Below are 72,089 nucleotides of genomic sequence, written 5' to 3'. Positions count from 1 at the left end.
TTACGTTAAAACCAAGCACATCATTGTTTTTCTTGTGAAATTCCCATGTGAATGTTTGATGTGTCACATGACCCACTTCTTATTGAAAAAAACAAAAGTTGGATTCAAAATGACCGACTTCAAAATGGCCACCATGGTCACCACCCATCTTGAAAAGTTTCCCCCCTCACATATACTAATGTGCCACAAACAGGAAGTTAATATCACCAACCATTCCCATTTTATTAAGGTGTATCCATATAAATGGCCCCCTCTGTACAATAACCAAATTGATGATAAATGGCAGTGGCACTCGAAATTCTGTGAAGAAGTGTGTCTTTATTTATCCCAACATGCAGCAACGTTTCATCGGTCTCACACCGTCATTTTCAAGCATCAAGTGTAACAAAAAGTGAGTATTTATGGCCACGCAGGGGACAATCAAGTGATTAACATAAGTATGTACATTATCATTAAAGCATACAGTGTACAAAGTGCAGTTATAATATTAAGGAATGTCAGTACTAATAGATACATTTTTGAAGCACTGTCTGACATTCAAAGTGCTTGTGCATACATGCATCATGTTTCTTACATCAATCAAGTATCAGGTGCATAAAATTGTTATTAATGAGATGGGCGGGGGGACAGAGTCACTCACCACAGGCTGAACAATGCTTTTCCATATGCATGGTGTGAAGAGCGCCGGTTACAGGATGCATAGACCAGCAACCGGAAATGATGTCATGATTATCGGGCACATGATTGATCTTGTGGCCAAGTTGCTAGGAAACGAAGACGCTACCTCTTGGGCATGCGTGCTGACGTCTAGAGGATAAATATTACAGTCACCTGACTGGAACGGCCATGGGCACCAACGTGGTGTCAACCTACGCCAACTTATTCGTGGCCAATGTTGAAGAATCGTCTATGTATCTCTCCACTTCAGCCTTGTGCTGAAGTGGTGGAGATACATTGACTATATATTCTTAATATGGACAGGTACATCACAAGAATTAATTGATTTCCATACCTACCTTAATACCATCACCCCAGGCTTACAGTTCACCCTTATTTCGTCTACTACCAACATGCCGTTCTTGGATACCATGGTCTCCATTGCAGAAGACCGTTTATATGTATAAAAACTGATATCTTTTTAAAAGGCACTGGGGGAGATTTATCAAAGCTGTCTATGTCCTGCATCTATATAGACCAAACTACAGAGCGTTAGGCTGGTCTATTGTGCGCCTAACGGCTCTGGATAAATTCTGCGCACGGACTTCGGGATCTATGCTTTAGACTGTATTTAAATCTGCTCCAGCATGGTCTGACATGACATACTTTCAGCCGATGCGACTTGTCGCCGAAAAGTCGCTTTTGATAAATTCAGCACCAATGCATTTTTCCATCTAAAATAGACTAGAATGCACTAAAATAGACCAGAATGCATCATGTTCTAAAAATCCTCTAAAGCAAAAGTCGCAGAAAAGTCGCACATATTTAGACTGCGACTTTCTGTGTGACAAATTTAGATGGGAAAAACCAGTCTAAATCCTTTGATAAGTCTCCCCCACTCACTGTGATTCAACACTAAGGTTCGATAACAGCCATCCCCATAGCATGATAAGATCTTTACCAACCAAATAATTAGCACTGATTCTAATGTCGAAACCAGCATTGAATGGGATGATGAGGAACTTCTGACAAAGGGGATATCCAAAAATTGGTAGCCAAGAGTAAACAGAAGGTATTACCAATGGACAGACAGACATTACTCTTGCCAAAACCCACACAACAAAATCACAAAAGGGTTGCCTTTATCTACACATACTCTGGGATGTCAAATAAAATCACTAACATTGTCAGGAGGCGCTGGCACATTCTGGAAAAGGGCTTAAACCATATTCCTGAGTTGGCCATTCCACCTATTATGTCTTTCAGAAGATCCACCAACTTGAGAGACAAGTTGGTCAAGACAGATGTAGCTATCATGAAATCTACACAAAAGTATCTTTCCTCTGCGAATAAAGGTTCCTTCCTGTGCCGTGCATGTATAAATTGTGTGTATATGATTAAAGGTAACAACTTCCTCCATCCTGGCACGGCAGAAATTTTCTTAACATGTAATTTGGATTATGTCATCTATGTCCTTCAATGTCCATGTAATTTATTATATGTTGGGGAAACCACCTGTGACGCAAAGACCAGAATCAACCAGCATCGATCACAATGGGCCGTGTTGATTTACCTGTCCTAAAACACTTTCTGGATTGTGGTCAAAATGAAAAAGATTCACTTTGGTGGACCATGTACCGCCATTAAAACGGGGCGGAAATCGTGTAGCAAAATTAAAATGTAAAGAACTGTATGGGTTGAATGTTGATTTCAAAATATCTCATGAAATTTGTAATGTATAAAGACTGGCAACTCAGATTTTATTATGCTTTGTTTGTTGGTATTGGTTGGTAATTGTATTTCTTTTTTCTTTTACTTGCAGAGATGGGCTTGGAGTGGATGCAGCACTCACAGAACAAAATATGGACACAATGCATACTGATGCATACTGTAATTTACTGTATATTTATTGCTTATGGAAAACACTAATAATTGTCATCTATTGTCATATGAATGTGTTGTCCCTGATATGTAGCCACATTTCTCCAGAGACTAAGTGTTGCACCGTGAGTGCCCCCATCTGGTTGCCTATGGTGACGGGAGGGGAATCCTCAAGTAGGTGTGGTTCGAATATGCTACTCAGACCATTCAGATTGTTGGTAGATTGCTGTGTTGGACTGCAGTGGGACTTACTTAAAAAAGCCAGACTCATATATGGCGCCATGATTCTATAGACGTCAGTGTACATGCACGAGAGGTAGCGTCTTCGTTCCTTAGCAACTTGGCCACATGATCAATCATGTGACCAATAATCATGACATAATTTCCGGTCTATTCATCCCAGAACCAGCGTTCTTCACGCCATGCATATGGGAAAGCATTGTTACGCCTGTGGTGCGTGACTCCGTCCCCACGCACATCTCATTAATAACGACTTTATGCACCTGACACTTTATTGACATTCAAAGTGCTTGTGCATACGTGCATCATGTTTCTTACAGTATAACTGTATGCACGTATACACAAGCATTTTGAATGTCAGACAGCAGAAATGTATCTATAAGTACTGACATTCCTTAATATTATAACTGCACTTTGTACACTGTATGTTTTAATGATAATATATGTAATTATGTTAATCACCTGATTGGCCGTGCGTGTCCATAAAAACTCACTTGTTGTTACACTTGATGCTTGAAAATGACTGTGTGAGACAGCTAAAACTTCGCTGCACGTTGGGGTCAATAAAGAACCACTTTTCCACTGAATTTGGAGTGCCACTGCCTTTTTTTGTTTTTTTGCTGGACTGTGTATGTATGGATCCTGAACCGTGACCCAGGCATTTTGGCACCCGTGCACTGTTCGTAAAGAGTGCTGCTTTCCTTTTGAAAAAAATAAAAAATAAATAAATATATATATATATATATATATATATATACAGTGGTCCCTCAACATACGATGGTAATCCGTTCCAAACGGACCATCGTTTGCTGAAACCATCACATGTTGAGGGATCCGTGCAATGTAAAGTATAGGACAGTGGTCTACAACCTGCAGACCTCCAGATGTTGATAAACTACACCACCCAGCATGTCCGGACAGCCAATGGCTGTCTGGGCATGCTGGGAGTTATAGTTTTGCAACATCTGGAGGTCCGCAGGTTGAAGACCACTGTTAGAGGAAGTTGTACTCACCTGTCCCCGCTGCTCCGGACAGTCACCGCTCGTCACCGCTGCCCGGGATGTCGCCGTCCATAGCTGTCGCCACGTCCCCGAGGTGTCCACAACGTTCCGGCAAGGCCTCTGCTTCCCCGGCATCCTCGCTCTCTGTCCCCGCCATCACGACGCCACGCACGCCGCTCCTATTGGATGACGGGACGGTGTGCGCAGCGACGTGATGATGACGATGGAGAGCGCCGACGATGCAGGGGATCCCTGTACAGCAACATCCCACACAGAGATGGAATTGATGCCTGCTCCCTGTTCCTCTCATCCAAAACCCACAAACGAAAATACAGCCCTAGAGTCACCACTAAACTCATAGAATGGCTGACCTTGAACAACCCTACAGATACTACTTTGATGATATTTTCATCATTTGGACAGAAGGAAAAGAAAAACTCAGAAAAGTTTCATGATGCCTGTAACACATTCAATCCATATATCAAACTCAAAATGGACTGCTCTATAGAAAGTTTGAACTTCCTGGACACTACTGCCCCAATAAACAGGAACACACCACAAACATCTGTGTACAGAAAACCCACAGACCGATTCAGCTATCTACATAAATCCAGTTTCCATCCTTCACACACAAAGAAAGGCATCATATACAGCCAAGCTACCAGGTACCATCGCATCTGCTCCAACCCTGATGACACAGTCTGAGAAATTCAAACAAAAAGCATACAAACCAAGGATAATCAATAGGAAAATACACTCCGCCCATCAAACACCACGGCAACACCTGCTACAATACAGAGTGATACAACCATCACCACGAATACCACTGGTAGCCACATACAATTCGGCCCTTGAAGAAATACGCAAAATTATCAAGGACCTGAAACCGATATTGGCGGAAGTTGAGATGCTAAAAAAATCTTCCTTGAACCTCCCATCTTGGCCTTCAGACAACCACACAATTTAAAACAAAAGCTAGTCAGCAGAAAATTTCCTACAGAAAGAACAGACACAGATAATGGGACCAAACCCTGCACCAAACCATGCTGTAAACTCTGCCAACATATCTGCACCAAGATGGAAGCCACCCACAACAACGAGACATATAACATTAGGGGACTATACTCCTGCACATCCCCAAATGTGGTCTACATGATACAATGCACCAAGTGTGACATGGGATTCTACATTGGTGAAACCAGCCGAAAACTCAACGAAAGGATGAACCTACACAGACATTCCATCAACCACCATAAAGAAAATGACTACTGCACCCCAGTTGGACATCATTTTACCCAAACAGGCCACTCCATACATGACCTTACAATCCAGATACTGAGAGGGAACTTCAAAAACACCCAAGAGACAAAGACATTTAAAGCTAAAATGATACTGTTTTGATTCCAAAAATAGAGGACTCAATGTGGATTTGAGCTTTTTATCTAATTATCAAATTTTTTTATAACCTGTACTGGATTCTCTTTTGCCTCTCACTTTGTCCGGCTTTATTTTCAGTCTCTCCCCTGCTCCCCCCTCCCTCCCCCTTTTTCTCATCCTTATCTATTTAGTCTATGTTCCTATAGCAGGACAATTTATGGCCTATCTTAGTGTGAATTCTCAACATCTATTGTCTTAACCCTTGCATATCTGTGAGAGATATAACCTGTGTCTTCTACTTGTGAGTTAAATTTGCTTCTGACTTGATAAAGGGAGGAACCCCGAAAGCTTGTCTACAAAATTCTGTTAGTCCAATAAAAAAGATACTACTAAATGTTTTGATTTGCTTATATATACAGTATATATATATATATATATATATATATATATATATATATATACACACACACACACACACACACACGATGTTTGTTTCAGTGTTTCAGGCCTGCAGATGCAGCTTTATCTTGCTTGAATTCACATTGAGAATGTTTTCTGTGCTCTTATTTGTGACCATAAATCATAGACTGTAGGAAGACACTGTTAAGTTTTATGATACATAACACCATGTTGTGATCTTCTATGATTTGTGGAACTTGATACATATGTTAATAGACCAAATATGAAAAATGACAATAATTGAATTAATAAAACACTGAGGCAAGCCAGAAGGCCAGGAGGAACTGGATAATTACTCTGGGAATGCAGGAGTTTGGAAATGGACCAGGAATGTTTTATGGTTCTTATCTCTTTTCACTCTTTCTAGTACACCACAAAGGAAAGTGAGTTTCTAATTACAGCAAACATGCAATAAATTCTTGGAATAGTCAGCTTTTCCTATATCAGCAGGGCTCATGTTCATCAATAAGACTGCACGGGTTGTGCGAAAGGGAGTAGGACAGTTTTACTTAATACATAATTTTAATTTAAATGGTAACTCTCATTAAAACAAATTTTTGCTATTGCACTCTATTATGGTAAATAAAAAATATTTCTAATATACTTTGTTTAAAAAAAATGAAGTTTTCTATGTTTTATTTGTGCTTAAAAAAGCTCAAGAGCACGTTTTCCCCCATCTCATACACAGACTTTGGACCGAAGCCCAAACACAGGAAGTGCAGCCTGGAGTGCTGAGGGGGGGGGGGGGGGTGAAGCCAACAGCATATGGCAGTTAAGGGTGAAAGGAGCTATGATTGGCTGCACTTCCTGTGAGACTCCAGGCTGCACTTCCTGTGTTTGGGCTTCGGTCCAAAGTCTGTGTATAAGATGGAGGAAAATGTGCTCTTGAGCTTTTTTAAGCACAATTAAAACATAGAAAACTTCATTTTTTTTTTAAACAAAGTATATTAGAAATATTTTTTATTTACCATAAGGAGTGCCATAGCAAAATTTTGTTTTAATGAGAGTTACCCTTTAAATATTTTAAGGGTCCTGCTGAAACAAACTGTTACACTTTCCACGGGACTTATACATTTATGATAGATGTGGGTCCACATATAACATTATCACCTATCTTTAATAGAAGGGTCCCCCAGCCTCATCTCGCCTGGTTGTGGCAGGCAGGTGTGGGCAAGTTGCTGTTTTCCTTAACCCCTTAAGGACGCAGGGTTTTTCCGTTTTTGCATTTTCATTTTTTCCTCATCACCTTCTAAAAATCATAACGATTTAAATTTTGAACATAAAATTCCATATGATGGCTTATTTCTTGCACCACCAATTCTACTTTGCAGTGCATTAGTCATTTTACCAAAAAATCCCTGGCGAAATGGAAAAAAATTCACTGTTCGACAAAATGTAAGAAAAAATGCCATTTTGTAACTTTTGGGGGCTTCCGTTTCTACGCAGTGCATTTTTCATAAAAATGACACCTCATCTTTATTCTGTAGGTCCATACGGTTAAAATGATACACTAGTTACATAGGTATGCTTTTGTCGTACTTCTGAAAAAAATCATAACTACACGCATGAATATTTCTACGTAAAAAATTATCATCTTCTGACCCCTATAACTTTTTTATTTTTCCGCGTACAGGCCGGTTAAGTCTTTATCGGTACCATTTTTGTATTGATCGGACTTTTTGATCACTTTTTATTATTTTTTCATGATATAAAAAGTGAGCAAAAAATGCTATTTTGGACTTTGAAATTTTTTTGCGCGTACGCCATTGACCGTGCGGTTTAATTAATGATATCTTTTATAGTTTGGACATTTCCGTATGTGGCGATACCACATATGTTTATTTTTATTTACACTGTTTGGTTTTTTTTATGGGAAAAGGGGGGTGATTCAAATTTTTAATAGGGAAGGAGTTAAATGACCTTTATTAACTTTTTTTTCACTTTTTTTTGCAGTGTTATAGCTCCCATAGGGGGCTATAACACTGCACACACTGATCTTTTACACTGATCCCTGCAAAGCCATAGCTTTGCATGGATCAGTGTTATAGGTGGTCGATTGCTCAAGCCTGTATCTCAGGCTTGGAGCAATCAAACGGCGATCGGACATGACGGAGCAAGGTAAGGGGACCTCTGCTCGCGTGCTAGCTGATCAGGATATCGCGATTTTATCGCGATAGTCCCGATCAGCCTGACTTAGCTGCTGGGAAGCTTTCACTTTCATTTTAGATGCGGTGATCGGTGCCGCGCGCTATTAGCCCAGGGTCCCGGCTATCATTAGCCTCCAGGACCGACCCGGTATGACGCGGGGTCACGGCGTGACCCCGTTTTATATACCAGGACCGGGCATATGGCGTACAGGTACGCCATGCGTCCTTAAGAGGTTAATTTACATAACTCACATTAAGCTTACCTGTCATACCCCTTTAAAAAAAAGTTATATGTTACTCAGTACCTAATCCTGATCGTGTACATATAATTTTTATTTGTCTAGAACCTATATTTCTCTCACAAATACCTTCTATTTGTTGACCACTTGGTTTGCCATTCTGTTCTTTGGAGGGTGAATCCTCCCTCTGAATGACTCTTCTGAATCCCTGAGTGCTGGGTCTCTTCATCCAATCACTGCAGGCTACTCTGTAACCACCTCCAGTTTGATAGGACAGGACAAAGCACAGAGGAGTGCTTGCTCCACCATCATTTACTGAACTTTGTCCATGCCTGTGCTTCAGCTTGAACAAAGATGACACTAGAGCCAGACAGGATTGTGTTCTGGAGGGTATGGGGTGTTTTCTTTATAAAGCATGATTTCTATAAAAAGGAAATAAAAAATGTTTATGAAGTATTTTTGAAAGGTTAATATTTTGCCAAGATGTGCAATATCTAAAAAGTTTTTTAATATGACAGTGCCCATTTAATGTAGGGTCACACATTCCGTATTTTGCTATGTGTTTACTGCTGCGTATTTTTCTACCCATTCAAGTCATTGACTTTGATGAATAACAAGATTAACCCCTTAACGACGAAGGACGTATATGTACGTCCTCTGCCGGCTCTCGTGATATGCCGCGGGGTCACGCGGTGTACCCCCGGCATATCGGGTTGGTCCCGGCGGCTATCAACGGCCGGGACCCGCGGCTAATACAAGACATCACCAATCGCGGTGATGCCCTGTATTAACCCTTCAGACGCGGCGATCAAAGCTGACCGCCGCGTCTGAAGTGAAAGTAACCCAGCTGCTCAGTCTGGCTATTCGGGACCACCGCGGTGAAATCTCGGCATCCCAAACAGCTTACAGGACACCGGGAGGGCCCTTACCTGCCTCCTCAGTGTCCGATCGGTGAATGACTGCTCCGTGCCTGAGATCCAGGCCGGAATAGTCAAGCGCCGATAACACTGATCACAGGCATATTAAGAGAGATCAGTGTGTGCAGTGTTTTAGGTCCCTATGGGACCTATAACACTGCAAAAAAAAAGTAAAAAAAAAAGTGTTAATAAAGGTCATTTCACCCCTTCCCTAATAAAAGTTTGAATCACCCCCCTTTTCCCATAAAAAAAAATAAAACAGTGTAAATAAAAATAAACATATGTGGTATCGCCACGTGCGTAAATGTCCAAACTACAAAAATATATCATTAATTAAACTGCACGGTCAATGGCGTACACGTAAAAAAAAAATCAAATCCAAAAAAGCGTATTTTTGGTCATTTTATTTACCATTAAAAAATGAATAAAAAGTGATCAAAAAGTCTGATCAAAACAAAAATGGTACAGATAAAAACTTCAGATCATGGCGCAAAAAATGAGTCCTCATACCGCCCTGTACGTGGAAAAATAAAAAAGTTGTAGGCGTCAGAAGATGACATTTTTAAACGTATACATTTTCCTGCATGTAGTTATGATTTTTTCCAGAAGTACGAAAAAATGAAACCTATATAAGTAGGTTATCATTTTAACCATATGGACCTACAGAACAATGATAAGGTGCCATTTTTACCGAAATATGCACTGTGTAGAAACGGAAGCCCTCAAAAGTTACAAAATGGCGTTTTTTCTTCGATTTTGTCGCACAATGATTTTTTTTCCGTTTTGCTGTGAATTTTTGGGTAAAATGACTAATGTCACTGCAAAGTAGAATTGGTGACGCAAAAAATAAGCCATCATATGGATTTTTAGGTGGAAAAATGAAAAGGTTATGATATTTAAAATGTAAGGAGGAAAAAACGAAAGTGCAAAAACTGAAAAACCCTGCATCCTTAAGGGATTAATAAATTTAAAAAAAGAAAGGCAAATGTTTTGGCAATATGTACAACATATAAATATATAAGTTTTTGAATCTGACAGTGCCCATTTAAGATAGGATAATTAGATGCAGTTCAGCAAGCCAGTGGTCCCATACTTATACTATGCACATAACATACAAGCAATGGTAAACTGACAGCAAAAAAAACAAAAAAAAACGTGGGTACCAAAATACTCAGCTGACTTTGCTACCCATTGTTTTTAATATGTAGGAAAATACACAGCAGCAAATATGCAGCAAAATACGGCATGTGTGACCCTACCCTAAAAGGGTATTCCCATCTCAACATTAAGTTTCCTTTTTTTTTTGCAAATACATTCATTTACTAAATTGTCTGTAACCTAGACAACTAGCTGGCAACAAGGGAGATGAGTAAATTCAATATCAGGAGAAGGAGAATACCCCTTTAACATCTATGGAAACTAGGTAAACTTTGTAAAACAACCCGCTCGGCTGTTTACAGAATCCCAGCCCCTTCTCTCTGTTGCAGCCAGGCTGGACAGGGTCATTGGGCACTTGTTCTAGACATAGGTGTAAGTTGCAGAGGTGGGACCTTCATCACCTAGACATTAATGGCATATCCTCTGGTTGAGTATGTTACCTCTTTAAAGGGATATTCCAGCCAAAAACATCGTATCCCCTTTCCAAAAGATAGGGGGATAAGATGTCTGATCATGGGGGGACCACTGGGACCCCCCACAATCTCCCTGCAGCACCCGCATTCTATGCGGGGCCGCGTGTCCAGGCTCGAAAACCTCTGGGTTTCCAGGACTGGAGATGTGGCATAACGCCACGCCTCCTCATGGTATCATGCCACACCCCCTCCATTCATGTCTATGGAAGGGGTGTGCCGGCTATCACACCCCCTCCCATAGACATGAATGGAGGAGGCGTGGCGTGTCTCCAGTCCCGAAAACCCAGAGGTTTCTGAGCCCTGAGATGCAGCCCTGCATAGAATGCGGGTGCTGCAGGGAGATTGCGAGGGTCCCAAGTGGCAGCCCCCCTGAGATCAGACATCTTATACCCTATCCTTTTAACAGGGGAAAATATATTTTTGCCCAGAATACCCCTTTAAGTCTTCTGCATTTGAGGTTGCGAAAAACAGCTGTCTTGTTTCTTGGAAGCCTCTTGAAGTGTTCAGAATATTGATCAGTGGTATAATTATAGGTGGTGGAGAAGTTGCAGTCACGCCTGGGCCCTCACCCCTTTTGCCCAAAAAAGAAGACTTATATTTCACATGACATGTGATAACTGTGGACTCGGTTTTAGATATTACATTATGGCTTAAAGTTACACCTCTAGTATAAATCACTCATTCGTAATAAAAATGTTTCACATTCAATGCAGATCTAAATTTCAGTGTGTGGCAGCATGTATGAAATGTATATATAAAAGGTCACACATGGTTATGGACAATTCAGATGATACACTGTTATAATATGCTCATCAAATCTCATTTGAGATAGAGAACATATTTTCTGATAAAATCTTGAACAAGGAAGTGGTTGTTTCCCCTAGTGCTAAGTGTTCTGGAATAGTCATGTGAACAGGATAACAGCCTATGGAAATGAACAGTCATTTTTTGTTCAGATTTAGTAAAATGTATGTGCTTTTCTGGTACAATAGTTACACTATCATTATTATTATTATTATTATTATTCATCTAACACGGTTGAAAAACAGACCAGAGTCCATCAAGTTCAACCTATTTCCCCTTTGTGTCTCTACTGTGTTTATCCAGAAAAAGGAAAAAAAAAAAAACTTATGAGGCTGATGCCAATTGCCCTATATCAGAGGGAAAAATTTTCGTCTTGTCTCCAAATATGACAGAATGAATCTCGGGATCAAAGTTTATCCCTATAAATGTGATATCCACAACCTGTAATGTTATAACTGTCCAGAAATGTGTCCAGGCCCCTTATGATGTCTGCAGTGTCTTTTCTCTTTTAAAGCTGAATGTTTTGTCCCAAATGAAACACAACAAATAAGGATAAGTTCACATCACTGCTGAGCTCAGTCCCCTCCTGGGTCAGTTGGGTGCCGAACAGACCCTTCGCACAACAGACAACGCTGGGTCTCGATGGATCCCCTTGACTTGAATGGGGGAAAAAATTCAGTTAATTGAAAACCAAAGCTTGAATGGAGAATAACCCACAACATAGATAAGCTGGATTAAATGCATATTTTGGTTGAGAGTCAATATTGCTGAACAACATTGCCCCCAAAGAAATTCATGACAACAAATGAGCAAAAATAAAAATTTTATTTAATAAAAAAAATTTTTTTAGGCATAACACATTATAAAAAAATATTATACAGAGCATTCAATCTATGCAAAGTGTATAGCCAATATTCAAAATAAGTATCCTATGTTGGTCACAACAAGGTAAAGTGCAAGTGCATTCTACTAAAAAAACAACAACAATAAAACAACATCATAGACATCAGAAAGCTTCAATAATAGTATATTTTGATGAAAGCGCACAGCTATCATATTACCTATACCTGCAGCACCAAGAAAGTACCCACACGCGCGTTTCAGTTTCCCTTCATCAGGGGGTGATGCAAACAGCAATTGTCTACAAGCTACTGTTAACACTGTTTTAGTTATAGCTATGGTGCCCATCATCTTTGATTGTTCATGTTTTCAAAAAGCATCCATTAGAATGTGGTGTACACATCATTTAAAGGAGAAACAATTGTTTATGCATAGATATTATTTCCTTAATTTTTCTCAGGAGAATATGGTCAACTCCCTTATGAATCTATATGGTGCTAGCATAATTGCATAATCCATAAACAAATATAGAGCCTTTCATGGTGCATATGAAATGTAATAATGTTAAGCTTATCGGTTATAAGTCACAGGATTCTCATTTTACAGAGGTTTTCAGTGTTAAATATCTAAATACTGTATATGCTTTGTATATATTAGACTTTACAAGAACCAGAAAAAAAAGCATAAATCAGCACTTACAAAATATAAGTCCACATTGTAGAGTCTAGAGAAAATAAATCAGGTCTCTCATTAACCAGTTCAAACCCTGAAAGTACAAACCCTACCTTTAATATATATATATATATATATATATATATATATATATATATATATGTCTGAGAGTTACAACTATTTTCTGCCATTACCTTTCTAATGGCACCATGAAATGTTTAAACCATGTGACTGACCTCAGTTTTCATAATAATCTGTCTTTGAAGACACTGTGTCGCAACTAAGAAATAAACGTTTGCGATGATGACACAACATTAGTGCAGCTGCTCCAGTCATTTTCCTACTTAAGACTGAAAAAAAAAGGTAAAGAAAACAAAATTCAGAGGTCTTATCAAGATTTCTAAAAGGAAAACAGATGTTGCCCCATCATTATCATGGAGGTGAAATGTTTCATTCCAAAAATGTAATAAATCCTAATAAAAAAAAAATGAATGGGTGTTCTGCCCCCATGTATACGGAGATACGTTAGATAAATCGACTGATAGATAAATCCAAGGCATATTAGCATTCTAATTTTATGGGAAAAACACAATAGTTTCATTCTGCGAGTTCTGTGTCATGTAATAATACTGGATACATTTCCCCGAATGAAAACAATTAGGCAGTGAACTGTTTTCATTCTTTACATACAGAGACTCACATTCTTCTTTTCAGCTTTTCATTCTCGGCAGAGAATACATTTTATAGTTCTTTTTTTGTCTACTGATTTCCTTTATTGTTCCTCTATGGTTGTATACTAAATTCCCAATTGTCCATTGTGTAATAAATAAATATATATATATATATATATATATATCTGTATGTACATCGAAGTCGACTTGTTGGGCCTCTTGTACATGGCTGCCATTGTGAATTTTTAAGACACGCTGTGGAATTTAACCAGTATGGGTAAAGCATTGTTACGTCATTTGGTTCTAATCCCTTAACTAGCCTGTAATGAGTACAATATGTATATTTTCTTTGGAGCTTTAGAGATTTATATGCAGACTAAGTCTTAAACATAAACTTAAGTCATAAAACAAACTATAAACAATCTAAGTTTGATTTGACATCAGAAGATTGAAGTAGATTTGTGGAGTTTGCTTGCTTTAAGCACTAGATGCCTGTGACAGCAGTGGAGCGGTTGTACTCTCAGCTGTGGAGTAGAACTTTTTTTTCCAGATCTTATTTGTAGGCGCATCATCACCAAACCAATATTATCTTCTATGTTATACAGGCCATACATGCTTAGATAATTCAGCCAATAGAACTGATAAATAACAGCCATGCTGATAACCGATGTGTTTATGGGTGCACAATAATCATTTCTGACTAATGGACATTTGTTGCATAATTTGTTTCAAGTTTATTAGCATTAAAAGTCTCAAATTTGAAATGCATCTATTGTAAAGTTTTTCTTTTCTACAGTATATATATTTTTTGGCCCATGTTAGATAATTCAATAGATTCCTTCAAATATGTTGTTTGAGTCCAAATCAGAAGTTAGAAGTGACCAGGCCTGGTAGAAGAATGAATGACACAGACTCCAAAGCTGAGTTCCCTCACAGCCCATCAGTTTGCTGTTGAAAAAGAGATAGAGGAATATCTCGAAACGCGTCTAGCCTATACCTTATGGTTATGCTCCACACCTACAGCTGATATATATTGGATTCCAGGTGCAAGCAATATACCCGGTTCCTCTACAACTATCAAGCTTGATGTGCGGCATGCATAGCGCACGAGGACGCCGCCATCAGCAAGCTGCTACAGACATCACGCCGGCAAAAGATCTCTCCCTCCCCAGGACCACTAATACTGACGACTCGCAATCTGGAGCAACTAGGTGCCCGTGCGCCCGCAGAGGGTAAGTGTGAGAGCACCGAGGGACCCCGTTGGGATTGGTAAGAATACACTTTGCTACAGTGTATCCAGTCCCTTGCTTCTATTGACATATAACACAGATACATGCACAACGCTACACAGTATCCAATAAGGAGTATCCAATAAGGAGGAATTTTCTGCTAGAACTAAATGTTTATATACATATAACAAGATATTATCTATTATGGCTACTTATGGACGTTGAGCATACCAATATATATTATATTATTTTACTAATAATTTTTATTATAATCTTGAATTGTAGAACAAGTTCACCTGCAAGGGCCCTGCAGGGTGTAACCCATTTTATGACAAATAAATGTTTTACATTTTCAGTTATCTATATCTAACTGATAATTTTACGCAATTTTAGATATAGTTAGATTACTATACCACCATGTTATTCAAGCCCAGGCTTGAGGAGAGTGTACCCCCAGTATTTTATACATGTTGTCAGATTATATGGGATACACAACTTTCTCTTACACCAGTACTCGTCTGGCACAATCTAATACTGTCTCTATTATTCTTGGTTGAAGCTACCTATCTTTTGTTTCTATACTGATGAGCTAGTTGACACGAGGCTCTACTGTGCTTGTTTTTGTGTGTACAGTGACTTATGTAATAATACTAATAATTCCTTTATTTTATAACATATTGTACAGTGCTGTACAGAAATTGTTCTGTCCCCAGTGGGGCTCACAAATTTAAATTTCAAATTAACCTATGTTTTTGGAGTGTGGGAGAACATACAAACTAAATGCAGATGTTTTCCTTGGTGGGATTTGAACCTTAGATTCCACTGAGCTAACCACTGAGCCACCATGTCACTATATAGATACCAGCAGATTAATAAAATAGATCCCCAGCCTGGGTCTGCATTCTGCTAATGGATTTAATGGGGAGATATCTAGCAATATTACAAAAATGGGACTGCTATTTATGTAATTCACAAATATATTCTTCAAAGGGGTTATCTACTGACTCCACTGGAAAACATTTTTTTTAATCAACTGGTGCCAGAAAATTAAACAGATTTGTAAATTACTTCTATTTAAAAATCTTAACCCTTCCAGTACTTATCAGCTGCTTTATACTACAAAGGAAGTTTTGTTTTTGTTTTTTTGTTTTTTCATTTTTTTTTTCAGTCTGACCACAGTGCTCTCTGATGACATCTGTGTCAATGTCCGGAACTGTCCAGAGTAGGAGCAAATCCCCATAACAAACCTATCCTGCTCTGGACAGTTCCTGACATGGACAGAGGTGTCAGCAGAGAGCACTGTGGTAAGACAGAAATGAAATTAAAAAAGTAAAGAACTTCCTCTGTAACATACAGCAGCTGTACTGGAAGGAGTAAGATTTGTAATTTTTGCAATTTACAAATCTGTTTAACTTACAAATCTGTGTAATTTACAAATCTGTTTAACTTTCTGACACCAGTTGATTTAAAAAAAAAAAAAATGTTTTCCACCGGAGTACCCCTTTAAATTTGGGGTTATACATCTTTTCAAATAACTAAGATTTGAACTCCTCGGGTTACGCTTTAGATGTATATACATCTACTCTATATTAGGGACATAACTAAAGATAGCAAGATATATTTCCTGTCAACAAATGATTCCACTATGTTACTGGAAAGTCTGTTCATGTTACATAGCTAAAGAAAACTAATGTTGGTGACTGGAGTATACAGAGAGCAGAAGGGTCCTCAATCAAAATGTCCACCCATCCTATGTTGCTGGTGGTGAAGTGTTTTAACCCCCTGATGTCACATCCTTACATCCTGCTACTTGTTGGCCATCTCCCTCCTTTCTTATCATTGCCTTTTGAGACTTGTGGCCTCCCTCTTACCGTTTCATCCTCTGTAGCTGTAGGAAAGAGGACAAGGGATACTAAATCTCATTAGCGTTATAGCAGCATACACTACCTCCATGATGTGCACCCCTTTGTCAGACATAGGCTAACAAAAGACTAGTGGAATAGCCATAGTCTGTCCTGTGAACATACATGCAAATACTGCCCTTTAAAATTGGCCTTATGAGTTTCCCTGGGATAGGGGATAAGTTAATTTTGGCTGGAATTCTCCTTTAAGAATAGAGCTAATTTTAGTGTGTATGATAAGTTCAGTAAGTAGGAACCATCTAGTCAACATACCAGTCAAATATATTTTCATGACTTGTACTAACAGTTTAAATCTCCAATGCATCAGACCCTTTCCCTGCCTTGAAGACAAGGGTGGTGGTGGCAGAATTATGTAACGTTGGCATGGATGGATAGAAGATTTTGACGGCATGTCTAAAAACAAGTGCAATTGGCAGTGGCCTTGTCATCTATACTAAGATTTGAATTATTTGGAGCTGATAGAGAGGTGTCCCAATGAAAAATTGTTTGAAGGCTGATTTACAAAATCTTCATCTGCTAATGGATATGTTCCCTACACTTACAAGACAAGAGTAATTAGTTGAGAATTTACTATGTTTTATTGTTCAGAATTTTCCCATAAACAGGAACAATCTTCTGTGGGAACACTGTAAGTAAATGCTTGTAAGTAAAAATAGATATGTGTTTTGAATATAAATGCCCTGACAATGAAAAATCTGGTAAATGTTGTTGAATTGTTCTGTGTTTACACATAAGGGGAGAAATGTATTAATACGTTTGCATCATTAAAGGGGTGCACCAGTATCCCTTTTACCTTTGTCAGTGCACAGCCTAAAGGGGTTGTCTTGGAAGCTCCCCAATCCTTACTTCCACTCTCTCCATAACCTTCTCTATGGTCAGCGCCGAAAATCCTGGTTTCTCTCTGAAGTCCTGTCTCTCTCCATGTCTCGGAAATATACCTTACATGACAAGAGAGTGTGGGTGGCAGTTGCGATCATCATTTTCTATGGTAGTGTAGTACTGAGGCCCCATTAAAGTTTTTTCCTGTACAGTGGTGGTCCCAGCCACCCAGTACATTTGTTTGGGTCTTATTTCCAGCACCCCCACTAATCAGTTGTTTGAAAAGATGCGGTGCTTGTGCAAGTGCTGCAGAATACAAGCCCATTCATACGTGCAATCACCATGTTTTAGGCTGCATTCACACCTCGTGTGCTGCTACAGATAAGGCTGCATTCACACCTCGTTTTCAGCCTATGGTTGCCGGATCCATCTGGGAGAGGGGAAAACTGGACGCTTCCGTACCCCAGCCAGACCGGTGCTGAAATCCATTTACTTTAATGAGCCGACCGGAGTCAAACGGTGACGCCGGTCGGCTCCTTTTTGACCCTTATCCGGTTTTGTGACCGGACATAAAACCGTAGTATACCACGGTTTTAGGTCCGGTCAGGAAACCACAAACGGGTCAAAAATTAGCCGACCGGAGTCACCGTTTGACTCCAGTCGGCTCATTAAAGTAAATGGATTTCAGCGCCAGTCCGGCTGGGATACGGAAGTGCCCGATTTTCCCCTCCCCCAAATGGATCCGGCAACCTTAGGCTAAAAACGAGATGTGAATGCAGCCTTATCTGTAGCGGCAGTGCATGAAACAGCCTGTAGCCAGTGTAGTGTCATAAAGCAGTTGATCAGGGGGGTATCAAGAGCTGGACCCCAATAGGCCATGCAGTTTTAAAGGCTGGATAACCACTTCAAATTGTGTTGCTGGAACATAAAAGTAAAAAATACGAGGCTATATAACATTTATGGGGGGGGGCACCAAATTGAGCCTTTTCCACAGTTTAAAACAGCCTAAGTAGGCCTCTGCTTAAGATCAGGCAAGATACACCAAACAGCGTCACCACCTTGATACATTTGGCACTTCCTCTCCCTGTCTTATTTAGCCATATGCCATATGCCATATGATGTCTTAAAGGAGTAGTCCAGTGGTGACCCAGTGGTGAGCAACTTATCCCCTATCCTAAGGATAGGGGATAAGTTGCAGATCGCTGGGGGTCCGACCGCTGGGGCCCCCTGCAATCTCCTGTACGGAGCCCCGACAGCCCGCGGGAAGGGGGCGTGTCGACCTCCGCATGAAGCTGCGGCCGACACGCCCCCTCAATACAACTCTATGGCAGAGCCGAAGCGCTGCCTTCGGCAATCTCCGGCTCTGCCATAGAGATGTATTGAGGGGGCGTGTCGGCCGCTGCTTCATGCGGGGGTCGACACCCGCTATCTGGCCAGAGAGGCTGGCCCCCGTACAGAGAGATCACAGGGGGCCCCAGTGGTCAGACCCCCTGCGATCTCAAACTTATCCCGTATCCTTAGGATAGGGGATACGTTTTTCACCACTAGACTACCCCTTTAACCTAAAAAACAGTTTTAATAGCATTAAAAAATTTCTAATGTTTCTCCATAAATTCTATAAATATGTTTCTAAATGTGCTTAAGTGTGTGTGGAGATGAACATTGATACACATGTGGGTGACACATGCAGGGGATACTGTTCAAGTGAGTGCCAGGCCTGCAAGTTATTTCTATGGGAGAGGAGTTGAGGTCTAGCAGAAGCCTCAGGCCACTTGGAACTGAGGATGGTGCTTTCCCTTTAACTCACATTCCTTCCTCCTTTATACTATAATACCAAGCCTACTGACTTATAATCTGGTTATGTCTCTCCTAGAATCTCTTACACAGCCAAGGAGTACCTGAGTACAGGAAACTCTCTTGCTCCAGCAGGTATGTCAGCAACAGGTACAGAAGACCACCTCTTTGATTAGACCAACCCTCATAAAGTCCAAATTATTCTGTGTACAGTGGCCTTAATTGAAAGAATTACCTCTCATTTTGAAAAACACTATACTTTTTGAGGAGGTTTTTAAGGACCACGTGTCACTTACATTATCCTTCTCCCTGCAAGGTAGGTCGACAAGCTAAACTGTGAATTTCTTGTTTCTTCCTTTACAGTGATAATGCAACCACTGAAGGACTTACTAGAGGACAGGAAGAAGAAGTGGTTGTGGGTGAACAGTCAAGCACTGGGACTAAGGAACGGGGTAGTGTACTGCAGTGTTTTTCAGGTAAGATGAATCAAAACTTCCATCCTGGGCTCCAAGTCATTGGAATGGTAAACTAAGAAGCTACAATTAGAAGATCACTGTAGTATACTGTTTGCAGGGCTAGTGCAAGGATTTTTGCCACCATAGGCAAAAGCTACTTTTGCCGCCCTCTTGACTCCGCCCATTGGTCAAAATTGACACGCCCCATGCTGGCTGAGCGAGTTCGGATGTTGGTTGTCTACCTTTCTTGTGGCTGGGAGAAAACCGTCCCCCCCCCCCCCCCCCATCAAGAGGGCGCTCTAGGCGGCTGCCTATTTTGCCTATAGGCAGAGGCGGCCCTGACTGTTTAGCTAATGACTTTTATGTTAATATATATTGTTGAGTTACATATATATATATATATATATATATATATAAATATATATATATATAATGCCAACAGCAATGTATGGACTTAGTCTGTGACAATAATTTATCTGATGTCCGCCATTCATATAGCATAGATTAATGGCTGCTGCAAGTAAAAATAAAACTTCACAACTGCAAATAATTAGGAAACGTTTCAGTATCTGGAATGATCCGATCAGCACAAATGCAACATTTTCCCTCTCCCACCTTCCTGGCTTTGTATTGTGTATTAGGCTAGCGTCTCAGATGTGATTCTGGCAGAGACCTATAATTCCGCAGCCTCACTGTTCCTTTTCTGAAACATTATACCTCTAAAATGTTGTCAGAATATGGACTAGACGCGTTTTCTTAATTAATGTTTGAAATTTTAAACATTATCTACTGTACAAAGATGAAATGTGTAAGTGTTATTGTCTGGAAAACCAAGGCTACATAATAACCTAATAAGACAAATCGCATTCCAGGAGTTCTGTAAACACTGTGGTGTTTTTAGCAATAAATTGATGCAAGATGGATTTTCCCTTTTATTTATATATCACACTACCTTCAGCTACAAACTCAGGACAGAAGTAGAACTGGATCGATTACAACATAAGGGCTGGTACCCTACAAGAAAGCGAAAACACAGGCACAGTCTTCTTTAAAACAGTACCATTTCAGGTGAAGTGGTAGAAATTTCTCTGCTAGGCTTTTAAAAACAGAAGGAAAACATTGAAAGTGTTCATAATAAGCATTACAGTTATGTGCATATACATATGAATACAGTAACGTGATAAAATACACGGTGGGCCATTTATATGGATACACCTTAATAAAATGGGAATGGTTGGTGATATTAACTTCCTGTTCATGGCACATTAGTATATGTGAGGGGGGAAACTTTTCAAGATGGGTTGTGACCATGGCGGTCATTTTGAAGTCGGCCATTTTGAATCCAACTTTTGTTTTTTCAATAGGAAGAGGGTCATGTGACACATCAAACTTGGGAATTTCACAAGAAAAACATTGATGTTCTTGGTTTTAACGTAACTTTATTCTTTCATTAGTTATTTACAATTTTCTGACCACTTATAAAATGTGTACAATGTGCTGCCCATTGTGTTGGATTGTCAATGCAACCCTCTTCTCCCACTCTTCACACACTGATAGCAACACCACAGGAGAAATGCTAACACAGGCTTCCAGTATCCGTAGTTTCAGGTGCTGCAGAATGGGCAAGACAAAAATTGGAACAGGACCCTCAGTTTACGCAGAAGATTTTGTTCAGTGATGAGGCAAACTTTTATGTGAATGGTGAAGTCAGAATATCTGTGAAAATAAAAGAAAAAGGACTGACGGACAGCACCTCTTTTAATACCCTTAATGTGCGGAAGATTGGTGGGGGGTAGCCCGACGGAGCTTATAGATGGCCGCTCACCTTAGAAAAGATCTCAATGCGCTTACCACCCCAGAAAGTAGTGGGGTACAAATGGTGCGAGTCGCTGCTCAGCCAAAGGGTTGCAGGGGAAGACAACAGTCGTCCTGGAGAGGTATGCGGAAGTGACAGAGGAAACCCTTGGATTATGGAGCTGCAGACTGGATTAATGAGATAGTTTGAAGTAGTCCTCAGCAGGACCATTTATTAAACAAAAATAATAAAAGACAGGATTACGCGTTTTGGGAGGAGCCCTCCCTTCCTCATATCAGGATAAGGTAAGTCTGGTAAGGTACAGGTTTAAATAGGCCAAAACAAAGGGGAGGGGGTGTACAGTAAGGAGTTAAAAAATGCAATATGCTATACAAAACATTATAACAAAGCAACATATAGAATAAATATATATTCTTATTCTTATTACATTGCAATCTTGTATAAAAATGCAGCCTATTTGGAGAGGAGCATATTCATTTGCAACAGCTGCAGAACCGCAGTGGACCGGAAGTGGCCTGCTGAGGTGTCTGAATAGTTAGTAATGCGATCCCCTGTACAGATCGGAGATCGCTGTGCACATGCATGATTTTAGAGAACAAAGTGATATTTTAAAAAGTAGGTTTAAGGTTAAGAAATAGGCCAATTGTGGATGCATCTTTTAAAAGGACTAGCACTCTGTCTCAGCTCGAATGCCTATCTAAAGGAAAAAAAACACCAAGAAAAGGACTGGTCTATCAACTTCATCACAACCTACACCAGGGAACATAAACACATTAAAGACATTCTGCATAAGCACTGGCCTATCCTGATGAGTGACCCCTTTATGCGGGATACTCTCCCACAAAGACCAGGCGTCACCTTCAGGAGAGACAAGACACTCCGTAATAACGTAGCCCCGAGTAGACTTAAATCCCACAGTACCCAACCGGAGAACTTCCTTTCAACCACCGGTTCTTACAGGTGTGGGCATGTCTGGTGTAAATGCTGCACTAATATTAACCATCGCGCTAAAACCTTCTCCAAAATTATGGGAGAAACATTTCAGATCAAATCATTACTTAGTTGTTCCTCCCAATATGGGGTAAACCTTTTAGAATGCCAATGGGGTGTACAATATGTGGGGAGAATTAGATTCTGCGGGAAAGAATGACCAAACACCGGAACAATTCCACTAATGGCTTTCTACTACATAGCGTCTAAAAGTCTAAATGTAGCTGATTGGCTGAGGTCTATCATGTGACCTCCCAGCATAGCAACATGTCCGGGGCAACCAGCTCTGACGCTCCAGATCGCTAATGCGCATGTGCACAGCGCTCTGTACAGGGGATCGCATTACTAACTATTCAGACGCCGCAGTGGGCCACTTCCGGTACACTGTGATTCTGCAGCTGTTGCAAATGAATATGCTCCTCTCCAAATAGGCTGCATTTTTATACAAGATTGCAATGTAACACCAATGTATATATATTTATTCTATATGTTGCTTTATTATACTGTTTTGTATGGCATATTGCGCTTTTTAACTCCTTACTGTACACCCCTCCCCTTTGTTTTGGCACCCATTTTTGGGCTATTTAAACCTTACCAGACTTACCTTATCCTGATCTGAGGAAGGGAGGGCTTTTCCCGAAACGCGTAATCCTGTATTTTATTGTTTTTGTTTAATAAACGGTCCTGCTGAGGACTACTTCAAACTACCTCTGGCATCCCCCTCATTCATCCATAAGAGTCTGCAGCACCATAATCCAAGTGTTTTCTTCGTCACTTCCGCTAGGGCAGAATATAGAATATTTGACACAGTCCTTACCTCAGTATCTGTAGGGATACTCTAGAGAGAGTTCAGAGAAGAGCTACTAAACTAGTACATGGATTGCAGGATAAAACTTACCAGGAAAGGTTAAAGGACCTTAACATGTATAGGTTGGAAGAAAGACGAGACAGAGGAGATATGATAGAGACTTTGAAATACATAAAGGGAATCAACACGGTAAAGGAGGAGAGCTTATTTAAAAGAAGAAAAAACTACCACAAGAGGACATAGTTTTAAATTAGAGGGGCAAAGGTTTATGCAGTAATATCAGGAAGTATTACTTTACTGAGAGAGTAGTGGATGCATGGAATAGCCTTCCTGCAGAAGTGGTCGCTGCAAATACAGTGAAGGAGTTTAAACATGCATGGGATAAGCATAAGGCTATCCTTCATATAAGATGGGGCCAGGGACTATTGATAGGATTCAGATTATTGGGCAGACTAGATGGGCCAAATGGTTCTCATCTGTCGACACATTCTATGTTTCTATCTTATGCCCTATCCTTTGGATAGGGGATAAGATGTCTTTGGCCGGAATACCCCTTTAACTGTACTATACAAAATGTTCTCTATTTTGAAAAAAACTAAGGCTGGATTCACATATGTCCTGTGTCCGGCCCAGGGAACCCAGCCTCAAACTCTAGACAACTGATGACAAAAGTGAATCAGTTGGCATCAATTGTTTAGCATCCATCCTTCATTATTCCCGAATACCGGAAGGGGTAACGCATCCTGCTGCCATGCGGCATGTCCAACCATCCGGTGTTTGTATTGAGATGCCCAAAGAATGCACACTGCCTCATTCAAATGAATTGGATAAATTCTATCATCCATTTACTTCCAGCACTTTTTCTACAAAGACAGATGGAAAAGCCACCTTAAGCTGGACATATGTAAAGGCGGCCTTAGTAAAATACACAGCATACTAGCAATAATAGATATCATTTTATTAGAATGTTTTGAGGTTTTTCTCCACTTTGTAAGTGATATGGCACTAAGTTTATGTTCACGTTTCAGATTGGTTGCAGAAATTTCTGTAGCTGAAAATCTTTTCCATACATAAGAATGAAGAATGGAATTATTTTTGGTGGCGTTATCTTTGCTTCATTTGTAACCAGCATTTCTTGCCTGTCATTTTTTCCAGTAGAAGTTTTTCATTCAGTTTTTTAAGCCAAAGCTATAAATGGATCCGTTTTTTTTTTCTTTTTTTAAACTGCAATTGCAATTTTTAAGCCAAAACCAGAAGTGTATTGAACAACCTGATTCCTGACAGATCTACTTCTGTCTTTGGCTCAAAGTTTTACAAAAAAAAAACTGCCGTGTGATGGCAGTTTTAGGCTTCATACTGCCGCTGTGACCTGCCCGGAAGACCGTTAGGCTCTTTTTTTTTGTTTTCCCTTTAATCCCTTATGGATGCAGGGCATACAGGTACGCCATTGGATCCTGGTACTTAAAGATGCAGGGCATACCTGTACACTCTGGTCCTGTTATCGGGGCTTAAAGCATTCACACAAGCTGAAAACACTTCAAACCCCATGGGTCCCAACTGCTATCAGCAGCCAGGACCTAAGGTTAATGCCAGGCACCACCGATCGGGCCGATGCCCGGCATTAACCCTATAGACACTTTCATCAACTTTGATTGCAGTCTCTAAAGGGTTAAAGGGGTACTCCGCCAGAAAACATCTCATCCCCTATCCAAAAGATAGGGGATAAGATGTCTGATCACAGGGGTCCTGCCCCTTGGAATCCCCGCGATCTCTGGACCAGCAGCGGCGGCGTCCGGAACACGGAAGCTTTGAGCTTCCATGGTCGTGATGTCACACCATGCCCCCTCCATTCATCTCTTTGGGAGGAGGCATGGCATCTAGTACGTAGTCATCACACCTTCTCCCATAGACATAAATGGAGGGGGTGTGATAGCTGTTGTCGCCAGTCATCCGGGATGACTGGGGTGCTGCACCGGAGATCACGGGGGTACCCAGCGGCGGTACCCCTGTGATTAGATATCTTATCCCTATCCTTTGGATAGAGGATAAGATGTTTTCCGGTTGAGTACCCCTTTAATGCCAGTCATCGAAACTAAAAGTATCCCGGCAGCTCAGCTGAGCTGATCGGAACCATCGTGGTAAAACCACAATGTCCCAATCAGCTGAGAGGATGGTGGGAGAGACCTTACCTGCCTCCTTGTCATCAGTATATGCATGGTATACGATGGCGTACACATAAAAAAAAAGTCCAAAATTGTACATTTTTGGTCACTTCATATACCATAAAAAATTTATCAAAAATTATCAAAAAGTCCAACGAAAACAATGGTACTGATAAAAATTACAGTCCACGGCACAAAAAAATTATCCCTCATATAGCCCCATAGGCAGAAAAATAAAAAAGTTATAGGGGTCAGAAAATGACAATTTTAAACATACTGGCCGGCATTTATAATTGTAGGTGTAAGTGAAGCATTTTTCTACACCTTTTTTTTTGTGTGCTGGTAATGTGTAGGAGCACCACATTTATGAAACGGTCACAGAGCATACACCAAAAATCTAAGCTAAGTCTTGGCTAGTGTCGTTTTAGAGACTTTTCAGTGGCTTTACGCATTTTTTGTGCCTTTTCACAAAAAAAGCGCAGTTCATAAAACCCTTCCATATCGTGTATTACCAAAATCAGTGGATTGTAACTAAAAGTCAGCAGAAATGTGTGAACCAAAAGGCGCAAAAAAGAAGCAAATGAACCCTGCTGAGTCCTTAAGAGGGTAACATCCGCTATCGGGAGGGGGCACAACGAGCAACAAGACAAGAAGTATCCACAGTATTGTATGGCTAGTTGATTCCTTACCCAAACAACCACTGAAAATTATCTTTATTAAGAATAAATAACAGTGCCATAGAAGGGGTGATGTTGGGTTCTGCACAGCATTTATTGATAACATATAGAGGGGGGGACTTATAACAGGTTGATTTTCTGTTGTCCACCAACATGCTGGCCCTTACTTTGGACACAACTAGAACAGACTTGAGAAGAAGCTGTAGTAGGTAAAAGATGGCCACCTAAGGCCTGGAAAACACTGGTGAACAGAGCACCCAGAAATGCACTGTCTCACAGATGGCAATGCATTTCTGAGTGGAATCCACATAAAGAATAGTCAAGTCTATTCTTTCAGCGGACACCAGATTCGGGATTTCAGTGCCAGAAACATAAGTGGCGGAAACTCCGCCATGTGCACAGTGCAGCGGAATCACTGGGGATCCAGAAGGAAGTAACCTTCCACAATTAAAGGGATCTTTTATATATGTATAATATATATACAAATATATAGCTTTGGATTAATTATTTTATATTCTCCGATGAAAACTTCTGGAGTTTTTCAAGCATTGAAATCCTGAAAAAGAAAACAATCAATCAATAAATAAATAATAACTACCCACAGAAAAAAACATAAACTTTTTAGAACTATACAATGAAATGAGAAAAAAAAAATTCTATTATTAATCACTGAAGATAAAGGTAAGTTGTTGTCTCTATTGGTATATAATGCTGTACGGGTGCAATTAAGAAACTTTATATACATCCAACAAAGTTTTAATACAGAAGTCAATATGGAGATAAACTACAACTTTAATGTAGTCAATAAGTAAGGTATGGTGGATAAGTGGTTAGCACTGTTGTCTTTCAGTGCTTGGGTCCTAGGTTTAAAGGGGTACTCCACCCCTAGACATCTTATCCCCTATCCAAAGGATAAGAGATAAAATGTCTGATAGCTGGGGACCCCTGCGATCTCGGCTGCGGCACCCCAGAATCCAGTGCACGGATGACTGACGATGCGGGGTGGAGGCTCGTGATGTCATGGTCACGCCCTGCTGGTGACGTCACGGCCATGCCCCCTTAATGCAAGTCTATGGGAGGGGGTGTGACAGCCATCACGCCCCCTCCCATAGACTTGCATTGAGGGGGCATGGCCGTGACGTCACCAGCAGGGCGTGACCATGGTGTCACGAGGCTCCACCCCGCATCGTCAGTCATCCATGCACTGGATGTCTGGGGTGCCGCAGCCAAAATCGCAGAGGTCCCCATAAGACATAAGATGTCTATGGGAGACGTACCCCTTTAACTTTGACAAAGGGCAGAATGTGTGTTATGTGTTCTGCCTTCATTTGTATGGGTGTCCTATGAGTACTTAGGTGATCCTAGTTGGAAAAAGAGATTGAAGGCAATCTATGTATAGTTGTGTAGAATATGTTGGTGATAGATAAGAAACAGTAAATAAATAGGATAAATAAATAAAGTTAGGTATATTGTTGTTAGTTTGTTTTTGCTGTGCACTGCAATGATATTTTATCACTTTACTTCAACACAGCTAACATAAGACTAAAATGCTACAGATTTGATGCGGCTTTGTTGCAGATTTGCTGCAGATTTTGACCTACCTATATAAGTTAATGGGGAAAATGTGCAAAAAAAATCTGCAGTATTTTAGTTCAATCTGAATATAGCCTTAGGGACAAAATTCCAGTGATTATGAGACTGGTATTTCGTTCTTTCATTGGTAATACCATGACAACAGAAAATGAAGAGGTCTCCCAAAAATAGAATTTAATAGAATTTGGGTATCCAGAATAACACCCAATAGCTATTCACATGTAGTCCTGGCTATTATATAAAAAAGTGGAAGAAATAATATGTGGTTGTGACCAGTGATTGCATAGAGGACGTAACAGGTATGTCACCGGCTGGAACACAATGTCATTTTAAGATGTCGGCAGCAGACTGTCCGCATACTGAGAGTCATAAAAAGAGCAGAAATAAGTTACAATAATTGTAGGATAAATGAGGAGACATTATGAATACTCCAATAATTGTCCCATTAGCAGAATAGCAGTATATGCCGGAATATGACCAGTTTACTAATTATTCAGAAAAGAAAAAAGTTTATTCTCAACAATGAAACAAAGAAAAGTTCCAAAAATATTCTTATCAGATGCCCCTGAGGAAACTGACCATTGACTGATCATATACAGATATACAGCATATTAATGCTCTCATTACCTGCATAGGCCTGCATGCACAGACAAGAATACACTGGTTTCCAAAGTGTGCGTTACTGGAAGGTCTCTTTTACATTTTTTTCTGCTTGTAAAAACATCATGAATTTCAAGTATTTTTCAGAGCATTTATGCAAGTGTTTTACATGTCCTTTAGACAAGCCTAAATGGGGAAAAAGGGCAGAAGAAAACCCATACCCACAGCATGCTGCTCTATGAAAAAATGCCACTGACCCTAAAAAGACCACCAAAATGCTACAAAACAAAATACACTGTATGTAGTTTCCAACTGCACTGTAATGTAACAAAACGTCATGGAAAATTCAGTACGAAACCAGCCTATAGGTTACATATTTACATCTCATGCTACCCTAGGCACTCACAAAGCAAAAACCACAAGTTACATGCAGGTTTTATTGCAGTTTCACAGTGGATCTTCCTACTATGCACAAAGGGGGAGATTTATCAAAAGCTGAGCAGAGGAAAAGTTCACCAGTTGCTCATATCAACCAATCAGATCGCTTCTTTCATTTTTAAAAGGGCATGTGCAAAATTAAAGAAGCGTTCTGATTGGTTGCTATGGGCAACTGGGCAACTTTTTCTATGCACAGGTTTTGATAAATCTCCCCCAATGAGTGGTGAAATCGATCACAAATCTGTATTAAGCAGCTACATCTGAAAATCTGTAGGTAAAATTTGAAGCATTGCTGGCTCATGTGGATTCACATGACCGAAATTCAGCTTTTCCGCTCAAATACCGTTCAGAAAAGCAGAATGCAGCTTTTCTGCAGATTTGCACGGAATTCGAGCGGAATTTCTGTATTTTTAAAACGCAGATCCCGCTCGAATTCAGAGTCCCGTCAAACTTCAGTGGGGCTCTGAACAGAATTCCTTAATAGTTGAAATGCACAATGAGGAATTTTGGCTGAAATTCTGCTGTGTGAATGAGACAGCTGAATCCCATTGCACATAATGTGCAGTAAACATTGCAGAACTTCCGTCGTGTGAACATAGCCAAAGGGGGAGATTAATTTTTTTCTTTAGGACACAGCATGGGGGGCAACAGCTACAGAAAAAGTATTTATCTTTTTTTCTTTTACTTACTGAAGTGCTGCCCCCCCTTAAAGGGGTACTCCGCTGCTCAGTGTTTAGAACAAACTGTTCCGAACGCTGGAGCCGGCGCCGGGAGCTCGTGATGTCATAGCCCTGCCCCTTAATTATGTCACACCCCGCCCCCTCAATGCAAGTCTATGGGAGGGGGCGTGACAGTCGTCACGCCCCCTCCCATAGACTTGCATTGAGGGGGTGGGGTGTGACATCATGAGGGGGCGGAGCTATGATGTCACGAGCTCCCGGCATCAGCTCCAGCGTTCGGAACAGTTTGTTCCAAACGCTGAGCAGTGTAGTACCCCTTTAACATTGCTGCCCTAGGCACGGGCCCATGGTTGCCTAATAGGGGGCATGGCTAAGAGGAGCTGAACATGCTCCTGATTTACCAATCAATTGGTCTAAAGGAAGAGAGATGGTGTAAGGAAAATTGAATAACGTGTCACAAGATGCACCAAATCCATTACACAGCAACACTAAAAGGTGGTGCATGTTCTGCCTGCCTGATTAAGTTCTATACAATCTGACTATACATAGAAGTATACTGTATTACAGCTCCCTCCATTAAACGCTATGTATTACAAGAGCATTTTATTACAAGGTACAGTATACGAAAAAGTGCAATCAACTACAGAGAAAACAATATCTATCAATCTATCTGTATCTGCCCTATCAACAACCATATCAGATAATCCAACATCTGTCACTTCTCATTATTGTGAAATAAATAATTACAAGCATACCTGTTATGATGTGTGTGAGTGTGTGTGAGTGTGTGTGTGAGTGTGTGTGTGTGTGTGAGTGTGTGTGTGTGTGTCTCAACATCACTTTTGTCATTGACTTTTTATTCTTTTTTTTCCGTTATTACCTAAATACATGTGGCACTGATGTTCTTGTTTATGCCATATCTGTTAAAGAATTAAATAACAATATATATATATATATATATATATATATATATGTATATATATATATATATATATATATATATATATATATATATATAGTAAATTTGAGTAGCCGTATTAGTCCAGTGAAAAAGTCCAATAAAAAAGGTATTACTAGATACTGATTTTTTTATTTATATATATATATATATATATATATATATAGATAGATAGATAGATAGATAGATAGAAGATAGATAGATATATATTCTTGATTTGGAAATAAAGTTTCAGACAACAGGGCCCAGGAAAATTCTTGAGAATCTCATATACATAATAGAGACAAGTGTTAGGACCAATTTTTTTTTTCCCTGAGAATAATAAATATAATGACTTCCTAGGAACTTATGTTTAGACTTCTATAATATTGTATTTATAACCTCTGCTGCTGCTATTATAATTATTATTATTATTATTATCATCATCATTCTTGGTTTCATCATGAAGCAGGAATAGCTAGTGTATAAAATATCTAAAATGCCTTAGATTTCTTACGAGTATTTTTGCATTCTGCAGGATAAAGCAGGTCATTCTGCAGGATAAAGCAGGGACAAATTCTTTTTTTTTTTTTTTGTAGTTTTTTTTTTATGCTTATGGCGCTGTAACAATTGGCATATAATCACACAAAAGTCACTCAATTCCAAATGTTTTAAATTTGAACTAGATACAAATTGTTCTATAATTTTACGCCTGTTTTCAACATTTCACGTTAGTACAGTGATGTCCTAACATGCAGAAAAAAATACATTATTCAGTTTGTTTTTCACTGAATATTTCATTTTTTTGGGTGATTTCTTTTTTTTTGTTTGTTTGTTTGTTTGTTTTTTAGGCCAGGTATTACTTTAAAGCCAATAGTGAAAAATAAAGTGGAACTACTTACAAGAAATTTGGGTCTGGGTCATTTTAATGGTGTTTTGGGGGTCAGGTGTATTTTTTTAATACATCACATGTTTTTTCCAATTAGCTTTTCCTTAAGGATTGAAAAACTCCAGGAAAAATGCCTTTACTAAGCAGCACTAAATAAAAAGGACACAGAAATGCACCATAAGGCTATGTTCACACACAGAATTTCTGTCAGGATTTTGTTCATTATTTTTAACAAAAAATTAAAAAAATAAACAGATGTGGAGCCAACACAGAGAAAAACTATAATGAAAAGATATGCACCTTTTTCTGTGTCAGTTCTACTCCTTGTTTTGGTTAAACATTTCGGGCAAAATCTTGAACATAATATTATGTGTGAACATAGCTTAACAATTTATATTACATTTGATAAAGTTGTGTGTTTTTTCCATGCAGTATAAATGTCAGGCTACAAATACACTGTAAATATATGTTTACACACGGTATTTAAAGCCTCATTCTAAGCTGTAAATGTGGAACAAAAAGTCTGGGGGAAAATGTTTGAACAGCAAAATGGCTTAAAATAAGGCTAAACAAATGTAAAGAATAAGAAGCATGTCCCAGAATGAAGCATTTTAGACATTTTTACACCTATCTAGTGGAAGGAGTCATACTTTTAATACTTAAAGGGTAACACCTTACAAGCCTTATGTAAGAATATGTATTTCTACTGACGATATACATTGGATATCCTGTGTAATAGCTGACTTTATCCAGCAGTAAGTGATCCATTCTGTATCTTATCCCAGGACATGTCCTCAATGCCTTCTCTGGTGGATGAGTAACAATTATCATTAGGTCTATGGCTGTGTACACATAGATAACAGTCTTGAAGGTTTAGGTGTAAAATCTGGAAAGCATTAAGTTTAGGCAGATTCATGTTGAGCTTGTATACAGACAGTGTCTAGAGAATGAGACAGGAGCTTCCTCTCCAGATAAAGAGGAGGGGGTAACATCACTGCTGAGAGTCCTGCAATCTGATGGAGTGCATGTTCCCTATGCTGTCAGGAAGGACTTGTAGTTCATCTGCAGGCTGCCAGTCATTGAGGACACCTGAGATCCTGCCCCTGGAATGTGTGTATGACATAGGACACTGTGACAATGTCACATACAACAGGAAGACCCGCCCTGCAAGTGAAGGTAACCTCAAAGACTCCCTGCGCATGCGTGTTGGGGACCTGGGGAAGCAGTCACCTGAGACTTGAGAACTACGGGATACATTGATATAAGTAAATTGTGGAATAATAATGGTTGTGATAGAGCCATGTACTAAAAGATTCCCTCTAAATAGAGTTTAGCTGGCTACAAATGTATCACAAATGTATCACACAGATCGCAGCACGTGATGTTTAGTAAACAAATCAATCAATTCCTAACGGATTCTAGGTTGACTGCTGTGTATTCTGTAGATAACTATTTAATGCTGTCTGATGACAAGCCTTTATAAATGACACAAACTATGGAGAACCCGTATATTGCTGGACTTACATACGTTGTCATATTAGCATAATATTGTCATATTATTTATAAAATGTTACCTGTTTACATAAATAACCCCAGATCGCCGGAGTTCTACTATCAAGGAAACTATTTAGTGTGTACAGTGTGTGTGGGGGGCTTTTCCTCTATATTCCAAATTGTTCCATTTACTATATTACAATGTGTCGAATAATTGTACTGGGGTTTGTAGAAAATACAATTAAACCATAATAAAAAAAGATTATACCAATAATAATAATATTATTATTATTATTTATATTACTATTATTTTTAATAATAAGAAGAAGAACATAAGTTGTAGTAGTAGTTGTAGCAGTAGTTGTACTAGTAGTTGTTGTTGTAGTTGTTGTTGTAGTAGTAGTAATAGTAGTAATAGTTATAGTAGTAGTTGTACTAGTAGTTGTGGTAGTGGTTGTTGTAGTAGTTGTAGTAGTACTTGTAGTTGTTGTTGTAGTATTAGTAGTAGTTGTAGTAGTTGTAGTAGTAATAGTAGTAGTAGTTGTAGTAGTAGTAGTTGTAGTAGTAGTAGTTGTACTAGTAGTTGTTGTTGTAGTAGTAGTAATAGTTATAGTAGTAGTAGTTGTACTAGTAGTTGTGGTAGTGGTTGTTGTAGTAGTATTAGTTGTAGTAGTACTTGTAGTAGTAATAGTAGTAGTTGTTATAGTAGTAGTAGTGGTAGCAGTAATAGTTGTAGTAGTAATAGTAGTAGTAGTTGTCGTAGTAGTTGTAGCAGTTGTAGTAGTAGTAGTAGTGGTAGCAGTAATAGTTGTAGTAGTAATAGTAGTAGTAGTTGTCGTAGTAGTAGTAGTTGTAGTAGTAGTTGTAGTAGTAATAGTAGTAGTTGTTGTAGTAGTAGTTTTAGTAGTAATAGTAGTAGTTGTTGTAGTAGTAGTTGTACTAGTAGTTGTTGTTGTTGTAGTAGTGGTAGCAGTAATAGTAGTAGTAATTGTCGTAGTAATAGTAGTAGTTGTAGTAGTAATAGTAGTAGTAGTTGTAGTAGTAGTAATAGTAGTAGTAGTAGTAGTAGTAGTAGTAGTAGTAGTTGTAGTAGTAATAGTAGTAGTAGTAGTTGTAGTAGTAATAGTAGTAGTAGTTGTAGTAGTAATAGTAGTAGTAGTAGTAGTTGTAGTAGTAATAGTAGTAATAGTAGTAGTAGTTGTAGTAGTAATAGTAGTAGTAGTTGTAGTAGTAGTAGTAATAGTAGTTGTAGTAGTAATAGTAGTAGTAGTAGTTGTAGTAGTAGTAATAGTAGTAGTAGTAGTAATAGTAGTAGTAGTTGTAGTAGTAGTAATAGTAGTAGTAGTAGTAGTAGTAATAGTAGTAGTAGTAGTAGTAGTAGTAGTAATAGTAGTAGTAGTTGTAGTAGTAATAGTAGTAGTAGTTGTAGTAGTAGTAATAGTAGTAGTAGTAGTAGTAGTAGTAGTAATAGTAGTAGTAGTTGTAGTAGTAATAGTAGTAGTAGAAGTAGTAGTGTAAAATTAAATCTACTGGTTTCTATATATTATGCACCTTTCACAACTAATCTCATGTTTGTAAACACTTTTTATGTAGCAACTATATGATATTATTCTATTGACAAGTTCTAACACGTTCTCCTATTAATCCATTATAGTATTTTCCAGAAAAGGTTCGGTGTCATAACCCAGATGTAGACTTGATTAGTGTTTCCCAGCTAGTGTACCTCCAGCTGTTACAAAACTACAACTCTCAGCATGCTGAGAGTTGTAGTTTTGCAACAGCTTCAGGCACTCTGATTTGGAACCCTTTCCCAAAATAGACACTGTGTGACTCCACTTGTTCTCATCTTCACCCTGGTCCTGCACCTTAGATAAACTGTCCTCTGTTCTCCTTTCAGGCACTGACAGACAGCTGCTCCCTATTATTACTGCTATGGCTTGTATTATAGATGGAGACCCTCAGCACTTTATCTGGGCTCAGTGGCCCGGAACTGGCTAATAGAAGTCCTTGTGTGTCGTGCACCTGTCCCTGCAGCTGCAGGAAGTTGGCTCTCTGGCCAGGGGCTACGGACTTCTTCGGTTTTGGCTGGAAATTGAAGGTTCCTGTGGGTAATTGTGCCCCTGTGTCTTCTGCCCTCTCCCTTGTGGTATCAGAACACAGTTTGTCTTCTGAGGAGCAGGAGTGTTTCTCACCTCTCATCTTAAGATCACAAACAGGGACACTTGTTTATAAATAAACTGCACCCTTAATAATATAGATATACATATATCACATATAACATATATACATTTACTATACGATTATAAGCAGTGAACATAGTGTAAACGTTTCACATCAGAGTCCCCTCTATTAAATATCTGGTTACAGGTATGAAGGAATAGAAAGGGTCATAGTCCCAGCTTTAAGGAATGCTATGTATTGCTTGGAATTTTGAGACATCATGAAAGTTTTTTTTTTTTTTTAAATCACTAAAGGAAGGAAATGGAAAGTGATTTCAAATAAACCTGGGGGTGACCTCTGGGGGAACCTTCCACCTGTATCTATTTTACCTGATTGTTTTCTCTAGCTTAAATGAAATCGGCAGTCTCCCCATCTGGAACTGCTTTCATCTCCTGGGCTTTCCGGATTTGTAGGAGACAAAGAGTTAAATTCATCAGCATCCTACTTTTCCTGATTATACAGAAAGAAAGGTTAGACAGTAATGGTGATTGCTATTAGAAGTTCTTAGTCACCATTGAGAACTTTACAGGAAACGATGGGACTCAGTAGGACTAGATGAGCAGGAGGGACAGCGATTATATACCGGTAAGAACCGACGTTTATTCCGGTCACCAGACTCTGACGATCACTGACTGCATTGTGCTCTGGGATGGTCACTGCTCCCTAAAGTACTAAGATGGGGGCAGGTACAAGATAGATAGGTAGGTAGATAGATAGATAGATAGATAGATAGATAGATAGATCATAGGTAGGTAAATATGAGATACATAGATAAATAGATGGGTGGGTAAGTAGGTAGGTAGATAGATAAATAGGTATGTAGGAAGATAGATAAATAGATAGATAATAGATAAGTAGGTAGATAGATAGATAGATAGATAGATAGATAGATAATAGGTAGGTAGATAGATATGAGATAGATAGATTGATAGATAATAGGTAGGTAGATAGATAGATTGATAGGTAGATAGATAGATAATAGATAGATATGGGATAGATAGATAATAGGAAGATAGATAGACAGCTAGGTAGGTAGGTAGGTAGGTAGATAGATAGATCGGTAGATATATAGATAATAGGTAGGTAGATATATAGATTGATAGGTAGGTAGATAGATAAATAATAGATAGATATCAGATAGATAGATAGATAGATAGATAGATAGATAGATAGATAGATAATAGATAGATATGAGATAGATAGATAGATAAATAATAGCTAGATAGCTAGCTAGATAGATAGATAGATAGATAATAGATAGATATGAGATAGATAGATAGATAGATAGATAGATAAATAATAGCTAGATAGATAGATAGATAGATAGATAGATAGATAGATAGAGAAAGATCCTGGAGAGGATCAAAACGTTGCTGCTTTGTCACATTTTTGATGGAATAAATCCCCTTTTTTCACTTTAATGGAGTGCTGTACTGATTTTTGTATTTTTATAAATGCATAAGAACCCTCGGACTTAGTTGTTTTTCGGTGGCCTGCACCCTGCAATTTATCATCATTTTCTACTCTTGGGAGTGCTGTTGTTTTGCATTTTGTTTTGATAGATAGATAGATAGATAGATAGATAGATAGATAGATAGATATGAGATAGATAGGTAGGTAGATAGATAGATAGATAGATAGATAGATAGATAGATAGATATAGAAATAATAGACAGATAGATATGAGATAGATAGATATGAGACAGATAGGTAGATAGATATGAGATAGATAGGTAGATAGATATGAGATAGGTAGGTAGGTAGATAGATATGAGATAGATAGGTAGGTAGATAGACAGATATAGAGATAATAGATAGATAGACAGATAGATATGAGATAGATAGATAGATAAATAAATAGGGAGATAGATAGATAGATAGATAGATATGAGATAGATAGATAGATAGATATGAGATAGATAGATAGATAGATATGAGATAGATAGATATGAGATAGATAGATAGATATGAGATAGATAGATATGAGATAGATAGATATGAGATAGATAGATAGATATGAGATAGATAGATATGAGATAGATAGATGGGTATCCCAGTGTTTGTACAGGGTGATCCTCAGGCGCCCTAGTACTCATCCTCACCACCTTATACAAACAGTAGTGATAGTTACACCTGACCTCAGTGCTCCATCTACAAGACTTAACAGGACTGTCTCTATCCACACTCTAATCCCCGCTAAGAGACAGTGACAACGTTATTTTTTTAATTAAATATTAGCTTTTGCCTAATCCCTTTTCTGTAAAGGCTGGAGACGCCATAAATACAGAGCTTGATTTAATGCACTTAGAATCTCCCACAGGATTGTAAATACAGTCCACCAAGCCCGGCGCATCCCCAATACGTCTATGTGTTTGTGTGTGGCCTCTCTGTTTAATAAATAGTCTTTGGTTTTTCCAAATAGATCCAGAGACTGTTAGTAAGTACACAACTCACACACAGGCAGCAAACATGGGGGCTGTACAATCACACCGTCTGCATTGGGAAAGAAAGCAACTCATGCTAAATGTAACATAGGCTCTCCCCAATAGGAATGGGGGCATTCTTATAGTGTGAAAGCCCCCTAATAATGATTTCATTTCAATACCACATATATAGTGCAAATTCTGGGATCTCCTGGAATCCTTCAAGAACCTGGTAATACTACAAGATTACTGTTACTGCTGCTGCTACTACAACTTGTTGTAATAATAATATTTATTATTATTATTATTATTATTATTATAGTAATTAACAACATTAAATGTATATATAAAGAGACACCTCCAGTGCAATTACATGTAACTCAATTTATGAAGGTATCTAAACTTTTTGACTATTTGGATTCTTAACTGACAACTACTATTATTATACTTCTTATTATAATAAATAATAATTATTATTATTCTTATTATTATTATGATTAATATTATTATTATTATTATTATTATTATTATTATTATGATTATTATTATTATGATTATTCTTGTTTAAGATTCAGCTGTAGCTCTCTCCGCCATTTGGTATTATTGTCGGCTTCTCGTACATAAGAACTATAAGAATAGGGAATAAACTGTATTACAAACAGGAAAAAGAAATTATAAAAATATTTTGTAAACTTTATTTAAAGCTTCTGCTTTCCGGATGAAGCAGTGTTTCCCAACCAGGCTGTTGCAAAACTACAACTCCCAGCATGCCCGGACAGCCTTCGGCTGTCCGGGCATGCTGGGAGTTGTAGTTTTGCAACAGTTGGAGGCACCCTGGTTAGGAAACACTGGGATGAAGTATAATATATCTGCCTTATGTGGGAGTATATTAATAATAACAGTAAGGTTCCATACACTGTTTATAGGGCCTATTCTGAATTGTATTGTACAGTGTGTGTGTGTGTGTGGGGGGGGGGGGGGGGGGATTTAAGAAATCTCTTCTCCCATAAGGGTGATGCTCAATATGAATTATTAGGGATCGTAATAAATAGCTTATCGGCATGGCAGGAATAGTGCCCGGGGGAGACGGCATGGCAGGAATAGTGCCCGGGGGAGACGGCATGGCAGGAATAGTGCCCGGGGGAGACGGCATGGCAGGAATAGTGCCCGGGGGAGACGGCATGGCAGGAATAGTGCCCGGGGGAGACGGCATGGCAGGAATAGTGCCCGGGGGAGACGGCATGGCAGGAATAGTGCCCGGGGGAGACGGCATGGCAGGAATAGTGCCCGGGGGAGACGGCATGGCAGGAATAGTGCCCGGGGGAGACGGCATGGCAGGAATAGTGCCCGGGGGAGACGGCATGGCAGGAATAGTGCCCGGGGGAGACGGCATGGCAGGAATAGTGCCCGGGGGAGACGGCATGGCAGGAATAGTGCCCGGGGGAGACGGCATGGCAGGAATAGTGCCCGGGGGAGACGGCATGGCAGGAATAGTGCCCGGGGGAGACGGCATGGCAGGAATAGTGCCCGGGGGAGACGGCATGGCAGGAATAGTGCACGGGGGAGACGGCATGGCAGGAATAGTGCCCGGGGGAGACGGCATGGCAGGAATAGTGCCCGGGGGAGACGGCATGGCAGGAATAGTGCCCGGGGGAGACGGCATGGCAGGAATAGTGCCCGGGGGAGACGGCATGGCAGGAATAGTGCCCGGGGGAGACGACTCTATCATCATGCACAACATAGCTATGCACACAGACAAGGGGTTAATTTAGTCCCAACTCAGTGAAGACTTTGTAATTGAAAATCAATCAACCTGCTGGACTGTTGAGAACAAGGTCAGAGCTCAATGATCAAAGAAGAGAAGAGAGTTGGGAAAGAGTGGGGGTCATGTGTACTCAGGGAGTGTGGAAAAGAACCATTTCATAGCCATACTACCTGCTGCCAGGAACCACAAGGGCACAACAAGCCCCTCCATCTGCACACATCCAGGATCACCAGTGCTGCCACCTGTTAACCCTTGCCCGGCCAAGGACCTCTCTGGCTCTCTACATTAACTTCACCATGGTTTTTTGTTTTGTTTTTTTCGTTTTCCGGCTGAACCTGACTGACGGGTTGGTACCCAGGCGCCTATATCTCTATCCCATCTAGTCAGGTTCACCTCCGAGCTGTGACCGCGCCAATGTAGATAAGACACTGGCTGTATTGATAGGCGACCATTATTTCCTGGGAGACAGAGCTGCCCCCTGTCTGATGACTGACAATATCCTGTCCTGTACAGGGAAGAGTCCATTCACCTGATTGTCCTGAGGGATTCCAAACTACAATATGTCTTCTCATCAACTCCACAAGAATATATGTATATATATATATAATTTCTGTCATCATACAACTATCTATCTACCTCTCTATCTATCTACCTACCTACCTATCTGTTATAATCATCTGTTAACCAAAGCCAGGTGTTTCTGTCTTTCTACAGCCTATAATACAAACCACACACTTTAATTCCGTCTTTGAAATAGTTTTGTAAATATCTTAATTTAGGTACAATTTTTGTCTTTGTATCTCTGTGTTATTTATTTTTATTTTTAAGGGAAAACTGTTTAGGAAAAAAGACGTACAACAACAAAAACTTTGTACATAACATAAGAACATTGAACTGACATTCTACAGCTTCTGGCATAAACAATAAAAATAATTATATATATAATCGTTTTAATCAATTTATCTATCTAATTATAGTCTATCTTTCTAATTATCTATCTATTTGTCTATCTATCAAACTATCTCATATCTATCTATTATCTATCTATCTCATATCTATCTATCTATCTCAAATCTATCTTATATCTATCTCATATCTATCTTATATCTATTTATCTCATATCTATCTATCTATCTTATATCTATCTATTATCTATCTATCTCATATCTATCTATCTCATATCTATCTATCTCATATCTATCTATCTCAAATCTATCTTATATCTATCTCATATCTATCTTATATCTATTTATCTCATATCTATCTCATATCTATCTCATATCTATCTTATATCTATCTATCTCATATCTATCTATTATCTATCTATCTATTATCTATCTATCTCATATCTATCTATCTATCTATCTATCTATCTCCTATCTATCTTATATCTATCTATCTATCTATCTATCTCATATCTATCTTATATCTATCTCATATCTATCTCATATCTATCTATCTCATATCTATCTTATATCTATCTCATATCTATCTATCTATGTCATATCCATCTCATATCTATCTATCTATATCATATCTATCGATTATCTATTTATCTATCTCATATTTATCTATCTATCTCATATCTATCTCATATCTATCTGTCTATCTATCTGTCTCATATCTATCTGTCTATCTATCTCCTATTTATCTATCTCTCTCTCATATCTATCTAGCTATCTATTTCTCTATCTCATATCTATCTATCTCATATCTATCTATATATGTATATATAGTTCTCTCATATTTATCTATCATATCTATCTCATATCTATCTATTTCATATCTATCTCATATTTATCTATCTCATATCTATCTGTCTATCTATCTATCTGTCTCATATCTATCTGTCTATCTATCTCATATTTATCTATCTATCTCATATCTATCTCATATTTATCTATCTATCTCATATCTATCTAGCTATGTATTTATCTATCTCATATCTATCTATCTCATATCTATCTATTTATGTATATATAGCTCTCGTATCTATTTATCTCATATCTATCTATTTATCTATCTCATATCTATCTACCTATCTCATATCTACCTATCTCATATCTATCTTTCTATCTATCTATCTCATATCTATCTATCCATCTTTCTATCCATCTCATATTTATCTCTCTATTATCTATCTATCCATCTGTCTGCAGTATCTCATATCTATCCATCTTTCTATCTATCTATCTCTCATATCTATCTATCTCATATCTATCTATCTATCTCATATCTATCTATCCATCTTTCTATCCATCTCATATTTATCTCTCTATTATCTATCTATCCATCTGTCTGCAGTATCTCATATCTATCCATCTTTCTATCTATCTATCTCTCATATCTATCTATCTCATATCTATCTATTTAGCTATCTTATATCTATCTATCAATCAATCTATCCATCTTCGAGAATACAGACACGAGAATATTTTATTGACCATTTCCTCTCTAATTTTAATGTTAAGCATGCATGTCCTGTATTGAATATTATTCGTGACATAACTGGTGGGCTTGACGGCTTTTCTTATGATTTGTGAATGAGAGGGTCCATGCTGACCAGAAGAGACGGCCACTACAACAGCTGCTTGTTGTATTTCCGCGTGCCAGCGCCCCCCTCTGACCGGATCTGCACACTGAACCTTCTCTGTAGAAATGTGTATGCCATCCATCTGATCCTCCCTGGCTAAATGCATCACCCGCACCGAAAGTAGAACAAGTAATAATAATGATAATTCAAATAGAATACATTTCATATTTAAGAGACGAATTTCATGTATGAGCCTACAATTATGTAGAATAAAATGACTACTACATGAATATAAAATACTCCAAGGCATAATCTGTAATTATAAGACTTAAACAGTGGTCTTCAACCTGCGGACCTCCAGCTGTTGCAAAACTACAACTCCCAGCATACCCGGACAGCCGTTGGCTGTCCGGGCATGCTGGGAGTTGTAGTTTTGCAACATCTGGAGGTCCGCAAGTTGAAGACCACTGGACTAAAACATAAAACAACAAAAATACATATGTACTCTATCATGCAATGAAAAAATGAATGAAAACACTATTATTATCAATAATATATGTAACAAACATGGGCAATTAAAATATAATAATAATAATAATAATAATAAAATCTAATATTCTAGTTTCATAAAGATCTTTACATTGGAACAAGTAGGTTGGTTGTGCTGATCTTGCTGGTGAAAATCTCATATTGATTTATCTTCTCATACACATTTCTACACAAGTGACCTAAAAACAATTGTGCCTTAAATAATGTGTTCATTATATTTAAGGATGGGGGGGGGGGGGGGTACATTTTTTTATGGCTCAAAATCTGCTTTTAAAAACGTCCACAAAAGCTGCATGTGTGCTTCCAGACTATAATATTGAAGACTGTAGTTTTAATAAACCTCACAAAATGATCATAATATTGTGTTGGTGCAGAAAAGCCCATAAAGTACAATTCTACATGTGATGCTTTCCAGTTAGTCTTGGTGTATTTTAAATATATATTTATCAATTTATTTATTATCTATCTCTCTATTTTTCTATCTATCCATCTCGTATCTATCTATCTATCTCATATCTATCTATCTCATATCTATCTATCTCACATCTATCTATATATCTCATATCTATCTATCTATCTCATATCTATCTATATATCTATCTATCTCATATATATATATATATATATATATATATATATCTCATATCTATCTATATATATATATATATATATTTGTTTTTTTATTACAAAAAAATGCAATAGTAAAGTAGGACGTTTTCCTCTATGTAGGATATATTCTGTGGGTTGAAGTAGGAAATGGATCACAAAAATTACACCTGTTGCCCCTTCTGTATAGGCACAGAGCACAAAGGGCATTTGTGTGCCTATACCAATCTGCAGTAACAATGAACCCTCTATAGGTAAAACAATGTAGTTAAACCCATTGAATTCCACCTGTTCCTACCTAGCCACCCTGGGGCTAGGTGGCTGTACCCATAAGTACTTTACTACCCTCTAGTCCTCCAGTCTCCACTGAGGAGAAAGGGAGAAACATGTCTGAGTCTTGAAGATAAAGCCCTGTAACCTGCTGCTACCTGCATCATCTGCTATTTGCTCTATCTACATACAACACCAGCACAGATAAGGGCTGATAACTGTAGGCAGCTGATTTTATTAACCCTTTTTCTGGCTCTTGGGCCTGTGGACTAAGCCTAAGAATATGGGTCGTTGCAGAATAAACCTGATCTCAAATATTAGGTCCCACTATTGATTTGGTGACTGTATTTCCAATGGATAGAAATAATTCTATCTCCCCAGATCCATTAGCCTCCCCCCTATGATGTGACTCAGTGTGAACACAAGCAGCTCATATGTTTTGGCTTTACAAACATGGATGAAATCTGATGAAATCCAGCCTGGTCCTGCAAACTTTCCTTAATTCATCCAGATACGACATTATTAACATGCCAATAAGGATTGAGTCATCGAAAATCCCGAATTACAAGTCCAGACCAAGATTTGGGAATAGCAACATGATACTTTGCAGCAGAACTCCTGACTTCTCCTAACTTGTTTATCTTCCTTTAAATGTTTGTATTTGTTAATGGGGACTTTATTGGGAAGTTTGATACAAGGGGATTATGTAAATACAGTTAGTTCTTGTGCCAGTAAGAAATGAGGAGGGGGGTGGGGGTGGGGGGGTCATTTGTGAACCTTCCATTCATTTCCTATAGAGTTTGTGGAGCAAGGTCCCAAGCCTAGAAAGAGGGAGGAGAGTGCAGGGGAGGCTTGCTTGGCTCCTTGTGAGAATTGTTATTTTTCATCAATCACTTGCAATTTGTCTAAGTGGACAGGACAGGACACCAGCAGCCCTGCTGACTGAGGTCACGGTGACAACACAGCAATGGAGAAGAGCAAATTGCGTTTGCTCACAAACTCACAGATCCAAATGACTGGCTGTACAGGGAAGGCTTCATGTGACATGGGGGGATATGAGGGACTCTGACAGCTCTTAAACGGCCTGGCGCCAAGTCTACAGGCTAAAAATAGTGCACTGAGGATGAGGGGAGATGGGCCAAGATGAAAGCAAACTGGGGGGAAAAAGAAACATCGGATGGACAATTCCTTTAAATTGCGTTATTAACGTTATTTATATTACAGGGGAAAAGTCTACACATACCAGTGCGGTCAGGATCTAGCTGAAATATCATGGACTATATACACTTTGGAAATCCCTGAATATTTTCAAACCTTATTTCCTGGTTTGAAAGGAAATATAAAAATAAAGATATAAGTAAACAGTCAATGAATGTTTTTTTAATCTTTATATAGCTCTATATACTCCGTCTGTGTGTGCGTCTTCTATTTCCTAAAAGTATCTACAGCATAAGTGCTGTGATGAAATAGTGCAGAAACACTGGCTGCTTCTTGTCTTTCTAGAGCCTATATGTCCATCCAAATACAACAATCCCAAATATACTCCTATGTTTTTATAAGGAAAAATATACTCAAGGGTACCGGTCACTTTATGTTACTATGTCCCTTCAGCATCAGCAGCAAAAGTAATACAAAGAAAAAAGGCAGAGCCATAAAGAAAATGATCGATGCAAAGAATTGAAATAGTAATAGTAGTTTTATTGTTTATTTATAAGCAGTTAATAATAGCAAAAACAGCACTGTTAATATATATATATATTTTTTTTTTCTTTTCTTTTTCTTTGTGTGTGTGTGTGTGTATATATATATATATATATCTTTATATATATATATGTGTGTGTGTGTGCGTGTATGTATATATATATATATGTGTGTGTGTATATGTATATATATATATATATATATATATATGTATGTATTACTTTCCAAGCATTGTGTCTCCAGCTGTTGCAAATCTATATATTTTTTTCTTTGAGTGTGTGTATATATATATATATAGATGTGTGTGTATATGTATATATATATATATATATATATGTATGTATTACTTTCCAAGCATTGTGTCTCCAGCTGTTGCAAATCTACAACTCACAGCATGCCCGGACAGCCGAAGGCTGTCCGAGCATGCTGGGAGTTGTAGTTATACAACAGCTGGAGACACACTGTTTGGAAAACATACACACATATCTATCTAGCTATATCTGTGTGTATATATATATATATATATATATATATATATATATAATCAGGATAATGCCTCACAATGTTTTCTTATAGTATATAGATAGCTGATAGATAGATAGATATTGTGTGTTTGTGTGTATAAGAGTGTAGTTCATACATTAATTGTTAATTGTTTCCCAGATACTGCGACCCACTTGTGTGAATGTATAAAATGGATCTATTTAATGTAAAATATAGATCTATTGAATGTATAATAATGGATCTATTGAATATATAATATGGATCTCTTCAATGTATAATAATGGATCTCTTCAATGTATAATGTGGATCTGTTCAATGTATAATATGGATCTCTTCAATGTATAATAATGGATCTATTCAATGTATAATAATGGATCTATTCAATGTATAATGTGGATCTGTTCAATGTATAATATGGATCTCTTCAATGTATAATAAAGGATCTATTCAATGCATAATATGGATCTATTCAATGTATAATAATGGATCTCTTTAATGTATAATATGGATCTGTTCAATGTATAATATGGATATATTCCATGTATAATATGGATCTGTTTAATGTATAATATGGATTTATTCAATGTATAATATGGATATGTTCAATGTATAATATGGATCTATTCAATGTATAATAATGGATCTCTTTAATGTATAATATGGATCTGTTCAATGTATAATATGGATCTGTTCAAGATATAATATGAATCTCTTCAATGTATAATAATGGATCTATTCAATGTATAATGTGGATCTGTTCAATGTATAATATGGATCTCTTCAATGTATAATAATGGATCTATTCAATGTATAATATGGATCTATCCAATGTATAATAATGGATCTCTTTAATGTATAATATGGATCTGTTCAATGTATAATATGGATCTATTCCATGTATAATATGGATCTGTTTAATGTATAATATGGATCTGTTCAATGTATAATATGGATCTGTTCAATGTATAATAATGGATCTATTCAATGTATAATAATGGATCTATTCAATGTATAATATGGATTTATTCAATGTATAATATGGATCTATTCAATGTATAATATGGATCTATTCAATGTATAATAATGGATCTATTCAATGTATAATATGAATTTATTCAATGTATAATATGGATCTATTCAATGTATAATAATGGATCTATTCAATGTATAATATGGATTTATTCAATGTATAATATGGATCTATTCAATGTATAATATGGATTTATTCAATGTATAATATGGATCTATTCAATGTATAATAATGGATCTGTTCAATGTATAATATGGATCTATTCAAAGTATAATATGGACAGGTTTAATGTTTAATATGGATCTATTCAATGTATAATATAGGTTCTCATGTACTTTGTCACTACACTAATTGAAGAGAACTTTGTGTTATTCTGGGGGTCCTATAAATGTATATATTGTGCATTTTGAGTTCCTTTGCACTGCATTATAATGTGTTACTGTATACTTATATCAGGTGAGTGTGTAGGAGCTCCAGGAAATAAGGGGATGTAATGGTGACCCGGTTATAGGCTGATTTCCCAGACTACAGATAAGAGTAGCAGCAGACAGACAATGCCATGTTGTAAAGGGGCCCTGATGACACTTGTATAGGTTTGGTGGTGGCGCCACAGTCACTATGAAGTAGAGATGAGTAGGGCCAGGCCCAGGGAGAGACTTGGGATGACACCTTGTCTATCGCTCAGAGCTGATGCCTATCTCCCCAATGACACTCTCTCCATATGCTCCCTTATCTCTGGTGTACGTGACAGCAGGGACACATTTACATGATGAAATAATTCATTTACAGGGGAAGATGACAACATATTAAGTAGTGCTCAGTCAGGACAATCCTGTGTTGTCATGTAGCTAGATTAACCCATCCCTGTGCGTAGACTGGACAGATGGGCGATAGCCCCCAGACTTTACTGACCATACACATATGTATACAACTGCAATCACACGCTTCCTACCACAAGACCTGCGATGCCCACTGAGATGCCACAGTCTACCCCTCCCCCTCCCTACATGCATTCATCCAAGATCACAACCAAAATCAATAATGCATTTCTTAAGGACTGATGCCCTGGATGATGCCCCCTGATGATCTGCCCAGGACACATCACATAGGACAGGGCAGGGAAGCCGTGGTCGCCCTCTCCTCTGGCACAGGGAGTGCAGCGTTTGGAGGGCGCTGTTTGAAGATTTTTTGGGTAAATATGAAGTGACAAGAGACGGTTCTTATTGTAAGACGTCAGCAGACTGGCGCCAAGCGGCTCTTTAACAAACGGAGCCCCGGTTAATCAGAACAGATCTAGAAATGGACATCTTAAAGAGGCACCTCACCACCATCAGAGGGTGAAGAACACATTGCCTGCCAAAGGATAACTAGAACAAAGCGATACAGAAGGAAAGAAATGTAACATTGTGGGGGGAAATAAATAAACAGATAATTAAAAATAAATTATATATATGTTATTTATAGTGATGTGGTACTTGGACAGATAACTGCACATAATGCTCCCATTGTTGAGTTAAATAGGAACTTGGAATGATTTCCCCACAAGTGTGTCACTGCCTCATCTAAGACAACAGCTCTGTGCTGTGAACTTGTCCCAAACTCTTCCCAGGGAAGGAACAGATCACACAGGGTAGATGTATACGTCTAGGGAAGGAACAGATAACACAGGGTAGATGTATACTTCTAGGGAAGGAACAGATCACATAGGGTAGATGTATACTTCTAGGGAAGGAACAGATAACACAGGGTAGATGTATACTTCTAGGGAAGGAACAGATAACACAGGGTAGATGTATACTTCTAGGGAAGGAACAGATCACACAGGGTAGTGATGCTTCCAGGGAAGGAACAGATCACACAGGGTAGATGTAATCGTTTTTGTTTGTATATATTGTGAATGATAATAACATTTGTTTTAAAAAAAAAAACACAGGGTAGATGTATACTTCCAGGGAAGGAACAGATCACACAGGGTAATGTATACTTCCAGGGAAGGAACAAATCACACGGGGTAATGTATACTTCCAGGGAAATAACAGATCACACAGGGTAGATGTATACTTCCAGGGAAGGAACAGATCACACAGGGTAGATGTATACTTCCAGGGAAGGAACAGATAACACAGGGTAGATGTATACTTCCAGGGAAGGAACAGATCACACAGGGTAGATGTATACTTCCAGGGAAGGAACAGATAACACAGGGTAGATGTATACTTCCAGGGAAGGAACAGATCACACAGGGTAGATGTATACTTCCAGGGAAGGAACAGATCACACAGGGTAGATGTATACTTCCAGGGAAGAAACAGATAACACAGGGTAGATGTATACTTCCAGGGAAGGAACAGATCACACAGGGTAGATGTATACTTCCAGGGAAGGAACAGATCACACAGGGTAGATGTATACTTCCAGGGAAGGAACAGATCACACAGGGTAGATGTATACTTCCAGGGAAGCAACAGATCACACAGGGTAGTGATGCTTTGTCCTTTTCACCCTCATCTGGAACATAGACGATGAGACATTGTCCAGACATATGTGCCCTGACTCCTGACTCCTTATACATGCACATCTAGTAATAATAGTGTTATATATATATATATATATATATATATATATATATATATATATATTCTTATTACTCTTGTAGAGGCTCACTCACCCAAGTTTAGTGTAATTTTTCTTGAGCTCCATTTACTAGCGGCTGCTTCCCATGTGAAGAAAGCTTCTTTCCTTTTTGAACTGTGCAAATGACCTCAGGGCTGGGATTTAAAGCGGCAATGCCCTGGAGCGTACACACAGGCCACTTGTAGTCAGTCCCCCCATACTCCGCGTGTACACACAGTGCTGCACCCATACACACGCTAATACAATCATAGTACCAGCCAGTCCCTGCACTGTGTGCCAGTCAGTGGGCTTCTCATACAGCAGTGATGAGTGGGCCCCACCTCTAGGCAGTTTTCATGCCTCCTGCTCCTACAGTATAGTGCTGCTCCATTCCACAGCTCTGCTGCCTGTCCATGGGGGGATCTGTACTACTGTCCTGCTCCGGGATGGATGCAGCCTGCTACACTTTATATGTGCCTGTCTATCCTCTAGAATCTAGCTATCCATACAATCTTAGTGTATGTGATTCCCTGTACATTGCATGAACACAAGGCTGTCCTCTCCATAGGAGCTGACCCTGGCGGCTGGGACCATGTCTGAGGCCGGTCCTGAGGACTCCTGCAGGCAGGCAGGGGGTGGGAATGCACGGTCCTTTTCCTGCTGTCATTGGTTAATATTTTATCCTGTTGACATGTTTTCTTACTGCTGATGCTTCCGACACCTTCCTCTTCAGTGTTCTCCCCCCCCACCCCCCTTCTCCTCCAGATTTTGGCCTGAGCTGTGAAAACCCCGCCTATGGAGGGCCACAATTGGTGGAGAAAGCGTAAAATCAGCAATCAAGGGGGCTTGGCTCATTAGTGAGGGGATCAGAGCAGGAAGGACATGTGAGATAGTCACAGTTTTCCCCAGATCAGGACAAGATCTCCCAGGATCGTGCTGCACTATGACTGGCCCCTGTCACACTTCTACCCCACAACTTTCCTCCACATCCCACTAACACAGACACCATTGAGAGAAGGAGAGAGGACATCACTAGTTGTGCAGAACTGCTGCTCCTGGGACAGGACTACGGGACCCACCACTACTACCAAGTGCTGGGACTGATCAGGACTATTCCCGGCTGCTGGACGCCTCCTACACCCCTTTACTGATTGTCCTTGTTTTCTCCTGGATACTTGAATGCACCGATGAGAGATCCAGCTTTCCCGGGGACTGCCATGGCTTACCACCCTTTCCACGCTCCCAGACCAGCCGATTTCCCCATGTCAGCTTTCCTTGCGGCCACACAGCCCTCCTTCTTCCCGGCTCTGGCTCTGCCCCCGGCCGCACTGGGCAAACCCCTCACTGACCCCAGCCTGGCTGGAGCCGCTGAAGCTGGGCTGCATGTCTCGGCCCTGGGACACCACCACCAAGCTCATCTGCGCTCACTTAAGAGCCTGGAGCCAGAGGAGGAGGTGGAGGACGACCCCAAAGTCAACCTGGAAGCCAAGGAGCTGTGGGACCAGTTCCATAAACTGGGGACTGAGATGGTCATCACCAAGTCTGGCAGGTCAGATCAATTCCTATACTGCTGCTATCCCAAAAATAAATAGCCCCTGCCTCAGAGGGAGAATTCTATCTCTTACTGCACTTTCTATTACTTTAGATATTACTTATGGAGAAAGCATAATATAGATGTGTCACATTGTATCATATAGTGACATTGTAATATATAGTGACATTGTATCATATAGTGACATTGTATCATATAGTGACATTGTAATATATAGTGACATTGTATCATATAGTGACATTGTGTCATATAGTGACATTGTGTCATATAGTGACATTGTATCATATAGTGACATTGTATCATATAGCGACATTGTATCATATAGTGACATTGTATTATATAGTGACATTGTTTCATATAGCGACATTGTATCATATAGTGACATTGTATCATATAGGGGATTATATTGTATCATATAGTGACATTGTATCATATAGGGGATTATATTGTATCATATAGTGACATTGTATCATATAGTGACATTGTGTCTTATAGGGGATTATATTGTATCATATAGTGATATTGTATCATATAGTGATATTGTATCATTTAGTGACATTGTATCATATAGTGACATTGTATCATATAGTGACATTGTATCATATAGTGACATTGTATCATATAGTAACATTGTATGATATAGGGGATTATATTGTACAATCTTTCTCTGAGAGAAATGAAAGCGAACTTTGCTGGCATCACATGATAGTAAATACATAAATACACCAGTAAATACACCACCTAACTGATCATCAAATGTCTCTAAATAAAAGTATAAAAATATATCCAATCATGTTCATGTAGTAAATAATTACAGAAACTGCCACCTAAACAAGTCCAGTGGTTACATAATGGGCATTTGTCTGGAATAGATTTAATGCTGTATATTAGTACAGCAAACACTTCACTATTTCATGTTATGGGGGACATAATGTTTAAGTTACATTAAAGGGACGAAGGCTGGGAGCGTGTTAAAAAGGTTATGTATACAAAAGTAAATAATAATGATATGTTAATAATATTATAAACAAGTCCTGAGACTGTATACAAATAGGTACATAAAAACTCATTGTGCTTATTCCTATGTGTGCTAAGTGTCAGGCCTAAAATGCCTGTAGTTGAAGTATAGAGAAGGATATATCTAACTGTAAATATATGTATTTTTGTACAGTAACTTCTGTAAATTCTAACACGTGATATTGGAAGGGACTATATCTAAATCTGAAAACTCTTGTTGACTGTTGCAGGAGGATGTTCCCCCCATTTAAAGTGCGGGTCAGTGGTCTCGACAAGAAGGCCAAGTACATTCTATTAATGGATATAGTGGCTGCCGATGACTGTCGCTATAAGTTCCATAACTCTCGCTGGATGGTAGCTGGAAAGGCTGACCCAGAGATGCCCAAGAGAATGTACATCCACCCTGACAGCCCAGCCACCGGGGAGCAATGGATGGCCAAACCTGTTGCCTTTCACAAGCTCAAGCTCACCAACAATATTTCTGACAAGCATGGCTTTGTGAGTACATTCTATTCATCTATCTATCTATCTGTCTACCTACCTACCTATCTGTGTTGTATGTTTATGATACAGCATTTATAAAAAGGTCAGCTCTGCCAAACAAGTAGCAGCTTTACAGTAAACATACAGTAGAGATGAGCACTGGGATTATACAGACAGATAAACACAAATATAGTGTACAGGGACTGTCAGGAAACCTCCTATACTTACATTAGGCACAACCACTGTTAAATATCAATTTTATGTATTTTTGTACCTTTATCATAATGACTGTTAAGTAGGAGAGGGAATTGTAGCAGAATTGAATCCTGATACTTTTCTTTATCTCATAAATGTATACATATAGTTCTACTAGGTTCCTGGATAAAAAATATTGATATCAAGCAACAAAACAATGCTTTAGTATTTGTTGCAGGCGCTATGTGTGTATGTACGTGACAGAAAGTTATTGTATATATTTCTAGTCCTCACAGACAGTGAAAGATTATTGTAAATGTGAATTCCACTATTTTCTGGAAGAACAGGTGGACTAAGGGAACAAATGCGTTCATATTAGAATAATAATGCAACAGAATTTTTTGACTCCTTTCTTTTAAATAAACATTTATTCTTCTTATTATTTTGAAGACAGTAGAAAAATGAAGACAGTAGAAATTGTTTTCAAATATTAGAATATATTATTATCTTGCTATAATGTTATCACTGTTATTATACCCCCACCATATATATAATATTATTGTTGTTATTATTATTATTGTGCCCCCCACCATATATATGTAATAATATTATTGTTAGTATTATTGTACCCCCACCATATATATGTAATATTATTATTGTTGTTATTATTAATATTATTGTACCCCCATCATATATATGTAATATTATTAGTTATTATTATTTTTGTACCCCATCATATATATGTAATATTATTAGTTTTTATTGTACCCCCACCATATATATGACATATTATTATTGTCATTTTAATTATTATTGTACCCCCACCATATATATGTAATATTGTTAGTTATTATTATTATTGTAGCCCCACAATATATATGTAATATTATTATTGTTATTATTATTGTAGCTCCACCATATATATGTAATATTATTATTGTTATTATTATTATTATTGTAGCCCCACCATATATGTAATATTATTATTGTTATTATTATTGTAGCCCCACCATATATATGTAATATTATTATTGCTATTATTGTTATTATTATTGTAGCCCCACCATATATGTAATATTATTATTGATATTATTATTGTAGCCCCACCATATATATGTAATATTATTATTATAGTTTTTGTATGTTACCCCAAGCATGTATATTTAATATTACTATCATTATACCCCCAAAAATATATATGTAATAAAATGAAAGCCTCCCAGGTAATTTCCTGAGGAAGACAATTCACCAGATAGATTGCATTTAAATCTGTAAAATGTGTAGGATTAGATAAAGCTCCAGAAATGAGGTCAGAGAGCTCTGTGAATGGGGTGCAGTACAATGGGTGAGCGCTTTAGAGCCCTGGGTAGCAGGGGCAGATACACAGGGTGGCATATGGTATCAGGCCCTTAGTACCTGAGTAGTGAGCAGAATTGGTATCGGAGTATGTGTACCTCCACTAGATAGTTTTTGGTTGACTGTTCACAGTGCTATAAATATATAAATACTCTATAAAACACCACATCATATCAGCTACATTTACCAGATGATAGAAAAATATCAAGAATTTTCTTTTTTTTACCATGTGACTGTTTTCATGCATCTCAGTGGAGGGAGAATTACGTGTTTGCCTATTTTTTGTGTGGCAATAATTGTCTGCCCCTTGACAAGCGTTTAGGGGGTACATGACTTGTTTACATTTAGGGGGTACATAAGAAAGCTGCCCATGACTTGTTTACATTTGGGGGTACATAAAAGCTGCCCATGACTTTTTTACATTTTGGGGTACATAAAAGCTGCCCATGACTTGTTTACATTTGGGGGGTACATAAAAGCTGCCCATTACTTGTTTATATTTAGGGGGTACATAAGAAAGCTGCCCATGACTTGTTTACATTTAGGGGGTACATAAGAAAGCTGCTCATGACTTGTTTACATTTAGGGGGTACATAAGAAAGCTGCCCATGACTTGTTTACATTTGGGGGTACATAAATGCTGCCCATGACTTGTTTACATTTAGGGGGTACATAAGAAAGCTGCCCATGACTTGTTTACATTTAGGGGGTACATAAGAAAGCTGCCCATGACTTGTTTACATTTGGGGGGTGCATAAGAAAGCTGCCCATGACTTGTTTACATTTGGGGGTACATAAATGCTGCCCATGACTTGTTTAGCTATGGTCTAGAACAATCATTCATTGACTTTACATGACAGCCAGGCAATTGGACAAAAACACAGCCTCACAACCCAGACCGTCCATAAAGTTATTATCCTCCAGACTGTGTCGCCATGTCTTGAGGAAATCACATTATAGTTATTTATGCAGGATACATCCAATCCTGAGACACGTGAGCCCATTCATCCTGTTGGTAGCCCTCCACAGTATTGTCTATTGCCCCCCTGGCGCAGATGCCACCTTCACTTGATGCCCCAGCCCTTATAGGCAGATGGTTCTTCATTGTGAGACTCATTCCCCTGCCCTATATGTATTATCTAAATTAACCCATTGTTTTCTGTCCATAACACTGACTACCTTCGATTCTTTATGTGGTGGAAGCATTACATTTTAAAGTACCAACCCCTGTGCTAAAATATTTCCAAACGTCTTATTTAGTTGTGAGCTGATCCCTCTCAAACATTAGCAGGCTATCAGTTTCAGCCACATCCATCACTTGTAAAGTCCTGTATACATTTCCCTAATGACACTGTTACTAGATTTTGCCTGAAATCCAAGCATCAGTGAATGGCATCATGTGGATTAGTAAACTCTAAACCCTTCCCAAACTGGTCGTGCTTCAAGGTGAATACAACCTAATTCCAAACATGTCATAACTGCTGCTACATGTTGAAATGGGAGGCCAGGTATATAGTGTGCAAACACACAGGCACGGTAGGCATTGTTTAACCCCTTGCTCCCCGAGAAGACCTCCTCCCTGCTTGGATTAATATTCCTTCTATGGGTCTCATATTAAAGTGGACAGGACAGCGCTTAATAATCAATTCCCATCTGTGGCCTGAGTGTGCCAGCAGCAGCAGGAGATAGGAAGTGTCTGGAATAGTTTTTTTCCTCTACATTACAGTTGATAGAATATTAATCAGATCGATTCGTTTTATGACACTTTGAGCATATTTATCCACCCAGTCGTTTTAATCTTCGGTGGAACAGGAACAGTAATATATTATTAGTCTTATTTACTAAATAGAACGTGTGCTAGAGCAGGGGAAGAACACACAATATGTGGCTATGTATTTAAAATGTTATGTGTGTGATATGGAAAAAAAAAATAATAATAAAAAAAAATATATATATATATTTTTTTTTTTTCAGGATTCATGCTCACAAAAAAAAGTTGAGATTTTTATGAAATTAGTTTTATTATATAATACATTTTAATTTTTAGGTCTATGGTGTTCATGATCACTGTATTAAGTTAACATTTCTATACCTATATATTCTTTTTGCAGACTATACTGAACTCCATGCATAAATACCAACCCAGGTTTCATATCGTGAGAGCCAACGATATTTTGAAGCTCCCCTACAGCACTTTCAGGACATATGTGTTCCCCGAGACTGACTTCATAGCAGTAACCGCTTATCAGAATGATAAGGTAAGAACCTTATTATTATGATTATTATTATTATTGTAATTAGTATTGCTTTCAGGCCTACAACAAATTGCTTGCCTAACTGTAACCGATTATGTATGAATTTCTGATTATTTAATGTCATTTTTTGCATGAAGAATATTATAATGTGTAGGGTTTTAGACTGGGTGGCATTTGGCTAACATGAGTTTATGAATTGCGACTTAATCCAGCACATATTATTTTATGGTATGTTGGGATAGGATTATGGGCCTAATGAATAGGTTGTGGTTGTGTTTTATGTGGCTTTTACGCTTTGTATGTTGCTTTGCTGTAATTTCAGGCCTCATAATCCATGTCCTCTCTTCAGTTGTGTATGTGTAATTAGCTTGTTTAGTTTGGCTCTATGTTATTTTCCTATAACTAATATGTGATCTGTACATACACATCCGTGCACTGTGTCCACCGCCCAGGACACAGCTAAGCCCCTTGCTGCTGATGTTAATTGACAGATCTGTTAGAGGGTCCTGGTGGGCTTGTTCCAATCGTAAACTTTATGGCACAGAGTCACGATCGATTAAAGAACACTTTAGGCTGCAGCCTAGCCACAAGCTGGCCAAAGCTGATAGGCAGTGTGCATCTTGAAGCAGACTGGGCTTCTTATTAAAAAGCTCATGCTGACTCGGGCCCTTTAACCCCTGTAATGCTGGAGGCAAGAATAGTGCCCTCTCTTTCTCCCAGGCACTACTGTATCAAATACATATCTTGCTATATAGCAATCTTGTGTTGTTGCTATCCATTCAAATCAGGGGGCGCTATTAATGATATACTGCATGCATTATGTGTATATAGCTATTAATGATATACTGCATGCATTATGTGTATATAGCTATTAATGATATACTGCATGCATTATGTGTATATAGCTATTAATGATATACTGCATGCATTATATGTATATAGCTATTAATGATATACTGCATGCATTATGTGTATATAGCTATTAATGATATACTGCATGCATTATGTGTATATAACTATTAATGATATACTGCATGCATTATGTGTATATAGCTATTAATGATATACTGCATGCATTATGTGTATATAGCTATTAATGATATACTGCATGCATTATGTGTATATAGCTATTAATGGTATACTGCATGCATTATGTGTATATAGCTATTAATGATATACTGCATGCATTATATGTATATAGCTATTAATGATATACTGCATGCATTATGTGTATATAGCTATTAATTATATACTGCATGCATTATGTGTATATAGCTATTAATGATATACTGCATGCATTATGTGTATATAGCTATTAATGGTATACTGCATGCATTATGTGTATATAGCTATTAATGATATACTGCATGCATTATGTGTATATAGCTATTAATGGTATACTGTATGCATTATGTGTATATAGCTATTAATGATATACTGCATGCATTATGTGTATATAGCTATTAATGATATACTGCATGCATTATATGTATATAGCTATTAATGATATACTGCATGCATTATATGTATATAGCTATTAATGATATACTGCATGCATTATATGTATATAGCTATTAATGATATACTGCATGCATTATGTGTATATAACTATTAATGATATACTGCATGCATTATATGTATATAACTATTAATGATATACTGCATGCATTATGTGTATATAGCTATTAATGATATACTGCATGCATTATGTGTATATAGCTATTAATGATATACTGCATGCATTATGTGTATATAGCTATTAATGATATACTGCATGCATTATGTGTATATAGCTATTAATGATATACTGCATGCATTATGTGTATATAGCTATTAATGATATACTGCATGCATTATGTGTATATAGCTATTAATGATATACTGCATGCATTATGTGTATATAGCTATTAATGATATACTGCATGCATTATGTGTTTTTAGTAATGATATACTGCATGCATTATATGTATATAGCTATTAATGATATACTGCATGCATTATGTGTATATAGCTATTAATGATATACTGCATGCATTATGTGTATATAGCTATTAATGATATACTGCATGCATATGTGTATATAGCTATTAATGATATACTGCATGCATTATGTGTATATAGCTTTTAATGATATACTGCATGCATTATGTGTATATAGCTATTAATGATATACTGCATGCATTATGTGTATATAGTAATGATATACTGCATGCATTATGTGTATATAGCTATTAATGATATACTGCATGCATTGTGTATATAGTAATGATATACTGCATGCATTATATGTATATAGCTATTAATGATATACTGCATGCATTATATGTATATAGCTATTAATGCACAGATGCTTACATGTATGTGGATCGATTTAATCTGGATTATTTTGCTTGCCCGAGAACAACATAATGTTTAGAGAAATGCCTAAGAAACAACAAAAAGAAAATCAATTTGTTGGAGCAAATATATCATAAAGGAGATCAGCCATGCATTTTTAAAGATGGCATCTGAGGGGGACATATTTCAAAAGCCTGAATTATTTATTGCCCTAATGTCGCCTGCACCATAAGTCAGACTTATGTGGGAGATAAGAATAGCTTTTAACCAGCGCTGCAATGTTTAGTCGCCATCTTTCCTCCAGGGGGCTCTGAAAAATAACTTGCTATCATTAAAACTCTATTAATAATTCAAGGCAAACCTCAGCATCATTTTTAATAAAGCCTGCGGTGTGTTAAACCAGGGAGGCCGTGTGTAAAGGAACCTGCTGTAATGTAGGTAGGGCAGGGCACCAGAGGGGAGTACAAGCTGCAAAACTTTTTATTTATCCTTCATTTTTTTTGTCATGCAAAATTTTACATTAACCCTCTCAGCCCTACAGCCAAAGTAAAAACATCAGCTAAACCCAACACGGTGCTTGAATTCTGTGACACTTATCAAGAAATTAACTAGTGCAGCCTTGCTGGAATTTACAGTGCTATCTATCTATCAATCAATCTATCTATATCATATCTATCTATCTCATATCTATCTATCTATCTATATTATCTCATATTTATCTATCTCATATCTATCTATCTATCTATCTATCTATCAATCAATCAATCTATCTATATCATATCTATCTCATATCTATCTATATTATCTCATATTTATCTATCTCATATCTATCTATCTATCTCTCTCATATCTATCTATCCTCATATCTATCTTTCTCTCATATCTATCTAGCTATCTAGTATCTATCAATCTATCTATCTATCTGTCTATCTCATATCTATCTATATATCTATCTCATATCTATCTATCTATCTATCTATCTATCTTATCTCATATCAATCTCTCTCTCTCATATCTATCTAGCTATCTAGTATCTATCAATCTATCTATCTATCTCATATCTATCTATCTATCTATCTCATATCTATCTATTTATCTTATCTCATATCTCTCTCTCTCTCATATCTCTATATATCTATCTCATATCTATCTATCTATCTAATATCTATCTATCTGTCTCTCTGTCTATCTATCTCATTCATAGCTATCTCTCTATCGATCTATTTAATATTTATCGATCTATCTATTTATCTCATATCTATCTATCTATCTCATATCTATCTATCTATCTGTCTATCTATCTGTCTATCTATCTAGTATCTATCTATCTATTTATTTATCTATCTATCCATTCCTCCATCATTTATTTTTCTAATTCTATGTATTTATCTCCCCATCTGCGCAGTATTTATACATTAGTGCTGTATACTGTTTTTATATTTTCATTTCATACATAATTATTTATATTCATTTGTACAATATAGTAAATATTATGGAATGTTTTAATACTTATGGGTGCGTCTGTTTCAATTCACAGATCACACAACTAAAAATCGACAACAACCCATTTGCTAAAGGATTTCGAGATACGGGTAATGGGAGACGAGAGAAGAGGTATTAAATGTTATTTTATACTCACTCATTTTAAATGAAATAAAATTGAATATTAGAAATATAGTGATTCAATGCCAAAGACAAGTGCTGGGGGTACACTTGGTATACAGATACAGGGTGGAAAGGGGGCACTGTGGTAAAGATAGTGGTTAAGTATGGATGCTCATCAGGACGTGGAGAGTTAATTTTCGTTTTTTTCTCTTTCTCTTTTTTTTTCCCCTCCATGCTTTGTCTTTCTAATAAGAAAACAGCTGACGTTGCCCTCCCTGCGGATGTATGAGGAGCAGTGCAAGGCAGACAGGGATGGAGCAGAATCTGACGCCTCCTCGTGTGATCCGGCCCCTGGCAGGGATGGCATGCACTCCCCTATGGGTACAGAGCCCAGTCCCCTGAGACTCAGCCGCAGTAATAGAGGTAGTTATAAAATGCTGAAAGGGACATCAAATACCTGGTCTACAACATGCTGACTGTATGATATCACTATATTATACTCATCAGGACATGGCAATGCCAGCCTGGTATCCAGGCATATTTACACTCCTCTGATCTAGTCTTCTGAATGTGTAATGTTTATGCAGGATATATATTGGGGATATATGGGGAATCTTTACTTCTTGTTAATACTCATGTTTCTGGTATTCTATAAATACAACAGAAATATAATGTTAGGTAAGATGAACCCTAAATGCATAGACCAGTGTTTCCCAACCAGGGTGGCTCCAGCTGTTGCAAAAAAACTACAAAAAAACTACAACTCACAGTAATGCTGGGAGTTGTAGTTCTGCAACAGCTGGAGGCACCCTGTTTAGGAAACACTGGCATAGAGTGTGGAACCCATAGCAAAGCAAGGAATGGATAAATCTCCCTTTTAAAGATGTTCTCATTTGACAGTCTCTCCAACTAATATGTTTATACTAGTCAAAAATGGAAATGACCTCTGTCCCAATTGTTTATAATCCTGTCTATAAGAGAACATCGCTGCAAGAGGGTCTCTGTGTCACACATCTCTTTGTTATACCATCATACTAGAATTATAGCATATTACAGAAAGTCAATTTGACTGTGGATATATATATATAAAAAAAAAAAAAGGAAAAATAGAATTTTTTCTTATTGTTCTTTGATTTGCTAAAGAATAACAACTTCTTTTGAGGAACTGTATTTTTCTTTGTTTATGTTAATTTACTGAAATTCTAAATTATTACTATATATATATATATATATATATATATATATATATATATGTTTGTGTTTCCCAACCAGGGTGCCTCCAGCTGTTGCAAAACTACAACTTCCAGCATGGACGGACAGCCTTCGGCTGTCCGGGCATGCTGGGAGTTGTAGTTTTGCAACAGCTGGAGGCACCCTAGTTGGGAAACACTGATATATATATATATATATATATATATATATATATATATATATAGTAATAATCAGTGTTTCCTGGTTGGGAAACACACACACATACACACACACACACACACACACACACACACACACACACACACACACATATATATATATATATATATATATATATATATATATATAATCAGTGGGAAACACTGATATGTATATATATATATTCCCAACCAGGGTGAAGTTGTAGTTTTGCAACTGCTGGAGGCACCTAGTTGGAAATCAGTGATATATATATATATATATATATATATATATATATATATATGCACACATATTTTTGGTTCTTGTTCCCTTCCCCTAACGAATGGTTTATCCCATTACAATCCGAGCTGTGTTGTGAGCCATATGTCCTTTGCATTATAGATGAGAAGTATGGAGCAGACAGCGATCAGGAGCTGGAGAGGCGAGACGTCCGGATTGCCAGGGGTCACAGCAGCCCTGGGGGAGCCCCTTCTACTCCTAGTAGCCCCCGGTTAGAAGAGAGGGGCAGGGAGAAGGCCACTCCAGAAAAGAAGACTGATTCCCCTGAAAGCAGAAAGGACAGTGAAAACCCCGTCTACAGTAGTCGGAGTATAGAGAAGGACAGGTTGGAAAGCAGGAGGAAAGAGGACTCCAAGGCTGTGGAGGCAGAATGTGGAGGCTTGAGTAAAGAGACCTTTGCCCCCCTCATGGTACAGACTGACAGCCCTCCACAACTCAGCGCTAGTCACCTGCAGAGCTTGGCTCTGTCCGGCCTCCATGGGCAGCAGTTCTTTAACCCCTTAAATGCCGGACAACCCTTATTCATCCACCCAGGACAGTTTGCTATGGCCCCCGGAGCCTTCTCTGCCATGGGCATGGGACATTTATTAGCCTCTATGACTGGGGCAAGTGGCCTGGAGAATGGTCTCTCCTCAGTGCAAGGCTCTGGAGCAGCTACACCCTTTCCTTTCCACCTCTCCCAGCACATGCTGGCCTCTCAGGTGAGCATCCAGTCTTTTTTGTTTAAACATTATTATGTTGAGGGACCTGGAAACTACCATAGCTAAAGGAATGTTGTCCCCAAGAGCTTTTACACCCTTCTTGTAGTAACTGATGTGACCTGTGTGTGACATCCCCCCCCCCCCATCTGAGCCAGATATAAGGCTCAGTCCCTGACAAATAATCGTTCTGGAACCTTTTGATTTCCTTCATGATTGAACCTGATCCCAGTTTTCAGGTGTCCTTCCTCCTTTTCTTGCTGGGCCCAGTGCTCCCATTCATGTTAGATTCAGTTTCTCAGCAAGTCCCAGTAAACCATTGTGCTGGCTCTCTGACCACAGCCAGACAAATCTCCCGACACCCGATCCGTAATCGATATTATCGCTGGCTTTTATTGACACAAATCTCTTGCCCACGTAGACAGCTTCACTGTAAACCAGTGTTTCCCAACCAGTGTGCCTCCAGCTGTTGCAAAACTACAACTCCCAGCATGCCCGGACAGGCGCAGCCTGTCCGGGCATACTGGGAGTTGTAGTTTTGCAACAGCTGGAGGCACACTGGTTGGGAAACACTGCTGTAAACCGTCTGCAGAAGTTTATGTATTTGTTGCTTAAAACTATAATCTCCCTCTCGAGTTTATAATAATGATTTTTGTATAAATGTTATGATTTGTGTTAGTATTATGCATCATAATACTATTAAGAAGAATAGTAATAATAATGATAAATATTATGTAAAAGGTGAAAAACACGATTAAAAAAAACCCATAAACATGCATCATAATACTATTAAGAAGAATAGTAATAATAATGATAAATATTATGTAAAAGGTATTATGTAAAAGATATTTACATAAATATTATGTAAAAGGCGAAAAACACGATAAAAAACCCCCATAAACATGCATCATAATACTATTAAGAAGAATAGTAATGATAATGATAAATATTATGTAAAAGGTGAAAAACAAGATAAAAAAATCATAAACATGCATCATAATACTATTAAGAAGAATAGTAATGAATAATGATAAATATTATGTAAAAGGTGAAAAACACGATAAAAAACACACAAACATGCATCATAATACTATTAAGAAGAATAGTAATGAATAATGATAAATATTATGTAAAGGGTGAAAAACACGATAAAAAAAAAAAAAAAACATAAAACAAACCCCTATTTGATATTGCAATGGTGGGGCAATGGCTTTATGCATAAAAAAAATGAAACATAAATAACTAACTAAATAAATAAATAAACAAACAAACCAATTTGAATAAAAACAGGTAACAAAAACAAAAACTATTAAGAAGAATAGTAATGATAATGATAAATATTATGTAAAAGGTGAAAAACTCGATAAAAAAACATAAACATGCATCATAATACTATTAAGGAGAATAGTAATGAATAATGATAAATATTATGTAAAGGGTGAAAAACACGATAATAAAATAAAAAACATAAAACAAACCCCTATTTGATATTGCAATAGTGGGGCAATGGCTTTATGCATAAAAAAAAATGAAACATAAATAACTAACTAAATAAATAAATAAACAAACAAACCAATTTGAATAAAAACAGGTAACAAAAACTATTAAGAAGAATAGTAATGATAATGATAAATATTATGTAAAAGGTGAAAAACTTGATAAAATAACATAAACATGCATCATAATACTATTAAGGAGAATAGTAATGATAATGATAAATATTATGTAAAAGGTGAAAAACACGATTAAAAAACAAAAACATGCATCATAATACTATTAAGAAGAATAGTAATGATAATGATAAATATTATGTAAAAGGTGAAAAACACGATTAAAAAAATAACATAAATCAAACCCTATTTGATATAGTGGGTCAATGGCTTTATGCATAAAAAAAAAGAACTAACTAAACAAATAAATACATAAATAAATAAACAAACCAATATGAATAAAAACAGGGAACAAGAACAATTAAATTTAGCATCTCTGGCAGTTTGATTGTTTGTTTATATTGTTTGTTATATTTATATCTGACATGTATGCATTTGAACTATTTTCTATGATGTCATAATCATTTAAAATAATTCGATATCATTAATTCTGTTTCTTCTCTTTCAGGGAATTCCAATGCCCACATTTGGAGGGCTCTTCCCGTACCCTTATACCTACATGGCAGCTGCTGCAGCTGCCGCCTCTGCTATGCCAGCCACAAGTGCTGCTGCCACCACCATGCCAAGAAACCCATTTCTGAGTAGTACACGCCCTCGTTTGCGCTTTAGCCCATACCAGATCCCGATGGGCATTCCTCCCAGCACTAACCTGCTGACCACTGGATTGCCAGCAAGCCTCAACCCGGGATCAGAGAGCTCCAAACCAGGCAGCAGCCGGGAATCTAGCCCCATCCCAGACACTCCTGTCCACAAGAGATCCCACTCTAGCTCCTTGTCCCCAAAAAGTTCCATCAAGGATTCCATAAACGAGTTACAGAACATCCAGAGACTGGTCAGTGGTCTGGAGAGTCAGAGAGAGGTCTCTCCAGGCAGAGAAACCCCCAAGTGACTGGCACAGCCTGTCAATCACCTGAGCCACAAGGGCTGAAAAGCACTGGGATTTTGTACAGCACATTATAACTATTTATTTAAAACTATCAGCGATCAAAAGAAGGAGGACTTGTACAAAACACACTGAACCCCACCACAAATGATAAAGGTTTGAAAAGAATTCTTATACATCCACTTGTATAACTATATAGATATATCATGCAACATGAAGAGACAAATCTATGGGGACTTCAAGGACTCGCATTATAATAGTCCTTCTGTGGAGAAGAAGCCCCTAATACAATACTTGGTATGGCCCAAGAATGCAGAGACTCAATGCAATTGATGATGGACAAGAGGGGGGGAACAAGAAATTCCTGAAATTTCTTCCTGAAAGAGACTGGGGAGGATGGGGAGCTGGGAGGTATTTCGTTATATGACTATTGGAGACACTAGGATTGAGATATGAAGGTTGTCTACATTGTGACCATAGGAGTCATAGGATCACTATAGTGATGACATAAACAAGACAAACATATGAAGATAGGTAGAAGCATCCTGCACCAAATCACCAGTCTGGTACAATGCTGGCACCTAATGTGTGCCAGAGATATTTATGAAAGCTGTAAATAAGCTAGACGGATCCCAAATATGCAAATTGGTATTAATTTATTCAGAGTTGTACATGGTGTGTACATAATATTTAGAGAATAATTCATTGCATTTAATTTTTTTTTTCCAATTTACATGATATATATATTGTAAATGAAAACTTATCTAGCTCTTTGTGATTGAAGGAGGTGTCATTTGGTTTTTTATCTGTGTTTTCTTATTTCTTCGCCTCCTGGTGTTGACAATCATTGTGCCATCCATCAGACATTAGTCACATAATATTACTACTAATTCTATCCAATATTACCGAGCGGAGGCATCAAATGCAGGAATAAACCTCAGGTTTTCTTCTCACTCCAGTTCAATAAAAGTTACTGATCACGGACTGTGTTATGGATTTTATTATAGGTCAGGATCTAGCTCGGGGATCTGCTCAGAGGCTTTTTTTTTTTTTTTAACCCCTCACGTCTTTCAATAAAAAAACTACAATAAATGTAATCGGTTCCAGTCATCATTTGTTATATATAGTTATAATATATATAGTTGTAAACTACTTTAGTTCTGTGGTTTTCAGCTGTGAAGCCTGAGGCATGGGACAACATATAGGGCTATGTATATGGCACAGTATAACATATAGGGCTATGTATATGGAACAGTATAACATATAGGGCTATGTATATGGCACAATATAACATATAGGGCTATATATATGGCACAGTATAACATATAGGGCTCTATATATGGCACAGTATAACATATAGGGCTATATATATGGCACAATATAACATATAGGGCTATGTATATGGCACAGTATAACATATAGGGCTATGAATATGGCACAGTATAACATATAGGGCTATGAATATGGCACAGTATAACATATAGGGCTATGTATATGGCACAGTATAACATATAGGGCTATGTATATGGCACAATATAACATATAGGGCTATGTATATGGCACAGTATAACATATAGGGCTATATATATGGCACAGTATAACATATAGGGCTATGTATATGGCACAGTATAACATATAGGGCTATATATATGGCACAGTATAACATATAGGGCTATACATATGGCACAATATAACATATAGGGCTATGTATATGGCACAGTATAACATATAGGTCTATGTATATGGCACAGTATAACATATAGGGCTATGTATATGGCACAGTATAACATATAGGGCTATGTATATGGCACAGTATAACATATAGGGCTATGTATATATGGCACAGTATAACATATAGGGCTATGTATATGGCACAATATAACATATGGCACAGTATAACATATAGGGCTATGTATATGGCACAGTATAACATATAGGGCTATATATATGGCACAGTATAACATATAGGGCTATATATATGGCACAGTATAACATATAGGGCTATATATATGGCACAATATAACATATAGGGCTATGTATATGGCACAGTATAACATATAGGTCTATGTATATGGCACAGTATAACATATAGGGCTATGTATATGGCACAATATAACATATAGGGCTATACATATGGCACAATATAACATATAGGGCTATGTATATGGCACAGTATAACATATAGGGCTATGTATATGGCACAATATAACATATAGGGCTATGTATATGGCACAGTATAACATATAGGGCTATGTATATGGCACAGTATAACATTGACAATAATTATTTACTTATACAATTCGGTAAATTTGTGACAGGATAGTGTTTATTATTTTATAGGGCTTCTTGTATTTAATCATATTTGTTTGGTATGTAACATCTAATGATAATCACTGCTTTTTTGTCTTGTAAAATCAATGTAAGAAAGGAATATTTCTGTATCATAAATTGGCATTCTATCTATACTTTTTTCTTTCTTTCTTTCTTTCTTTCTTTTTTTCTTTCATAGAAATATCTAATATACATATTTCTATATGACCAAATTTGTATCTAGCTACTGGTAGGTTTATCTATCTCATATCTATCTATTTCATATCTATCTATCTATCTATCTATCTATCTATCTATCTTTATATCTATCTATCCATTAATCCAACTGTGTATTTCATGTCTATCTATCTATCTATCTATCTATTTCATATCTATCTATCTCATATCTATCTATTTCATATCTATCTATCTATCTATCTATCTATCTATCTATCTTTCTATCTATCTATCTATCTATCTATCCATTCATCCAACTGTGTATTTCATGTATATCTATCTATCTATCTATCTCATATCTATCTATCTATCTATCTATCTATCTCATATCTATCTCATATCTATCTATCTATCTATCTATCTATCTCATACCTATCTATCTGTTTATCTATCTCATATCTACCTATCTATCTCATATCTATCTATCCATCTCATATCTATCTATCTATCTATCTATCTCATATCTATCTATCTATCTATCTCATCTCTATCTCATATCTATCTATCTATCTATCTATCTATCTCATATCTATCTATCTATCTATCTATCTATCTATCTATCTATCTATCTCATACCTATCTATCTGTTTATCTATCTCATATCTACCTATCTATCTAATATCTATCTATCTATCCATCTCATATCTATCTATCTATCTATCTCATATCTATCTATCTATCTATCTATCTATCTCATATCTATCTATCTCCTATCTATCATCTATCTATCTATCTCATATCTATCCATCTCATATCTATCTATCTAATATCTATCTATCTATCTATCTATCTATCTCATATCTATCTATCTCATATGTATCTATCTTTTTTTTATATCTATCTACCTACCTTTCTTTCTATCTTATCTATCTATTATCTAGCTATCTATTTATTCCATATCTATTATTATCTAGCTATCTCTTTATAAAATCGATCTAATATTTATCAGTCTAATTTATTTATTTATTTTATCCTCCTTCTTTCCTTTCTTTCTTTCTTTCTTTTTCTTTCTTTCTTATTTTCTCTATATTATAGATTTGCTAGGCATTTGTAGGCATTTCTTTTTTTTCTTTCTTTCCTCCTTTCTCTATATTATAGATTTGCTAAATGTGTAGGTATTTCTTTCTACCTTCCTTCCTTCCTTTCTCTATATTATAGATTTGCTAAATGTGCAGGTCTTTCTTTCTTTCTTTCTTTCTTTCTTCCTTTCTCTATATTATAGATTTGCTACATTAGTAGACATGACTATGTAGGCATTTATCTAGCTATTTCTATATAATCTATATCTGCCTATCTGTCTACCTATCATCCCTCTTTCTGTTGTTAAATGTGTTTATATTTTATTCTATTCTCTTTATCTAGCTATTTTTCCACTTACATGTGTCTATCTATCTATCTTGTTAGATATTTGTTCTTCTATCTATCTATCTATCTATCTATCTATCTATCTATCTATCTATAATGTGTACAGCTGGTAGATCTGAGGGGTCCTGTGGGGTCTCTAGTGGACATGGCTGATGCCTGGACATCGTGTAGTTGTGGGTAGACGTTTTGGTACTTGTTCACATTTGCCCCAGATAGTTTAGCAGAACCCTTTATATGGAGAGTACTGTGGGGTTACTCTTCGGATCTAATCTACTTCCAAACACTTCCTCCTCCATTATTTTACGGAGACCATGGGGGGTGCTGGCAATAACCCTGGAGTGGACTGTATACAGAGTTTTATTAAGCTAGTTCCAGGGCAGCCTCCTTGTATGGAGAGAGGAGAATACTCAGGATACCCAGTCACCCAGTGTGGTTGTGGGACTAGGAACCTGCAAACTACTACGTCAGTCTTTCCCAACCAGTGTGCCTCCAGCTGTTGCAAAACTACAACTCCCAGCATGCCCGGACAGCCAACGGCTGTCCGGGCATGCTGGGAGTTGTAGTTTTGCAACAGCTGGAGGCACACTGGTTGGGAAACACTGTACTAGGTCTTAACTAAGGAACACTTGGAGGTAACAATAATAATAATAATAATAATAATAATAATAATGATAATATGAAGGCTCCATCAAGGGCCAATAAGATTATTTCCAACATTACTGTAGCGCAGAGCGCACGCACAGGTTCATGGAGCGTACATGTAACACAATGCACATATCTGGTTACAGTCTGCACAGTCCTCACATGACAGGGAGCCCTGGAATCAGTATAGAGGATCTATCTCTCCTGAGAGTGGACGGGAGGTGCTCGGTTCCTGCTCCAAGCACAACGTCCCGGCCCTATGGGGAGGCCATAAATGATGGAATAAACAAGTCCTTTCCTCACCAATTACACCTCTCATTGTATGAGAGAGATTTATTATAAAGCACGGGGCGTCACTGGCTGCACTCAGGCTGCAGAGGGAAGACAAGTGAGGTGCGGGCGCCCCCTGCTGACACAATGGAGAACATGTCCAGATCACAGCTGAAATGTCTCCATGGACCTGAATCCTTTTGTAAAACCCATTAATAATTATCATTATTATTTTTTATTTATAAAAGACGTAGTCACTGTCAGATACCTATTGATACACACGTGTATAGCATCTGAGTGACTGTGACAAGGGACACATTATAATGGCTAAGGAACTGGGGCAGAACTTCTCTAAAGTGACAGATTTTGTGGGGTGTTTCTAGCATGCTGTGGGTTAGTACCTACCAAAAGGTCAAGAGGTTAACTCGAGACAGGATCATTCATCATTGTTGCTTATAGGGCTGCTTGGCTGCAGGCCCATGGAGCTACAAAACAGGCAGGTATTTGTATTGTTATGGCAAGCACACTCATCCACCACACATCCTTCTCTATCCTTCTTTCATTCCTTCTACATCCTTTCTTTCCTCTCTCATCACCTAAGCCAGTGTTTCCCAACCAGGGTGCCTCCATCTGTTGCAAAACTACAACTTCCAGCCTTTGGCTGTCCGGGCATGCTGGGAGTTGTAGTTTTGCAACAGCTGGAGGCACCCTGGTTGGGAAACACTGGCCTAAGCAAACACTGAGGATGTTCATATGTATAATCCACAACTAGAGATGAGCGAACTTACAGTAAATTCGATTCGTCACGAACTTCTCGGCTCGGCAGTTGATGACTTATCCTGCGTAAATTAGTTCAGCCTTCAGGTGCTCCGGTGGGCTGGAAAAGGTGGATACAGTCCTAGGAAAGAGTCTCCTAGGACTGTATCCACCTTTTCCAGCCCACCGAAGTACCTGAAAGCTGAACTAATTTATGCCGGAAAAGTCATCAACTGCCGAGCCGAGAAGTTTGTGACGAATCAAATTTACTGTAAGTTCGCTCATCTCTACCCACAACTCCTGACTGCTGTGGTGATGGATTATTTACAGTGCGGGGAATGTAACCCACATCTTACACCTGCTAAGGACAAGTACACATTTCACTATGTACACACAAACACATAGGGGGAGATTTATCAAAACCGGTGTAGAGGAAAAGTGGGGCAGTTGCCCATAGCAACCAACCAGAGTGCTCTTCCGCTAAACAGGTTTTGATTAATCTACCCCATTGTGTTTTAGATTTTTAGTATTCATGGCAAAGATTTTCTAAAATAAGATCAGTTTCTGGGTCTTTAAAAAAAAAATAAATAAATAAATAAATAAAATCTTATTTTAACTTATTTCCTTTTTCCACAGAAATGCCTATAACATTAAAGGGGTACTCCGGTGGAAAACCTTTATTTTATTTATTTTTTTAGATCAACTGGTGCCAGAAAGTTAAACTAATTTGTAAATTATAATAAAATAAATATATCACTCGCGCTGGTGGAGATTGTGGGCTACTAAACCCTGCTGCGTTTACTCCAGTACGTTTTCCTAAGTAATAAAATATAAATATAATAGGAGCACAAGCTGGGAAATACCTGAGAAGAATGACAATAGATAAAAAACAGAAGTGATGTCCTACCTTATGATTAGTAGTGCTTCATCATAATGGAACAATGTGTATAGGTTTCTGGAAATGTTAAATAAATAATATGGCAGCGAAGAAATGAATGAATCCTTCCGTAGTGGGCCCGTTAGTGGGTTGCTCCAGCGCTGGAGTCTGTAGATGGTCAGAACAGTCACCTTCCAGGGTAGAGATCTTTAGAACAGGTATAGCTGGAGAACGCTCCGGCCGGTAGCGTCTCAACCGGCTTCCGTCCTCGTGGCAAATAGCTCGGTGATGTGAGCGGCTAGTAGTGACGTCACTAAGGGAGCACAGAGAGTCCACAAAGATATCGACGCGTTTCGAAAACACTCGGGTTTCCTTCGTCGTTCCGAAGGAAAGTTAAGGTTGTTCTTTTCTGTCTAAATCCTCTCTGATGACACGTGTCTCGGGAAACGCCCAGTTTAGAAGCAAATCCCCATAGCAAACCTCTTCTAAACTGGCCGTTTCCCGAGACAGGTTATCATCAGAGAGGATTTAGACAGAAAAGAACAACCTTAACTTCAGAAGCTCATAAGTACTGAAAGGATTAAGATTTTTTAATAGAAGTAATTTACAAATCTGTTTAACTTTATGGAGCCAGTTGATATATATAAATTTTTTTTTTTCCTGGAATGCCCCTTTAACTTGTTTTGGTTTCAGTGAACAACTTGCGGCTCGTACCCAGGCTTTTGTACTTCATATGCATCAGATTCCGGATAGGGTATGGCCGTCACTGTGTACGGTTCTGTCTCCCAGATAGAGTCTAACTTGTGGGTCCTTGAAAACTTGCGCAGCCAGACTTT

The 72,089-nt window shown here is 38.0% G+C and overlaps 1 protein-coding gene and 1 long non-coding RNA gene across 3 annotated transcripts; one reads left to right on the top strand and one right to left on the bottom strand.

Moving 5' to 3' along the window:
• Positions 1–24,976: 24,976 nt before the first annotated feature.
• LOC130355888 (uncharacterized) lies at positions 24,977–49,838 on the bottom strand. Its single transcript, XR_008888691.1, has 3 exons — positions 49,109–49,838; positions 35,389–35,456; positions 24,977–26,764 (listed from the first exon to the last, which is right to left on the bottom strand). It is a non-coding gene; the product is annotated as an uncharacterized LOC130355888 (long non-coding RNA).
• TBX2 (T-box transcription factor 2) lies at positions 47,510–65,844 on the top strand. 2 transcript variants are annotated; one of them, XM_056556702.1, is made up of 7 exons: positions 47,510–47,632; positions 51,853–52,120; positions 55,768–55,914; positions 59,786–59,862; positions 60,107–60,276; positions 61,648–62,246; positions 64,362–65,844. In XM_056556702.1, the coding sequence occupies exons 2-7, from the start codon at positions 51,857–51,859 to the stop codon at positions 64,800–64,802; spliced, it is 1,698 nt and encodes a 565-aa protein (XP_056412677.1). In that variant the 5' UTR covers positions 47,510–47,632; positions 51,853–51,856; the 3' UTR covers positions 64,803–65,844. The 2 variants fall into 2 exon arrangements, with proteins under 2 accessions (XP_056412677.1, XP_056412676.1); XM_056556701.1 differs by lacking the exon at positions 47,510–47,632 and adding an exon at positions 49,942–50,602.
• Positions 65,845–72,089: the final 6,245 nt, after the last annotated feature.

The sequence above is a fragment of the Hyla sarda genome, chromosome 2, assembly GCF_029499605.1.
Source record: "Hyla sarda isolate aHylSar1 chromosome 2, aHylSar1.hap1, whole genome shotgun sequence".
In the NCBI taxonomy this organism is placed as follows: Eukaryota; Metazoa; Chordata; class Amphibia; order Anura; family Hylidae; genus Hyla; species Hyla sarda.
This window is presented reverse-complemented; position numbering and strand designations above follow the sequence as displayed.

What these genes read in the sequence shown, in the direction of transcription:
- TBX2 (XM_056556701.1), top strand. Translation starts at nt 50,241, where the DNA reads ATGAGAGATCCAGCTTTCCCGGGGACTGCCATGGCTTACCACCCTTTC. An exon ending in TTTCTGACAAGCATGGCTTT is followed by an intron (nt 52,121 to 55,767) that starts GTGAGTACATTC and finishes TTCTTTTTGCAG; the next exon opens with ACTATACTGAACTCCATGCA. An exon ending in AATGGGAGACGAGAGAAGAG is followed by an intron (nt 59,863 to 60,106) that starts GTATTAAATGTT and finishes CTTTCTAATAAG; the next exon opens with AAAACAGCTGACGTTGCCCT.